The sequence below is a fragment of the Bufo bufo genome, chromosome 7 (genome assembly GCF_905171765.1).
Source record: "Bufo bufo chromosome 7, aBufBuf1.1, whole genome shotgun sequence".
In the NCBI taxonomy this organism is placed as follows: Eukaryota; Metazoa; Chordata; class Amphibia; order Anura; family Bufonidae; genus Bufo; species Bufo bufo.
Window position 1 is genome coordinate 126,390,414 of NC_053395.1, and position 72,089 is coordinate 126,462,502.

Below are 72,089 nucleotides of genomic sequence, written 5' to 3' on the forward strand. Positions count from 1 at the left end.
TCCTATTCCAGAATCCAACAATAAACTGAAAATTTTAGGTCAGTAATGTAATTCATATCTTCACCAGTTATTTTCAAGCATTGATCTGACATGAAATATTACAATGACATCAAGTAATAAAAGGTCAATTCTATTGTTTACATATCCAAAAAATGTAAAATATTGAATCCGATTAATCTCCATTTGTTATCCTGTCCAGTTGAACATGATGTTGTCAACTTACTATTTTTTAACATTGACAACAACACATGAATATGGCAAGCTTTTCCAAATGCCCATTACATTATTGTCAATAATTATTTGCGAGTATATTATATATATATATATATATATATATATATATATATATATACACTCACCTAAAGAATTATTAGGAACACCATACTAATACGGTGTTGGACCCCCTTTTGCCTTCAGAACTGCCTTAATTCTACGTGACATTGATTCAACAAGGTGCTGATAGCATTCTTTAGAAATGTTGGCCCATATTGATAGGATAGCATCTTGCAGTTGATGGAGATTTGAGGGATGCACCTAGTACAGTGAACTCATTGTCATGTTCAAGAAACCAATTTGAAATGATTCGAGCTTTGTGACATGGTGCATTATCCTGCTGGAAGTAGCCATCAGAGGATGGATACATGTTCTCATTCTGTTTACGCCAAATTCGGACTCTACTATTTGAATGTCTCAACAGAAATCGTCTTCAACAGTCATATTTTGGTGAGCTCGTGCAAATTGTAGCCTCTTTTTCCTATTTGTAGTGGAGCTGAGTGGTACCCGGTGGGGTCTTCTGCTGTTGTAGCCCATCCGCCTCAAGGATATGCGTGTTGTGGCTTCACAAATGCTTTGCTGCATACCTCGGTTGTAACGAGTGGTTATTTCAGTGAACGTTGCTCTTCTATCAGCTTGAATCAGTTGGCCCATTCTCCTCTGACCTCTAGCATCCACAAGGCATTTTTGCCCACAGGACTGCCGCATACTGGATGTTTTTCCCTTTTCACACCATTCTTTGTAAACCCTAGAAATGGTTGTGCGTGAAAATCCCAGTAACTGAGCAGATTGTGAAATACTCAGACCGGCCCGTCTGGCACCAACAACAATGCCATGCTCAAAATTGCTTAAATCACCTTTCTTTCCCATTCTGACATTCGGTTTGGAGTTCAGGAGATTGTCTTGACCAGGACCACACCCCTAAATGCATTGAAGCAACTGCCATGTGATTGGTTGACTAGATAATTGCATTAATGAGAAATAGAACAGGTGTTCCTAATAATTCTTTAGGTGAGTGTATATATATACAGTACAGACCAAAAGTTTGGACACACCTTCTCATTCAAAGAGTTTTCTTTATTTTCATGAATATGAAGGCATCAAAACTATGAATTAACACATGTGGAATTATATACATAACAAACAAGTGTGAAACAACTGAAAATATGTCATATTGTAGGTTCTTCAAAGTAGCCACCTTTAGCTTTGATTACTGCTTTGCACACTCTTGGCATTCTCATTGGGAAAAGATTAATCTTTTATTGGGCCAAGTGCTTAGAACACCAACAAAAAGAAAACATTCACGCTGCAGCAGGCGGATCAATTTCCATGTCAATAGGTCAAAATTCTAAACAAAAAGCACTAAACATTTAAATGTGCTAAGCCACTGTCACGAGGGTGTCAAGAGCCACGTGTGACTCCGTTATACCCGGGGTCAGGAAGTCGCAGCAGGTGGCTGCGCATTCGATGTACAAAGACAGTGCTGTTTCGTAATGGTAGCTTTCTAGGTTTGCCTTGCAATCCTTTTTGGCTCACTCAGGGATCCGTAGCTTCTCCTCCTCAGCTGTTTCTTGTCCAGCAATCCCAACCTCCTTATATTCCCATCTCCTACTTCTCTGGTTGCCAGATATAGAGCTTCCTGTCTGGACTTCTATACTGACCCACTGGAGCTGAGTAGCTGAGATCCCTGGTTGTTGTTCCAGAGTATTACCCTCCGGATCCCTGTTGGGCCTTGGTGGTCTGCTGTTGTCGCCCACCTGGGATTATATGTTTGTCTGTATTGTCTGTCCTCTCCTTGGTGTTTTCCTTTTAGTGTCAGTGGTGCGGACTAGTGATCCCACCGCCCTGTTCACTACACAGGGCTCATCTTAGGGAAAGCCAGGGTTTAGGCACGTGATCGGCGTACGGGTGAGGAACCCGTCTAGGGACGTCAGGGCAGTCAGGTGCCAGCCGCAAGGTGAGTCAGGGGTCACCACCTTTCCCTCTCCCTTGGACAGGGCCTTCCCATTTCCCTCCCTTTGCGTGACGCCGGTCATTACAGCCACATATGTATTTGTAAGAAGACCGCGTGTTCTTTTTGTTGAGTACAGATGCACCGGCAGGAGAGTGTTAAAGAATATTATGCATTGAAGTGAACATGATTCTAATCTGCCATGTCCAAAATTTTAATGTGGCATAGTCTTAGGACATTGTTTACATAGGCACAAATGAACCACTGCTCGGCTAACTGCCGCTCCAGCAAAAAAAAATCGTCTTGTGTTTTTTTTTTTTTTTGCAAATTGAACTCTACATGATCTTAGTCAATGTAATATTTTCATGTGATAAGAGTAGTAGGAAGAACTTGTGTACATAGCCCCACAATCCCCACAATTGCGTCACCTTTTTGAGCTGAAGTAGGCATCATTAGCTGCAGCATGGAAGAAAGGATTGTTAAGGTATATAGATTACAAATAAAAATTGTCTTGACTTTTTTCAGTAGTGTCCGGATGTTGTCATAATTATATTAGTTGGAACCCGTAGTGTACATAGACCCCAATCTGCAGAAACGCTGTTAGCGGCAACAGCAGCAGACGGAAGAACATTGTTCATGATGTCTATAGACTAAACATATCGCTCAACATGATAATACCCTGATTAGGATAAGGAACCCATGTACAAACAAAGAGCGGCAACGTTGGTATGTACACAAGCAGGAGGAATATCTTTGATAATGTCTATGGACCCAACACATAATTCAACAAGAAAAGACTCCCTTTTATTTTTATTTTTTTGGAGGAGTTGGAACAGGAACGCGTGTAGATTGCATCCATTCAGAAGCAACGTTATTAGCAGCAGTAGCGGCAGGAAGAGAGTTCAAAATGTCTACAGACCCAACTTTGAACTCCACATTGCAACACTCAGTAGTGCCCGGATTTTTATAGAGGAATAGTAAGAGTAACTCGTGTGGATAGCCCCCTTTCATCAGCAACGTTATTAGCAGCTGCAGCAGCAGCTTCAGCAGCATAAGGAGCAATAAATTACATAATGTCAACAGTCCCAACCTATAACTCAACATGTTCATACTCTGCAGTGTCACAAGGAGGAGGAAAAAAAGAATGAGGATCTCGTGTGGACAGCCCCCAATCATCATCAGCAGACACAGTGGTAGCAGCCTGAGTCAGCAGCAGCAGAAAGACCAGCATTGGTAATGTGGACAGAACCACAATATAACTCAACATGATTTAACTCGGTAGTGGCAGGATTTATAAAGAGGAGTAGTATGAGGAACTCTTGTGGACAGCCCCCAATCAGCAGCAGACATGGTGGTAGCAGCAGGAGTCAGCAGCAGCAGAAAGATCAGCATTGGTAATGTGGACAGAACCACAATATAACTCAACATGATCAAACTCGGTAGTGGCAGGATTTATAAAGAGGAGTAGTATGAGGAACTCTTGTGGACAGCCCCAATCAGCAGCAGACATGGTGGTAGCAGCAGAAGTCAGCAGCAGCAGAAAGACCAGCATTGGTAATGTAGACAGAACCACAATACAGGGAGTGCAGAATTATTAGGCAAATTAGTATTTTGACCACATCATCCTCTTTATGCATGTTGTCTTACTCCAAGCTGTATAGGCTCGAAAGCCTACTACCAATTAAGCATATTAGGTGATGTGCATCTCTGTAATGAGAAGGGGTGTGGTCTAATGACATCAACACCCTATATTAGGTGTGCATAATTATTAGGCAACTTCCTTTCCTTTGGCAAAATGGGTCAAAAGAAGGACTTGACAGGCTCAGAAAAGTCAAAAATAGTGAGATATCTTGCAGAGGGATGCATCACTCTTAAAATTGCAAAGCTTCTGAAGCGTGATCATCGAACAATCAAGCGTTTCATTCAAAATAGTCAACAGGGTCGCAAGAAGCGTGTGGAAAAACCAAGGCGCAAAATAACTGCCCATGAACTGAGAAAAGTCAAGCGTGCAGCTGCCAAGATGCCACTTGCCACCAGTTTGCCCATATTTCAGAGCTGCAACATCACTGGAGTGCCCAAAAGCACAAGGTGTGCAATACTCAGAGACATGGCCAAGGTAAGAAAGGCTGAAAGACGACCACCACTGAACAAGACACACAAGCTGAAACGTCAAGACTGGGCCAAGAAATATCTCAAGACTGATTTTTCTATGGTTTTATGGACTGATGAAATGAGAGTGAGTCTTGATGGGCCAGATGGATGGGCCCGTGGCTGGATTGGTAAAGTCTGCATCATTCAAGAAATATAACTCAACATGATCAATCTCTGTAGTGGAAGGATTTATAAAGAGGAGTAGTATGAGGAACTCTTGTGGACAGCCCCCAATCAGCAGCAAACATCGAATTGCGATTTCAAGTTAGAGCTGTGTTTCTAATGGGTCAGCTTGCTAGAATTAATGAAGTTAAAGAATATGGAATATAGCAGTGCTAAGTTGAAATCGCAATTCGATTAATATAACTTGAAGTAATCGCATTGCGATTTTAACTTAGACCTGGTTTGCTATGGTTGGCTTGGTAGAATTAGCAAAGATGACAAATATGACGAATGTATTCGTCATATTCCTCAAAACGAAGATAACTAAGTATTCTCCATCTTCGTTTTAGCTCCATATTCGTCAACTTCGCTAATTCTGGCAATCAAATAGGAAAGTTGACTAGAGACAGCTACATTTTTAATTCGCTATGCGATAATATTACTTTTCTTTTTTTAAAATAAATAAAATAATTATAATACTTGATAATTATTATCATTATTCTATTTATAACAAAAAAAGCAAAGTAATATAATCGCATTGCGAATTAAACACAGCTGTCTCTATAGTCAACTTTCCTATTTGATTGCTAGAATTAGCGAAGGTGACGAATATGGAGCTAAAACGAAGATGGAGAAAACTTCATTATCTTCGTTTTGAGGAATATGACGAATACATTCGTCATCTTCGCTAATTCTAGATATCAAACCAATAGGAAAGTTACCTTAAGTTAAAATCGCAATACGCAATTATTTAAATCGCATATTAATCGCGATAACTAGAATAATGACAAATATTCTATTTCGACGAATATGAGACGAATATTCAATCGAATATTCGCGAATTTCGTCGAAATCGAATATGGCACTTCCCGCTCATCACTAATGGCTATTGTAAAACATGTGCCAGAATAATCAGTCAGCTGTGAGACTTGACTACAGAGGATAATTTTTGTCACGCAGCCAAGGGCACACTTCTACATTTCCACAAAGGGATTGACACGCACAGTTGAGCCATTCAACTGTAATCCAGCATAGAAAATAGAACGGTTTGATAGTAAACCACCATCTGTGTTGTAGTTATTAAGATGAAGTGTGGTATATTTTTATATATCTCATTAGTGTATCCTTCTTTAATATTTATTTTGGGTGTTGCACTTTAAAAAATAAATAAAAATATTAAATAAAAATTTGATACAGTAATCCAGGGCTATTTAAAGCAGATGTACAAAGGTGGAGGAATATTGCAGTCCTTCACCAACACGATAATGTAGGTAGATATAATCAAGTATTCCACTCTGTCCAAAGATATCTACATACACCATAGTTCCAAATTTCAAAGTTTAATGAAACATTGAAACAAACAATAATGTCATATTAAAGATTTGGATTACTGTAAATTCATGATCTAACTTTTTTGAAATTTTAATGTCCAGTCAACACCAAAAATAAATTAAAAAGGAGAAAGGTTAGCGAGTGGAAACAGAAGTAATACATTACTGCGTCCCGCTTGGTGTTTTACAATCAAAGTGTAATTATTACAATACTGGATAAAACTACAATTGACGTGCAAAACTGTGCTAGTCTGCCCCTCCATAGTTTTGTAGAAGTCTGCCCCTGGCTGTCTGTCGAAATTTCCCCTTATGTTGTTAAGTACCGGTGCTGTCACGGCGGGCGTGCACTCAGTATGACAGATAACGAACCAACCAGGCTCTGGGCGAGAGACAGGGAAGGGTCACCTCCTAGCTAATCCCTGACCTCTTTCTCTGCACTGCTCAGCCCATCTACAGATCTTGAAGGTAGATCTGAGATGTCCCCGTGCCTGGGCTGACAAAACCCTGAATTCCCTGAGATGGTAAAGTGGGAAATAGGAGCAGCCTGCTCGCACAGAACCTGGATGGGAAAGATGACACAAAACAACCAACTAGAAACAACACTTATCTTCCTGAGCTGGAGCAGACAGCCAACCTTCCTTCCTAGCTTCCAAGATCACAATAATGAATATAATCCGCTCAGGGCACTGGGCAGAGGAGCTATTTAAACTAATGACTCCACCCAGTGCACCTGATGAGGGGCGGATCCAGCACGACTCCAAAACAAACACTAAACTCGTGCTGCAATCCTGGCCGACCTCCGCACATCGTCAGAGTGGGGAATGACAGGTGCGGAATGCTTATTTTGGCACATGAACGGCAGAAGCAGAACCATGCTGCGCACCTTAGCCAGCCGTTGAGGTCCACAACAGTAGACGAGGAACATGACAATGTCATGAGCCAGTTGGAGAGGAAATAACCACTGCAGCAGTACCGGGGACACTAACACACCCGGAACAGAGCTACCAACTTCTCTACTGCCTTCTGTCTTCAGACATCCATAAAAGGACGTGATTGTGCCTGTGTCTTCAGCCCTGAGAGTGTGCGTAGACGATCGTGTATGGGTGGTGCGAGCGGGGTTACACATGACTCCTCACAGATAAACGGAGGACAACAGAGCCTCAGCTAAACACTGCCAGTCCTTCTGCCGTCTGGCCTGGAGAAATCAACACACGCCGAGTTAGGCCTCTTTCACACTACCGTTTTTTTTTTCCGTTTTGCGGTCCGTTTTTTGCGGTCCGTATACGGTCCGTATACGGAACCATTCATTTCAATGGGTCCGCAAAAAAACGGAATGTGTTCCGTATGCATTCCGTTTCCGTATTTCCGTTTTTCCGTGCCGTGAAAAGATAGAACATGTCCTATGTTTGTCCGCAAATCACGGTCCGTGGCTCAATGCAAGTCAATGGGTCCGCAAAAAAAACTGAACACATACAGAAATGCATCCGTATGTCTTCCGTTTCCGTTCCGTTTTTTGCTGAACCATCTATTGAAAATGTTATGCCCCGCCCAATTTTCTCTATGTAATTACTGTATACTGTATATGGCATACGGAAAAACGGAACGGAAAAACGGAACAGAAACGGAAACACAACGGAACCCAAAAACGGGACAACGGATCCGTGAAAAACGGAACGCAAAACACTGAAATGGACATACTGTAGTGTGAAAGAGGCCTAATGCTGCGTTCACACTCAGATCTGCGTTACAGTTTTGTGTGAGTGAACTTTGTATTATTCAATATTTAAAAACTGTGAAATTAACCCGACAATATTTACCATGACATGAGGTTTTGAAATAAATTTTTCGAACTTAATGTTTATGTTCCAATGTTATGAAACAAATTTTGTTGATAACTTAAATTACATTTTTTGGACAATAAGGATGTAATGTGGTGTTTTTTAAAATGATTCACAATTAGTGAGAATAATACAGTTATTCATCAAATCATAATAATTAATTAAAACAGAAAAAGGGAAAACTAGGAATATTAAAAATGAATTTTTTTCACATAATTTATAAATTAATTTTTTAATGTATACACATACTTAAAAAAATATGTTTTAAAATCCATTTCATAAAGTTGATAAAAAAAAACGAATTCTTGAACAATAGCTTAATAAACAAACAAATAAATAAATACATACACTCACAAAAAAAATATTAAAAAAGTATTAAAAACACGAAAATCATGGTTAAAAAACAACGGTTTTTAGGAGGGAGAGCGAAGGAGAGGTATGGACAAGGGACCCTTCAGCGCCCTGAACCGACAGCGGGGGCCAGGAAGTCGCTGCTGATCCAGGACTCATTCATCTTGATGAATGTGAGTCTGTCCATGGAGTCAGTGGACAGATGGGTCCGCTTGTCCGTGACCACCCCACCTGCCGCGCTGAATGCCCGCTCAGACAGTACACTGGAAGGGGGGCAAGACAGTAGCTCCAGTGCATACTGACCGAGCTCGCCGCAGGTGTCCAGTCTGGCAACTCAGTACTCCATGGGGTCGTCGGTGCTCATGCTGTCGGAAGCACCGACCGACCATATGTAGTCATCCACCATGCGGGCCAGCCGCTGGTGGTGACTGATGCTGCTGCTGCTACTACTGCTGCTGCTGCTGCTGGTGGTACTGGGTCGCACAGACTGGTAGAAGAGCCTCATCTCACCCAAAAGATCGCTTGCTCGGCTGGTGCTGCTGCTGCCAGCCGCTTGGTGGGTGAGATGGGCGGCTGAAACTGGAGCTGGAGGCCGAGGGTTTGCCTTCTCTAGCCGGTGGATGAGACAGGCCCGCAATTTGGCAATATGGGCCGGCCTTCGGCTGGCTGAGATTAGCTGCTCCAGTTTCCCCTTACAACGCGGGTCTAAAAGGGTGGCCAACCAAAAGTCGTCCCTCTCCTTCATTTTCTTTATCCGGGGGTCCCTCCTGAGGCATCTCAGTATATGGGCAGCCATGGGGAAGAGCCAGTGGCGTAACTACCGGGGAAGCAGGGGAAGCGGCTGCTTCGGGGCCCGGGCTGACAAGGGGCCCGGCGCCTAGCAGCGTGTGCCTGTGACTGTGTCAGATGATTGTTTAATACAGCGGCGGCCCCCTTCACATACATCAGAGGCCGGGCCCCTTCACAATTCAGTGATTCACATACAGTGCGGGCCGGGCCGGCCCCCCCCCTGCCAGCATCTCGCAGGTCTAATTAGGCCCGCCTACTGACCTGACCTGAGGAGGGAGCGGCAGGCGGGAGAAATGAAACAAGCAAGAGGAGCTTCATGGCAGCAGCACAGCAGGCAGTGCACATCAGTCAATGGGAGTTTGGGGGAGATACCTGAAAACTTTTCAGGTATGTCCCCACGTAGTGTTGTGCCTCGGGGCTAAGTAGCAGGCAGCTTGTGACCTTGGTTGCTGAGCACTATCTGCAGCCGGCCAGTGCACAGCTTCCTGTGTGATCTGTCTGCAGTCAAAGAAGGATTAACCAGCTGATAGCCGGGGAATGGCAGAATCCCTGCACCCTTTTTCCCTCAGCTTCTGTCTCCTGCCGATCTCCTGCTTATTATGACCAAAAATTGTGAGTCTGTGCCCCCATTCCTGTACTGTGCCCCCATTCCTGTACTATGCCCCCCTGCCCTGTACTATGCCCCCCTGCCCTGTACTATGCCCCCCTGCCCTGTACTATGCCCCCCTGCCCTGTACTATGCCCCCCTGCCCTGTACTATGCCCCCCTGCCCTGTACTATGCCCCCCCTGCCCTGTACTATGCCCCCCTGCCCTGTACTATGCCCCCCTGCCCTGTACTATGCCCCCCTGCCCTGTACTGTGCCCCCCTGCCCTGTACTGTGCCCCCCTGCCCTGTACTGTGCCCCCCTGCCCTGTACTGTGCCCCCTGCCCTGTACTATGCCCCCCTGCCCTGTACTATGCCCCCCTGCCCTGTACTATGCCCCCCCTGCCCTGTACTATGCCCCCCTGCCCTGTACTATGCCCCCCTGCCCTGTACTATGCCCCCCTGCCCTGTACTGTGCCCCCCTGCCCTGTACTGTGCCCCCCTGCCCTGTACTATGCCCCCTGCCCCGTACTGTGCCCCCTTCTCTGTGCCACAAGCCCTGTGCCCCTGGCCCTGTACTGTGCCCCCTGCTCTGTGCCCCCAGCCCCGTACTGTGCCCCCATCCCTGTACTGTGCCTCCTTCTCTATACTGCGGCCCCTGCCCTGTACTGTGCACCCTATGCTGTACTGTGCCCCCTGCTCTGTGCCCCCAGCCCCGTGCCCCCAGCCCCGTACTGTGCCCCCATCCCTGTACTGTGCCTCCTTCTCTATACTGCGCCCCCTGCCCTGTACTGTGCACCCTATGCTGTATTGTGCCTCCTGCCCTGGGCCCACTACCGTGTATTTGTCCACCACCCTGTACTGTGCCCCCTGCTCTGTGCCACAAGCCCTGTGCCCCCAGCCCCGTACTGTGCCCCACATCCCTGTACTGTGCCCCCTTCTCTATACTGCGCCCCCTGCCCTGTACTGTGCACCCTATGCTGTATTGTGCCCCCTGCCCTGGGCCCACTACCGTGTATTTGTCCACCACCCTGTACTGTGCCCCCTGCCCTGTGTCCTATTCCCTGCACTATGTCCCATTATAATACTGTGTAGGAGGCATATTACAGGAGTATAAGGAGATACCCCTGTACTTTGCCCTCTTATACTCTACACTGTGCCCCTGGTCATATATTGTACTGTGCCCCCTTATACTCTGTTATCCAGTCACTGTATGGCAGTGTTATCCAGTCACTGTATGGCAGTGTTATCCAGTCACTGTATGGCAGTGTTATCCAGTCACTGTATGGCAGTGTTATCCAGTCACTGTAAGGCAGTGTTATCTAGTCACTGTATGGCAGTGTTATAACGTTGCAGTGTTTGTTATCCAGTCATGGTATGAGCTATTATCCAATAGGCTGTAAAACTAATGTATCTTCCCTGCCCATGTCTGCTGGTACAAGCATCCATCATGAGATGTACCCTGTCGCTGACAGCATGATCCAGCGACAGGCATGCATTCTGCACAAGGTGGTGGTGCAGGGCAGGGACGCCATTCCTGGCCAAGTAATGGCGGCTGGGGACACGCCATCTGGGTTGTGCCTGTTCCAACATCTACCTAAATGGATTGCTGTCCACCAGATTGTAAGGAAGCAGATGTTTGGCGATAACCCTTGCCAGGAGCCCATTGAGTGAACGCACGCGTCGATCGCCGTGGGCCATTTTGGTCTTCGTCGTTTTGTTGATGGAACGGGAAGCCCTGCAAATAATCACACAATGTTAAGAATTTAGACCAAAAACTCAAAATTCATAACAAAGTAATAGATCAAGAAATTCAGAGATATATTGATCTGGTTGGGATTATGATTATCCACATGGTGTATTTTCCTCAATTTGTGGTTTTATAATATGCCAAAACCAGTGTTATATATGGGTGTCACGGCTGTATGTGAGCAACAAGAGCATGCACAGAAAATAGAGCTACTGACCGGACCCAAACTAGGGAGGATAAAGGGTGACCCCTGTCAGACCCTCGAAAGCTCTCCCTATGCTGCTAAGCCCATGCCCGGATCCAAATGGTGGAAGGAGGCATGCCCGCGTACCTAAGACTGATGACCACTGTAACCCCTACAATAGTGGAAGGGGCACGGCCACCGGTGCCCTGCTCAGTATATGGAGGGAACCGTGGTCGCCTCGGATCCAGTCAGAAAACACACAGATACACAACAATGTCTGCACACTTAGCTGAAGGGGCTGCAGCCGCAGTGAAGACGGATCCAAAGACAGGCTGGCAATATCCGGAGTACTTGCTGCAGCAGAACACAGGTCCAGTGAAAGGATAGCATACAAGGGAAGATACTCAAGCAAGAGCTACAACCCAAATGAGAAATATAATCCACACCTACAATAGGAGGAGGGGAAATATAAAGGCAGGGAAATCAAACGCAGCTGGGAGGAAGGAAACAGAAAACTCCTCCCAGCTCTAGTAGTGACATCATCACAGGGGTGGAGAAACAGAGCTGTGAGAACGTCCCAAAGCTCTGGTAGTGACAGTACCCCCCCCCTCTACGGGTGGACTCCGGACACCCAGGACCCACCTTCTCAGGATGATCCCTATGAAATGCCCTGATGAGGCGAGTGGCTTTAATGTCCGACACCGGAACCCACATCCTCTCCTCAGAACCATAACCCTTCCAATGAACGAGGTACTGGAGAGAACTGCGGACAATGCGAGAGTCCACAATTCTGGAAACCTCAAACTCCAGATTGCCATCAACCAAAATCGGAGGAGGAGGCAAAGAGGAGGGTACCGTGGGCTGGACATATGGTTTTAAGAAAGATCTGTGAAATACATTATGTATCTTCCAAACCCGTGGAAGATCAAGACAGAAGGCAACAGGATTGATGACTGACAAGATTTTATAAGGCCCAATAAACTTGGGACCCAATTTCCAGGAGGGAACCTTCAGTTTAATATTTCTTGTAGACAACCACACCAGATGCCCCACACTCAGGCCCGGACCAGGCACACGTCTCTTATCAGCCACACGCTTATACTTCTCACTCATCTTTCTAAGATTACTCTGAATCTTTTGCCAAATGGTAGACAAAGACGAGGAAAATCTATCCTCCTCAGGTAAACCAGAAAGAGCCCCTCCCGAGAATGTCCCAAACTGCGGATGGAACCCATATGCACCAAAGAATGGCGACTTATCAGAAGATTCCTGACGACGGTTGTTCAGAGCAAACTCAGCAAGAGGGAGAAATGAACACCAATCCTCCTGGTTCTCTGCCACGAAACAGCGCAAATATGTCTCCAGATTCTGATTGAGGCGCTCAGTCTGACCATTCGACTGCGGGTGAAAAGCAGAAGAGAAGGACAGCCGAACCCCCAGGCGAGAACAGAAAGCCTTCCAGAACCTGGACACAAACTGCGTGCCTCTATCGGAAACAATATCAGAGGGAATGCCATGCAATTTAACAATATGGTCGACAAAAGCTTGCGCCAACGTTTTAGTATTGGGTAAACCAGGGAAAGGTACGAAATGAGCCATCTTGCTAAAACGGTCCACCACCACCAGGATCACCGACTTCCCTGAGGAACGAGGAAGATCCGTGATAAAGTCCATGGACAGGTGTGTCCAAGGACGGGAAGGTATGGGTAACGGGAGAAGGGAACCTGAAGGCCGTGAACGAGGGACCTTAGCGCGAGCGCACGTCTCACAAGCAGCCACAAAACCCTCCACCGACTTACGAAGAGCCGGCCACCAAAATCTCCGAGCAATGAGATCTACCGTGGCTCTACTCCCGGGGTGACCAGCAAGAACAGTATCATGATGCTCCTTGAAGAGTTTGTGACGTAGCTCAGGAGGCACAAACAACTTCCCAGAAGGACAACAGTCTGGGCAGCCTGGACCTCGGCCTCCAAATCCGAATATAGAGCAGAAACAACTACCCCCTCCGCCAAAATGGGACCCGGGTCCTCGGAGTTTCCTCCTCCCGGAAAACAGCGAGAGAGAGCATCAGCCTTCACATTTTTGATCCCAGGGCGGAATGTGACGACAAAATTGAATCTGGAGAAGAACAGAGACCATCTGGCCTGTCTCGGATTCATACGCCTGGCCGACTCCAAGTATGCCAGATTCTTATGGTCGGTAAAAACGGTGATAGGGTGCCTGGCCCCCTCCAACCAATGGCGCCATTCCTCGAAAGCCAACTTGATGGCCAACAACTCCCTATCTCCCACACCATAGTTTTTCTCTGCCGGGGAGAGTTTTTTAGAGAAAAAGGCACAGGGTCGCCATTTGGCAGGAGAAGAGCCCTGGGACAAAACCGCACCCACACCCACCTCGGAAGCATCCACCTCAACAATAAAAGGTAAGGAAACATCGGGATGCACCAAGACGGGAGCAGATGCAAAACTCTCTTTAATCTTAGAAAAAGCTGCAAGCGCCTCCTCCGACCAAGAGGAAAAATCCGCCCCCTTTTTTGTCATGTCAGTGAGGGGTTTGACAACAGAGGAATAATTCAAAATGAACTTTCTGTAATAGTTCGCAAAACCCAGAAAGCGCATCAATGCCTTCTGATTCTCAGGAAGCTCCCACTCAAGTACAGCACGGACCTTCTCCGGATCCATGCGAAAACCAGAAGCAGAGAGGAGAAAACCCAGAAATTGAATCTCCGATACCATAAAAAGACATTTCTCCAGCTTGGCGTACAATTTATTTTCCCGCAGAATCTGCAGAACCTGAAAAAGATGATCCTGATGGGTCTGAACATCAGGGGAAAAAATCAAAATATCATCAAGATACACCAATACAAATTTCCCCATTAAATGGTAGAAAATACTGTTAACAAAATGCTGAAAGACGGCCGGAGCATTCATCAGGCCGAAAGGCATAACGAGATTCTCGAAATGCCCGTTAGGGGTATTAAAGGCCGTTTTCCATTCATCCCCCTCTCTGGCCCTGACCAGGTTGTACGCGCCTCTCAAATCCAATTTGGAAAAAACCTTGGCCCCAACAATTTGGTTGAAGAGGTCCGGGATCAGAGGAAGGGGATAGGGATCGCGAATCGTGATACGGTTCAGCTCCCTAAAATCTAGGCAAGGTCTCAGAGAGCCATCTTTTTTTTAAAAAAAAAATAAACCAGCGGCAACAGGTGATTTTGAGGGACGAATATGCCCCTTATCGAGACTCTCGGAGATATAGGTTTGCATTGCGTTTTTTTCCGGTTGTGAGAGATTGTAGAGGCGAGCTTTTGGCAGCTTGGCGCCGGGAATGAGGTTAATGGGACAGTCAAACTCCCGGTGAGGAGGTAGCTCCTGAACACCGCTCTCGGAAAACACGTCCGAGAAATCAGAGAGAAATGATGGCACAGTTTTAGTAGACACCTCTGCAAAAGTCGCTGTAAGACAATTCTCTCTACAAAAGTCACTCCACTCATTTATTTGCCTTCCTTGCCAATCAATAGTGGGGTTATGTCTAGTGAGCCAGGGTAACCCTAAAACTAGAGGAGAAGGCAATCCGTTAAGGACAAAACAAGATATATCCTCCACATGAGTGTCACCTACAGCTAACCGTATATTGTGAACAATGCCCTTCAGAGATCTCTGTGAGAGTGGAGCAGAGTCAATAGCAAAAACAGGTAACATAGTAACATAGTACATAAGGCCGAAAAAAGACATTTGTCCATCCAGTTCGGCCTGTCATCCTACAAGTTGATCCAGAGGAAGGCAAAAAAAACCCTGTGAGGTAGAAGCCAATTTTCCTCACTTTAGGGGAATAAAAAATTCCTTCCCGACTCCAATCAGGCAATCAGAATAACTCCCTGGATCAACGACCCCTCTCTAGTAGCTATAGCCTGTAATATTATTACACTCCAGAAATACATCCAGGCCCCTCTTGAATTCCTTTATTGTACTCACCATCACCACCTCCTCAGGCAGAGAGTTCCATAGTCTCACTGCTCTTACCGTAAAGAACCCTTTTCTATGTTTGTGTACAAACCTTCTTTCCTCCAAACGCAGAGGATGTCCCCTCGTCACAGTCACAGTCCTGGGGATAAATAGATGATGGGATAGATCTCTGTACTGCCCCCTGATATATTTATACATAGTAATTAGATCTCCCCTCAGTCGTCTTTTTTCTAACGTGAATAACCCTAATTTTGATAATCTTTCAGGGTACTGTAGTTGCCCCATTCCAGTTATTACTTTAGTTGCCCTCCTCTGGACCCTCTCCAGCTCTGCTATGTCTGCCTTGTTTACAGGAGCCCAGAACTGTACACAGTACTCCATGTGTGGTCTGACCAGTGATTTGTAAAGTAGTAGGAATATGTTCTCATCACGGGCATCTATGCCCCTTTTGATGCAACCCATTATCTTATTGGCCTTGGCAGCCGCTGCCTGACACTGTTTTTTGCAGCTTAGTTTGCTGTTTATTAAAATTCCTAGATCCTTTTCCATGTCAGTGTTACCGAGTGTTTTACCATTTAGTATGTACGGGTGACTTGCATTATTCCTTCCCATGTGCATAACTTTACATTTCTCAGTGTTAAACCTCATCTGCCACTTATCTGCCCAAGCCTCCAATCTATCCAGATCCCTCTGTAGTAGTATACTGTCCTCTTCAGTGTTAATTACTTTACACAGTTTAGTGTCATCTGCGAAAATTGATATTTTACTATGCAAGCCTTCTACAAGATCATTAATAAATATATTGAAGAGAATAGGGCCCAATACTGACCCCTGAGGTACTCCACTAGTGACAGTGACCCAATCTGAGTATGTACCGTTAATAACCACCCTCTGCTTTCTATCATTGAGCCAGTTACTTACCCACTTACAGACGTTTTCTCCGAGTCCGAGCATTCTCATTTTATATACTAACCTTTTATGAGGTACAGTGTCAAATGCTTTGGAGAAGTCCAGATACACGACATCCATTGATTTGCCGCTGTCAAGTCTAGTACTTACCTCCTCATAGAAACTGATTAAATTAGTTTGACATGACCGATCCCTCACGAAGCCATGCTGATATGGCGTTATTTGCTTATTTCCCATAAGATGCTCTAACATAGCATCCTTTTCTAATGTGCAAACCTGAAAACCATGCATGGCTACAAATTGAGTGTCAATAAGATTGACGGCCGCTCCACTATCGACAAAAATCTCACAAGAAATGACTTTGCTCTCTAGCGCCACCCTGGCAGACAGGAGAAAACAGGAACTGCAGGTCAGAGGAAAAGCATCAATTCCTACATCAACTTTGCCCAAAGTAGCAGATGAAGCAGAGTTTGATGATTTACCTTTTGAGGTTTTTCTCTTATTATCGCTCTTAGTACAGTTCAAGAATCTCCTAGACGGACAAACATTTGCCAAATGACCTATGCCCCCACAACAAAAACACACCATACTCTGAGGACTAAATCCTCTTTTATCAGGGGAAAGTCGACCTAGCTGCATGGGCTCCTCCTCAGAGGGGAGCGAGACAGGATGAGGCCCCTGCACACTGAATGAGTCCGCACCACTGCCCCTAGACTGACAATGGCTGGACAGAGAGGTCTCGTTTCTTTCTCTTAGACGCCTGTCAAGGCGTACCGCCAATGACATGGCAGACTCTAAGGACGTTGGTCTCTCATGGAAAGCAAACGCATCTTTCAATCTCTCAGAGAGACCATGACAGAACTGACTCCGGAGTGCAGCATCATTCCAACCTGAATCAGCTGCCCATCTCCGAAATTCAGAACAATAAAGCTCCGCAGACAGTTTGCTCTGGCATAAAAAACGTAAGTTAGATTCGGCCAGAGCAACACGATCCGGGTCATCATATATCTGCCCCAGGGCCACAAAAAATCCTTCCACGGATCGAAGGGAGGGATCCCCTGATGGCAGCGAAAAAGCCCAAGTCTGAGCATTACCCCTGAGCAGGGAGATGACAATTCTCACCCTCTGCTCCTGATTACCAGAGGAATGTGGACACAAGCAAAAATGGAGTTTGCATGCCTCTCTGAAGTGAACAAAACTCTCACTGCCCCCGGAGAACGTTTCCGGAAGTGAGACCTTTGGCTCGCAACAGACTCCATGGGCCGGAGCAGAGCCCAATGCTTGAAGCTGAGTCATAGATTGACGGAGATCCGCTACCTCCAAAGAAAGACCCTGCATGCGGTCAACCAGGCCAGAAAGCGGATCCATGTCAAAAAAGACGGTTTTGGTGGATTATAATATCACGGCTGTATGTGAGCAACAAGAGCATGCACAGAAAATAGAGCTACTGACTGGACCCAAACTAGGGAGGATAAAGGGTGACCCCTGTCAGACCCTCGAAAGCTCTCCCTATGCTGCTAAACCCATGCCCGGATCCAAATGGTGGAAGGAGGCATGCCCGCGTACCTAAGACTGATGACCACTGTAACCCCTACAATAGTGGAAGGGGCACGGCCACCGGTGCCCTGCTCAGTATATGGAGGGAACCGTGGTCGCCTCGGATCCAGTCAGAAAACACACAGAAACACAACAATGTCTGCACACTTAGCTGAAGGGGCTGCAGCCGCAGTGAAGACGGATCCAAAGACAGGCTGGCAATATCCGGAGTACTTGCTGCAGCAGAACACAGGTCCAGTGAAAGGATAGCATACAAGGGAAGATACTCAAGCAAGAGCTACAACCCAAATGAGAAATATAATCCACACCTACAATAGGAGGAGGGGGAATATAAAGGCAGGGAAATCAAACGCAGCTGGGAGGAAGGAAACAGAAAACTCCTCCCAGCTCTAGTAGTGACATCATCACAGGGGTGGAGAAACAGAGCTGTGAGAACGTCCCAAAGCTCTGGTAGTGACAATGGGTAGAACTAGTCAAAGTTACAAGGTACGATGAGCTAACACAGGAATTTGTTAGGGAGATGTGCTATAGGGTATTGTGGCTGGGTTATTGACGGTTTGGGGAACTAAACAACAGTTCTGCAATTAGATATGGGGTTATTGTATGGTTTTATGTTGGGTAAGTTACTTTTGGTGGCTGCCAGCGTTATACTGTCTGTCAACAACAACTAAAGCCTAATTCGGCCAATGATAAAACTTAACTTTTAATAAAATGTTTAAGAAATACTTAAATAACTGTGAGCTAAAGAGGATTAAAACTATCTGATGCCTAGTCTGTAGTGAGCTTCATGTGCTATAGTTGCTATGACCAATGCACTCCCCAGGTCACACACTTGCTACCTATATAGCACTCAGCGCTTAAACGTCCTGTGTATGTTAGTATAATTCAGCCACTATTCACTTGTGGGACTGTACTGACGCTAGACTGCACTTTTCACTTGGAACAGACAGGTTTCAGAAGCTAAAAAACACTAAACTCTGTCCCCCAACATGTTTCGCCAGCTAATCTGGCTTCATCAGGGGTTCTGGACAGCATTGAATAGAGACGCTGCTGCTGGACTTTATAAAGGGTATCTCCACCGTAACCACCTGTTAGAGAGCCAATGGGTATGCAGGGCGGAACAGGGTGGTAACAACAATTATCAATCTTAAAATAACATAAAATACAGAAAAATTCAAAATAACAATCTGGATCTAGGAGTAGGAGGTTGAGGAGGCGGTGGATGGGTGGATGTGGCGGTGTAGGTTGACGTGGCGGTGTAGGTGGAAGCGGCGGTAAAGGAGGAATAGGTAGCCAACACTGATAAAACAAAGAATAAGTGCACTTGAGTACAAGAATGGATGGTTGAGGCTGGTATAAATGTCTATTCTGCACAAGGTACTGTGGGATCCATGCCTGGTTCATTTTAATAAACGCTTGTCCACATTGGCTGAGGCCTGTGATAATGCTCTCTGCCGTGCTAAACACACGTTCACACTATACACTGGCTGCAGGGTAGGTCAGCACCTCCAAGGCTGACAAAGCTTTTCCACATTTTGGCCATGCTAAACCTGCCTTCTCAGGTGCTGGCGGTGCCCCAGCTGCATTGGCGTCTTCTTCCTCCTCCTCTGCCTTCGCCTTGTGCTTCCACTGTGCCCCCCTGCTGTCAGTTGGGAATGCCATCAGCAGCGTGCGCTTGTAGTCGGGCATCTTCCGATCAGTAACAGATGTTTTCACTAAATTTAGTTCCCTGTCAGCAATGCAGAGCAGGGGTTCATTCACGGCAAAAGGGGGTTCATGTCACCCAGCAATAGAACAGAGGATTTTGAGAGAATGAGGCCCCTGTCACCCAGGCACAGCAGAGGTTCATTCACGGCAAAAGGGGGTTCATGTCACCCAGCAATAGAACAGAGGATTTTGAGAGATTTAGACCCCTGTCACCCAGGCACAGCAGGGGTTCATTCACGGCAAAAGGGGGTTCTTCTCACCCAGCAATAGAACAGAGGATTTTGAGAGAACGAGGCCCATGTCACCTAGGCACAGCAGGGGTTCATTCACGGCAAAAGGTGGTTCATGTCACCCAACAACAGAACAGAGGATTTTAAGAGATTTAGGTCCATGTCACCCAGGCACAGCAGGGGTTCATTCATGGCAAAAGGGGGTGCATGTCACCCAGCAATAGAACAGAGGATTTTGAGAGATTTAGGCTCCTGTCACCCAGGCACAACAGGGGTTCATTCACGGCAAAAGGGGGTTCATGTCACCCAGCAATAGAACAGAGGATTTTGAGAGGTTTAGGCCCCTGTCACCCAGGCACAGCAGGGGTTCATTCACGGCAAAAGGTGGTTCATGTCACCCAACAACAGAACAGAGGATTTTAAGAGATTTAGGTCCATGTCACCCAGGCACAGCAGGGGTTCATTCATGGCAAAAGGGGGTGCATGTCACCCAGCAATAGAACAGAGGATTTTGAGAGATTTAGGCTCCTGTCACCCAGGCACAACAGGGGTTCATTCACGGCAAAAGGGGGTTCATGTCACCCAGCAATAGAACAGAGGATTTTGAGAGGTTTAGGCCCCTGTCACCCAGGCACAGCAGGGGTTTGTATATGCCAAAAATGGTAAAATGTCACCCAACAATTGAAAATATGATTTTTTTCATTTTAGGGCACTAAAATTGGCACTTGTTTGCATTAAATGGCTCTAAAATAGTCCTTGAAAAGGCTAGAGGGATGTAAAAGGCAGTAAAATGTGCTTAAGAGCATGGCAACTGCTCTGCAAACAAATGTGGATAGGGAAATAACTTAAAATAAAATAAAATAACTAAAAATGACAAATTATTAACCTGCAACTCAGAGAAAGAGGTGGATATGGAGTCGGAGGTTGAGGAGGCGGTGAATGTGTTGTTGTAGGTGGAGGCAGCAATGAAGGAGGAGGAGGTAGCCAACAATGTTTTTTTTATTTTTATTGGGGTAGGTAGCCCCCAAAATATTGGGACAAATAAAAAACAAAAAAAACAAAGAATCATTGCACTTGACTTGAGTACAAAAATGTATGTTTGATGGTGGTATAAATGTCTATTCTGCACAAGGTACAGACAAGTCTTGTGGGATCCAAGCCTGGTTCATTTTAATGAACGTGAGCTTGTCCACGTTGGCTGTGGACAGGTGGCTGCGCTTGTCTGTGATGACGCCCCCTGCCGTGCTAAACACACGTTCAGATAATACACTGGCTGCAGGGTAGGCCAGCAACTCCAAGGCGTAAAGGGCGAGCTCAGGCCATGTGCCCAATTTGGAGACCCAGAAGTTGAAGGGGGAAGACCCGTCATTCAGTACGTGTATGCATGTGCACACATACTGCTCCACCATGTTGGTGAAATGCTGCCTCCTGCTAAGACGTTCCATATCAGCTGGTGGTGCTGGTTGTTGTGGCGTGCTGACAAATCTTTTCCACATTTCGGCCATTCTAACCATGCCTTCTGAGGTGCTGGCGGTGCCCCAGCTGCGTTGGCGACCTCTTCCTCGCCCTCTGCCTTCGCCTTGTGCTCCCACTGTGCCCCCGCTGTCAGGTGGGAATGCCACCAGCAGCGCGTCTACCAGCGTGCGCTTGTACTCGCGCATCTTACGATCACGCTCCAGTGACAGAATTAAGGATGGTACGTTGTCCTTGTATCAGGGATCCAGCACAGTGGCCACCCAGTAATCAGCACAAGTTAGAATGTGGGCAACTCGGCGGTCATTGCAGAGACACTACAGCATGTAATCGCTCATGTGTGACAGGCTGCCCAGAGGCAACAAAAAGCTGTCCTCTGTGGGAGGTGTATTGTCTGTGTCCTCTGTATCCCCCCATCCACGCACCAGTGATGGCCATGAGCTGGTCTGGGTGCCACCCTGCTGTGAACATGGTGCCTCCTCCTTCATCTCCTTCTCCTCATCCTCCACCTCCTCATCCTCTAGAACTGTGCCCTGGCTGGACAATTGTGTACCTTGGGTTTGTGGGTACAGGAACTCACCCTCGGAGCCACTTGGGAATGACTGGATGGAAACCCTCTTCCTCCTCCTCCTGTGCCACATCATCTTCCATCATCGCCATAAGCGTTTTTTCAAGGAGGCATAGAAGTGGGATAGTAACGCTGAGAATGGCGTTATCGGCATTGGCCATGTTGGTGGAGTACTCGAAACAGCGCAACAAGGAACACAGGTCTCGCATGGAGGCCCAGTCATTGGTGGTGAAGTGGTGCTGTTCCACCAATCGGCTCACCCATGCGTGCTGCAGCTGGCCAGCATGTGCAAGGTGGAGTTCCACCTTGTGGGCACGTCGCATATGAGGCGGTGAGCGGGAAGGCCGAAGTTACGCTGCAGCGCTGACAGGCGAGCAGCAGCAGGGTGAGAACGCCGAAAGCACGCACAGATGGCCCGCACTTTATGCAGCAGCTCTGACATGTCGGGGTAATTTTTAAGGAATCTCTGCACCACCGAATTCAGCACATGCGCCAGGCAAGGGATGTGCGTCAAACCGGCTAGTCCAAGAGCTGCTACGAGATTTCGCCCATTATCGCACACCAATAGGCCGGGCTTGAGGCTGACTGGCACAAACCACTCATCGGTCTGTTGTTCAAGGCTCGTCCACAGCTCCTGCGCGGTGTGGGGTTTGTCCCCCAAACAGATACGTTTTAAAACTGCCTGCTGTCGTTTATCCCTGGCTGTGCTGAAGTTGGTGGTGAAGGTGTTACGCTGACCGGATTAGGAGCTGGTAGAGGATGAGGAAGCAGAGAAGGAGGAGGAAGCAACAGGAGGCAAACTGAAGCGCCCTGCAATCCTCGGTGGTGGAAGGACATGCGCCAAACTGCTATCCGCCTCAGGCCCAGCCGCCACTGCATTTACCCAGTGTGTTGTTATGGAGATATAACGGCCCTGACCAAGCTTACTGGTCCACGTATCCGTAGTCAGGTGCACCTTGCCACAGATGGCGTTGCGCAGTGCACACCTGATTTTGTCCCCTACTTGGTTGTGAAGGGAAGGGATGGCTCGCCTTGAAAAGTAGAGCGGCTGGGCACGACGTACTGTGGGACAGCCACCACCATAAGGCCTTTAAAACTATCCGTCTCCACCAGACAGAATGACAGAATTTCAAAGGCAAGTCATTTAGAAATGCTGGCATTCAGGGCTAGGGATCGCGGGTAGGTAGGGGGGGTACTTCCTCTTCCTCTCCAGCGTTTGTGATATAGAGAGTGAACGCTTCCGTGGGACATTGTGGAGATGCTTGGTGACCCAGGTGTTGGTGTTGCTGGCAGATCTTCTGTTTGCGGGGTGCCAGGTGGTACTGTCACTCCAGAGGTGGATGAAGAGGCCGCGACTGCAGCAGAAGAGGAAGCAGGAGGAGCCAGAGACCATTCTTGGTTTTTGAGTTGTCTACTCCACTGCAGCTGGTGCTTTGCACTTAAATGCCTGGTCATGCAGGTTGTGCTCAGGTTGAGAACGTTTATGCCTCGCTTCAGGCTCCACTGTCCACTGTCAGCAACCCAATCTACTATCGCCTGTACTTGTTCAGGCCTCACCATTCGTAGAGCAGCATTAGGCCCGACCAAATACCGCTGCAGATTTTGTCGCCTACTCGAACCTGAGGAAGGGGTTTCACTTGTGCGTGTAGCTGGCACAGATCGACCACGTCCTCTCCCTGCAACAGGAGCTACACCAGCAGCACCACGACCTGGGCCACGTCCCTTATTTGACGCTCTCCTCACATTTTTTACATTTAGGATCTTGCCCTAAATGGGTGTTTAATTAATAGTAGAATAGAACGACAGTATGTAAAGGGTGTATATCAAACGGCCTGAACCAGACTAGGCCTCAATAAAAGATTTTTTTGCCCAAAATGGCTGTATTTCAAATGCCTAATTTAAACCCCTGTATGTAGAGGTAGTATCTCAGAGGGCCTGAACCTCTGTAGGCCTGCAGTCAGTGGCGTATCCAAGCTATGGCAGCCATGGCTAGTGCCATAGGCGCCAAGCGGGGGGGGGCGACAAAAAAAAAAATATCATGAAAAAAAAATTCCCACCCATTCTGCAGCCACCTCCTTTAGCCCCAGCGCTGGCGGCGGCACGCAAATTAACTTGGAAAGTACTTTTACCTTGGCTGGACAGTCTGGACTGAGGGCTGGCATGTAGGAGAAAGACAGGCGCCCCCATGATTTTCTATGAATGGGATCGCCCAGTCCGTCCGTGTATCTGCTAACTTGCAGAGGCTCCGCCTCCAGCTCCGCCTCAAGCTCCGCCTACCCTCCTCTGCGTATCGTAGCTTCATTTATCCAAGCGTGTCACTCGTGAGGTGACTCAGTCACCGTGACTGACTGCACTGAGGTGAAGTGAGGAGAAGAACTGTGAGAAGTTGGACGATTGGACCCCCAGCCAGGCAGCACTGCTAGTCTGCTACGGTACACACACACATCATGATCACACTGTATAATGATGTACTGACATTCTGCAATCTGCCAAGCACTGCAGGCAACCTAATAAATGTAACCTTGCTAAATACCTAATATAGTGCTGCTAAATATATGGAATAAATTAATTAGAATTATGCATAGATATCCTAAATAAAGTGATTTGTGCAAGTTGTACCTGCTGTTGCACAAATCACTTTATTTATATCTATGGCTATGCATAATTATAATTAATTTAATCCATATTGTGCAAGCACTATATTGGATGGGCTGCTTGCTTCTGTTTGAGACTGTCATGATGCCAGGCTTAGGCTATTGTCACACTGGGGCGTTGCGCTATTGGCGGTAAAGCGTCGCTATTTGAGCGGCGCTTTACTGTAGTTTTTGCGGCGCTATTCAGCCGCTAGCAGGGCGCCTCAAATATGCGGCTCGCAGGACTTTGAGCTTCCACTAGCTGCCCAAAAAGGGTTAAAACCGCCCGCAAAATGCAGCTTGCAGCGGTGCATTGCTGGCGGTTCGGCGGCGCTGCCCATTGATTTCAATGGGCAGTGGCGCTTTCGAATCATTGTGTACACTGTTCCTACCCCCTCCTGGGAACTACATCTGTGTGGCAGGACGCTCTCTACGTGTTAGAGACATCAAGGAGATGTGAATTACTATGCGTGCTGCAATGCATACTGGGAAATGTAGTTCTTACATGAACGAGCGCCGCAAGCCAGGAAGTGAATGAGAGAACAGAAACTAGAACGCCGGAGGTGATATAGATGAAGGAATTTAATAAGTATTTACTCGTTTTTTAACAGAATCATTACACTATTCTGTTTTTCTACCTTACAAACATTAATTTTAGGCAACAAAAACTTTAATTGGAAGATTAAAGAGTTTGACTTGAAGATTTGTCAGCTGTTTTTTTTTTTGTTAAGGTTATCTGAAAGATGGGTTTAAAATATTTTGACAGGGGCGCAGTTTCAGTGCTTGCCATAGGCGCCATTTTCACTAGATACGCCTCTGCCTGCAGTAAATATATCTTTGCACAAATTGGCTGTATTTCAAATGGCTGTATTTCAAATGGCTGTATTTCAAATGCCTAATTCAAACCCCTGTATGTAGAGGTAGTACCTCACAGGGCCTGAACCTCTGTAGGCCTGAAGTAAATATATCTTTGCACAAAAAGGCTGTATTTCAAAAGGCTAAATCAAACCCCTGTATGTATAGGGGGATCACACACGCCCTGAATCAGTGTAGGCCTGCAGTAAATATATCTTTGCACAAAATGGCTGTATTTCAAATGGCTGTATTTCAACTGCCTAATTCAAACCCTTGTATGTATAGGGGGGATCACACACGCCCTGAACCTGTGTAGGCCTGAAGTAAATATATCTTTGCACAAAAAGGCTGTATTTCAAACGGCTGTATTTCAAATGGCTAAATCAAACCCCTGTATGTATAGGGAGGATCACACACGCCCTGAATCAGTGTATGCCTGAAGTAAATATATCTTTGCACAAAATGGCTGTATTTCAAATGCCTAATTCAAACCCCTGTGTTTCGTCATCATCCGAGACGTGCTGCGATGGTGCTCCCATGTACTCATCTTGAAAAATAAGTGGTTGGGCATCGGTGCACTCAATCTCTTCCACTTCTGGGGCAGGGATAGGTGGATGGCCCTGGGAAACCCTGCTAACAGAGTCATCAAAAAGCAGAAGAGACTGCTGCATGACTTGGGGCTCAGACTGCTTGGCTGATTTGCAAGGGGGTGAGGTGAAAGACTGTATTTCAAATGGCTGAATCAAACCCCTGTATGTATAGGGGGGATCACACACGCCCTGAATCAGTGTAGGCCTGAAGTAAATATATCTTTGCACAAAAAGGCTGTTTTTCAAATGGCTGTATTTCAAATGCCTAATTCAAACCCCTGTATGTATAGGGGGGATCACACACGCTCTGAACCAGTGTAGGCCTGAAGTAAATATATCTTTGCACAAAATGGCTGTATTTCAAATGGCTGTATTTCAAATGCCTAATTCAAACCCCTGTATGTATAGGGGGGATCACACACGCCTGTAACCAGTGTAGACCTGCAGTAAATATATCTTTGCATAAAATGGCTGTATTTCAAATGCCTAATTCAAACCCCTGTATGTATAGGAAGGGTCACACTCGGTCTGAACCTGTGTAGGCCTGAAGTAAACATATCTTTGCACAAAAAGGCTGTATTTCAAATGGCTGTATTTCAAATGCCTAATTTAAACCCCTGTATGTATAGGGGGGATAACACACGCCCTGAATCAGTGTAGGACTGAAGTAAAGATTTATTTGCACAAAATGGCTGTATTTCAAACAGCTGTATTTTAAATGGCTGAATTAAACCCCTGTATGTATAGGGAGTATCACACACGCCCTGAATCAGTGTATGCCTGAAGTAAATATATCTTTGCACAAAATGGCTGTATTTCAAATGGCTGTATTTCAAATGCCTAATTCAAACCCCTGTATGTAGAGGGGGTATCTCACAGGGCCTGAACCAGTGTAGGCCTGAATTCAATATTGGTGCACCAAATGGCGGTATTTAAAATCTCTGAATGTAACCCAAATGTATTAAGGGTGTATCTCACAATGACATCTGCATCAAAGGCTGCCAACTGAATTTTTTGTGCCCAAATAAGTGTTTGTTTAAAAACTGAATTTGACAGCAGTATATAAGCCTGTAATTTCACGCGTGCTGATGCTGCAAGGCCTGAAAATAGTGTTTTTTGTCAAAAGAGTGTGTTTTTCAAACCCCAGAAAATGATGGGTGTATTTCTACCTTAAATTGCACACTGACTAATACAGATGTTGTAGTTTGCCCCCAAAAAATGGTGATTTGCAATGTCCCAAAAGCTCAGATGCAGTGCTGGTGCACTGAGCATGCATAAAATGGCCCCACCGCCGCCACCCACCTAACTAACAGAATTCTAAAAGTTTGCATTTTTTGGTCAATGAGCTCAGGGCAGGGTAAAACGATAGTGCCCTGCACCCACACAACTATTTGTCTGTAGATCGCTGAGTTAGATTCTCTCCTATGCTCTCCCTGAAATCACAAGTCCAGCAGCATCCTCTCCCTACACTTGTAACAGCAGATTGACGTGCAGCGCTACGTGACTCAAGCTTATATAGAGCCTGGGTCACATGCTGCTCTGGCCAATCACAGCCATGCCATTAGTAGGCATGGCTGTGATGGCCTCTTGGGGCAAGTAGTATGACGCTTGTTGATTGGCTGCTGTGCAGCCTTTCAAAAAGCGCCAAGAAAGCGGCGAACACCGAACCCAAACCCAAACTTTTACGGAAATGTTTGGGTTCGGGTCCGGGGTCCCAAAATCCTAAACTTTACAGTTCGGGTTCGCTCAACCCTAGTGGTGACTGGTGAGCGGACTTGATTGTTAAATTCTATTTATCCACAGTTTATCGCAGGTCTATTCAGCGGTTAATGTTAGTCTTCCATGTAAAATCAACAGTTTACATCACTAAGGTCTGATCTCCCATACCTTCCCTCTATTACAATCTTAACCTCTCATATTGCATTGAATTATTGGTTTATGAGGTGAATTTACTGGTGTGTGTACATATATATATATATATATATATATATATATATACAGTACAGACCAAAAGTTTGGACACACCTTCTCATTCAAAGAGTTTTCTTTATTTTCATGACTATGAAAATTGTAGATTCACACTAAAGGGATCAAAACTATGAATTAACACATGTGGAATTATATACATAGCAAACAAGTGTGAAACAACTGAAAATATGTAATATTCTAGGTTCTTCAAAGTAGCCACCTTTTGCTTTGATTACTGCTTTGCACACTCTTAGCATTCTATTGATGAGCTTCAAGAGGTAGTCCCCTGAAATGGTTTTCACTTCACAGGTGTGCCCTGTCAGGTTTAATAAGTGGGATTTCTTGCCTTATAAATGAGGTTGGGACCATCAGTTGCGTTAAGGAGAAGTCAGGTGGATACACAGCTGATAGTCCTACTGAATAGACTGTTAGAATTTGTATTATGGCAAGAAAAAATCAGCTAAGTAAAGAAAAACGAGTGGCCATCATTACTTTAAGAAGGTCAGTCAGTCAGCCGAAAAATTGGGAAAACTTTGAAAGTAAGGGCTATTTGACCATGAAGGAGAGTGATGGGGTGCTGCGCCAGATGACCTGGCCTCCACAGTCACTGGACCTGAACCCAATCGAGATGGTTTGGGGTGAGCTGGACCGCAGAGTGAAGGCAAAAGGGCCAACAAGTGCTAAGCATCTCTGGGAACTCCTTCATGACTGTTGGAAGACCATTTCAGGGGACTACCTCTTGAAGCTCATCAAGAGAATGCCAAGAGTGTGCAAAGCAGTAATCAAAGCAAAAGGTGGCTACTTTGAAGAACCTTGAATATGACATATTTTCAGTTGTTTCACACTTGTTTGTTATGTATATAATTCCACATGTGTTAAATTATAGTTTTGATGCCTTCATAGTCATGAAAATAAAGAACACTTATTTTTCATGAGAAGGTGTGTCCAAACTTTTGGTCTGTACTGTATATGTACTCTGTAATTTCATGAAAATTACAAGGGGGATGTATGTATTGGACGGGTCCTTTCACCGGAATACTAAAAGATGTTTGCTGTTAATGTATATATAAACAACGAGACGTACAGTACAGACCAAAAGTTTGGACACACCTTCTCATTCAAAGAGTTTTCTTTATTTTCATGACTATGAAGGCATCAAAACTATGAATTAACACATGTGGAATTATATACATAACAAACAAGTGTGAAACAACTGAAAATATGTCATATTCTAGGTTCTTCAAAGTAGCCACCTTTTGCTTTGATTACTGCTTTGCACACTCTTGGCATTCTTTTGATGAGCTTCAAGAGGTAGTCCCCTGAAATGGTTTTCACTTCATAGGTGTGCCCTGTCAGGTTTAATAAGTGGGATTTCTTGCCTTATAAATGGTGTTGGGACCATCAGTTGCGTTGAGGAGAAGTCAGATGGATACACAGCTGATAGTCCTACTGAATAGACTGTTAGAATTTGTATTATGGCAGGAAAAAAGCAGCTAAGTAAAGAAAAACGAGTGGCCATCATTACTTTAAGAAATGAAGGTCAGTCAGTCAGCCGAAAAATTTGGAAAATGTAGAAAGTAAGGGCTATTTGACCATGAAGGAGAGTGATGGGGTGCTGCGCCAGATGACCTGGCCTCCACAGTCACCGGACCTGAACCCAATCGAGATGGTTTGGGGTGAGCTGGACCGCAGAGTGAAGGCAAAAGGGCCAACAAGTGCTAAGCATCTCTGGGAACTCCTTCAAGACTGTTGGAAGACCATTTCAGGGGACTACCTCTTGAAGCTCATCAAGAGAATGCCAAGAGTGTGCAAAGCAGTAATCAAAGCAAAAGGTGGCTACTTTGAAGAACCTAGAATATGACATATTTTCAGTTGTTTCACACTTGTTTGTTATGTATATAATTCCACATGTGTTAATTCATAGTTTTGATGCCTTCATAGTCATGAAAAAAAAGAAAACTCTTTGAATGAGAAGGTGTGTCCAAACTTTTGGTCTGTACTGTATATATATTTATGTGTGTGTGTGAAACATATAAAATCATCTGGTGACATCATACATGGGTCCCGCGCTGTGTGTATAACTCTATATATGTATACAATCACAACGAGGGAGAGATGTATGACGTAACCGGATGATTTTGTACATGTCAAAACCGGTATTAAAAATTGTGACAAAACCCCTGTTTTATGAATGTCCAGACTCTTGTATTTCGTCTGCTGTTCATGTAGTTAACCCTATTTCGCCCTTTAAATGTACAAAAACCACCTTATCTGCCTGTGACACAGTTAGCGAACACAATGGATATTGCCCATGACACAATCAACAAACACAATGGATATTGCCTGTGATACATTTAGAAAACACAATGGTCTTAGTCATCGACCGCATGGAACTATGTCTGGCCCCTTTATTCAATTATCTCCAGGATAGAGAGGAGAGATTTTACTGTTCATGTGGGAGTGTGTTATATCTCACTGTATATTGATTGGTCACTGTATTTTGTGTACCTGTTCCCCACAAGGGCCCCGTGTGAGTAACCCTTGCCGAGAGACTTGATAAAAGGCTGAGCTGTGGCCATTAATAAAGTTGATTGTTTTTTCCCCATTCCGGAAGTCCTGGATCCTGTTTGTGGGGGATTGGGAGCTATATATTCACAACACCTTTGGATTTACTTGATTTTTGAGAGACACTGTACGGATTTACTCAGCTGGAGTGTAAGATATCTGTAACAAGAATAAAATACTGATGTGGTAAAGTTAACACACATGCTTTATGAGACATGTTATGTAAACTAAATGAAATGTTATGCGTCAATATATATATTTTTTAATGGATTTTGTTTCAAGAAAACGTGATGAGTTAATAAATTTGATTTAAGAGGTAGTGTGTTAACCCTACTACATCTGTACGGATTAGCAGCATTACTGTATATATACATTACAGAGTGTTGTAGAGAGAGGGACCAAATTCATAATCTTGAACTATACTCTACTTCTCGATCATAGTTTAGCCGCTTGATGTCACACCATTTTATTGGGATGGCTGGTATTTCATGCCACACTCCATATTTTGGATATAATTCAGATTGAAGAGACAGTACTATCTCCATTTTGTCCTTTCTTTTCGTGGTCCGGTCATATCACCGAAGAGGAAATTGCTGATGGATAAAGATGAAAGCATATATTCAAAACATTTTTAGTATACCACATATTAAACATTTATCCGGAAAAAAAAAGCATTTTGAAAGTTAAATTTTCATGTTACTGTTTAGAATCCTGATTCTATTGAGATTCTATGTGTGTGGGCTCTGACAAATAAGATATTGCCCAAGTAAGTTGAGATGTACCTGTCTTCTTAAGGCACGGTACCGTATGTGTTGTATAGCTGGTTCGCCTAGCCGGGGTGCACCCTGTGTAGCGCAAATTGAACCGGCAAAACCTTATATTCAGACTAAGAAAGCTCTTGGTCATAAAATAGAATCTCCATATATATTGTGTGTGTGTGTTATACTGTATAGTGTGTGGTATATATTTAGTGGCAGGAAAATTTATGTGCTATGTGCATGTGATAGAGTTTTTCCATGGACCATACATACATGCTACTAACATTGTGCGCCGATGAAACAAGAATGCTAATTTCACCACTTCGCAATATATACTGTAACCAGTTAAAATGTGTTGAATGGACTTTCAGACAAAAATAATTAAAAAATCGTATCAATATAGATAATATTCGCATCTACAAATATTTCACACTGGAAGGGTAGTTCACACTGGTCACAGTCACTGGGCGGTTTGAATACTGTAAATTATGTCAGACGCTTTTTAACTCCTGTTTACGTTACCCGCTTTATTCTAAGCCCGTCTACCCAAATTTTCGTTTATCAAACTATTAGAGATCGGCTGAATATTGCTATATTCTTTTCATTGGAATATCCACGAATATTAAAAAAAACTAATATGTAGCAATATAGCGAATATATTCTTTATTTAGAATATTTTTATTTATTTATTTTTTCAAAGTGTACTGTTAATCAACTTCGGCATACTCTTCCCCGACAAGCGTCCCCGTCACCATGGGAATGACTGTAGGTTAGAAAATACCATCGGATCTGAGTTTTCCCTAAGATCGTGAAAACTCAGATCATATGGTATATTCTAACCCACAGGCGTTCCCAAAGTGACGGGAACGCTTGTCTGGGGGGAGTATGCCAAAGTGGAATAACAGTAGAGATTGGAAAAAAAAGATGAATATTCTAAATAACGAATATATTCGCTATATTGCTTTATATTAGTTTCTTCGAATATTCTAAAAAACAAAGTTATAGCAATATAGCGAATATTCGTAAAATACACATATAGCCATTAGCCAACCAATAGGAAAGTTGCCTTATACAGTTAAAATCGCAATAAGCGAATAATTAAATCGCATATTAATCGCGCTAAATAGAATAATGATGAATATTCAATTTCAACTAATATAAGACGAATATTCAATTGAATATTTGCGAATTATCGCGAAATCGAATATGGCACCTCCCGCTCATCACTACAGTTGAGGAACCTGGGAGAGATATAACCCCCTTCAGGGACTTTCCCATGCATTTTACAGTTCACATTGCCACAATATGCACATGACAATTTTCTGTTTTCTATTTTTAAACAATAGTTTCATTTATATATTTTTCTCATTTCACTTCACCAACTTTGACTATTTTGTTCTGATCCATCACATAAAATTCTGATTAACAAAACATTGAACTTAAGGCTGTAATGTAACAAAATACGAAAAAATTCAAGGGGGGTGAATACTTTTGCAAGGCACTGAATGGTTCAATCTTCCTTTTCTTGTACTCCTCGTCCTATATCATATCAACAATCTTATTAGGCTGCCCTCGCTCCTAATGTTTTACAGGGTCAGCTCATCAGCAGGACCTCAACCATATTTTTTTTTGATGGTCAGCTCAGCAGCAGGCCCTCGCCCATAATTTTTTACATGATCAGATCAGCAGCAAGCACTCGACGCTAATGTTTTAGAGAGTCAGCTCAGCAGCAGACCCTCAATCATAATTTTTTCGATGGTCAGCTCAGCAGCAGGCACTCGCCCCTAATGTTTTAGAGAGTCAGCTCAGCAGCAGACCATTACCCCTAATGTTTTAGATGGTCAGCTCAGCAGTAGGCCCTCACCCATAATTTTTTCCTTAGTCAGATCAGCAGCAAGCACTCGCCCCTAATGTTTTAGAGAGTCAGCTTGGCAGCATACCCTCACCCCTAATGTTTTAGATGGTCAGCTCAGCAGCAGACCCTCACCCCTAATTTTTTAGATGGTCAGCTCAGCAGCAGACCCTCACCCCTAATGTTTTAGATGGTCAGAACAGCAGCAGGCCCTCGCCTCTAATGTTTTAGAGAGCCACCAGCAGGCCCTTGATAGTAATGTTTTTGAGGGTCACCAGCAGGCCATCAATCATAATTTTTCAAGGGTGTGTATGATGCCCTTCTTTATGTGTAAGGCTACTTTCACACTGGCGTTTTGGCTTTCCGTTTGTAAGATCCGTTCAGGGCTCTCATAAGCAGTCCAAAACAGATCAGTTTTGCCCTAATGCATTCTGAATGGAAAAGGATCTGCTCAGAATGCATCAGTTTGCCTCATTTTGCCTCCGTTCCGTCTCCATTGCGCTTTGGCGGCGTACACCAAAACGCTGCTTGCAGGCGTTTTGGTGTCCGTCTGACAAAACTGAGCCAAACGGATCCATTCTGACACACAATGTAAGTCAATGGGGACGGATCCGTTTTCTATGACACAATAGAAAACGGATTCATCCTCCATTGATTTTCAGTGGTGTTCAAGACGGATCCGTCTTGGCAATGTTAAAGATAATACAAACGGATCCATTCTGAACAAATGCAGACATTTGTATTATCTAAATGGATCTGTCTGTGCAGATCCATGACGGATCCGCACCAAACGCGAGTGTGAAAGTAGCCTAATTTTTTTTTTGGACGTTAAGCCACATTTAGCTCCCCAAAAAACAAGCTTAATGTCACTCATTTGCCTTGTGGGTAACCAAAATCTAAGAAACTTCCAGGATAGGGTTTGGAAGCTGAGATCTTAGATTGTGCAAAGTTTCAAGGCAATTGATTGAGGTTTAGGCACATTATGGTACATTAAGCTACAGTAAGCCATTTTTACATTAAATGTTTTAGGATGTCCCAGTAAACAGATCTGCCAGGATAATCTGATGTATTGCAGGGGGGAAGAAAAGCTCAGACATGAAAATCAGGTATTGGGGGCATAAGTATGGAAGGTGAGGGGTGTTAGGAGCACAGAAATAGAATTTAGATTTTCAGACCGGACAACCTCTTTATAGTTTTTCATTGTTATTACAATGGTAAGAGTTTTTAATAAGTGTATATATGTATATTTTTTAGTGTTACATAGTAAGCATACAATGGTTTTGCCTTGTGTAGTCACCTATTTATTAATACATTTTTGTATAAGCCAAAATACTGTATATTAATGCAGATATTGAACTCGTCTGAAAGAACCAATCCTAGGACTAAAAGCTCCCCAGTCGCTGTATCTCTTGTATTCTGCAGGTCTCAGGTAATACTGACGTCCCTTGTAGTTGGGCTCCTCATAGAACATCCAGTACCCATCAAGCACCTGGCAGGAGTAGATGTCATTGTAGTGGAATTGCTCATGGACATGAGGACAATCTTCAGTGAACTCCATCATCTGACCTTTGAAATCTTCTTTTTCATAGACTCTAAGCCTGAATGGTCCTCGATGCTGTGTTTTAGAAAAACATACAGTAAGTTTAAAATCAGTGACTCTCATGATGTAAAAAGGTGTGTTCCATAAAACAACACCTCTGTTTAATACATTTAGCTTGTTGACAAATTTCATTTATATAGTCTTTAAAAAAGTTTTTGCCGCTCCTCCATAAAAAAAAGGGGTTGTGCAAGAATAGAGGGGGGTCTGATTTTACATCTTCGCAGCCAATTGGCTGTGGCGGAGACTGGATTCCATTGTTTCATGTGACCTTTGGTCATGATATAGAAGGAGCAGATTTCTGCTGTTGCGACGTCAAACCAGATGTTTACAGCATGGGAACCCAGCTGAGCATCGCAGGCTTGGAGGAGAAAAAGTGAGGAGCCAGCACCAGTAAGCAGGTATGTAATCTTCCCTTTACCGGTCCAGCCAAGTTGGGGGTTGCCAAAACACACCTGTTCTTGCACAACCCCTTTAAAAACTTTGTGTTTTTTCAGGTCTATTTTTCACTAAATTTTGTATTAAGGTCTGAAAGTAAAAAGTATCACACATATTGAAATATAGAGGAAAGCATGAATAGCCAAAATAATGTTCACATCCCTGTGGGTCATACAATACAGATCCTATTATTGAAATGATAACTATATTTACCTGTGGAGTCAAACGGCAGGATCTGATGAAATCATTGTAACCCAGCCATTGGTGGAAATCGGGATATTCCCCTTTTCTAAGAAAATACTGATGTCCTCTGTAGTTGGGGTATTCATACAGGATCCAGTTTCCGTTTTCTACTCGGATAGAATTGCAATGGTTGAAATATGAAGACAGATCTGAGGACTCAGAGATGCACTCATAAGAGCGACCCTGAAAATTTTTGCCCTCGTAGAAGATAATCTGCAGAAATATTAATGAAAAAAACAACTTAAAAGTTCAGTGGATCTTAAATGTCACATACTAATTTTGGAACAATCTCAAATAATATAAATTGCACTGGTTTTTATATGCAGGCAGGGGCAGTGATATGTCATGCAGAGCTACTGCTTGTACCCACTCCACTGAACTAAATCCTGGCATAGCACATCCATGCAGGGTTTCCTGTACTGATGTGTTATGTAGAGCATTTAGCTAAGTGGACCATGCACAGGCAGTCGATCTGCCTAGCAGATCGCTGCTCCTGTCTGTCCCTGCTCCACCCAGCTAAATCCTGGTATAGCACACAGGTGAAATTCTATGCAGAGCATTTAGCTGAGCGGAGAGGGTACATCCACGAGCAGCAATGTGTTATTCATGAACTGCTGCATGTGCCCACTCTGCTCAACTAAATCCTGGTATAGCAGATCAGGGCTTTTAGCGATGTGCTAGGCAGTGCTCCTGCTTGTGCCTCTGCTCCTGCCTGTACTGAGCTTGCTGTAGCATCGATTCCTGTGGAATCTGTACACTGCATACCGTACATACAAAGCGCTATATGCACCATGAACTTTGGGTGCCTCTTTCTGCATCAAAACAATAAAATTGATAAATACATATTAAAAAATGAGTTATGGCATTTTGAAATAAATTTGTATAAAAGTTTGGATACTTCAGATACTCTTTTTTCATGCATTTTAAGAATAGATAAGTAAATAAAAAATTTCAACATGACAGAATACAGTGATATACATATGTCCACTGGCAGGATAACCCAAGCTTTGGTTCATATTAGAATATATAGAATAAGTGGCACACATTCACCATAGAGTAGCATGCTTTAAAATGTGGCCTGATTTAAATACCACTTACCTTAACCATCTTTGCTGTACCTGTGCTGTAGGGGCTATGCTCTGTGCAATGATAAGAGTGGAAGACCTTTTATACATGTGGTCCTGCTGATGTAGATGCATGCAGTGCAAATGACACTGACCTTTCTTTGTTTACTATGTAGCATGTATAGTTCTTTTTTTTTCTTTTGCTCAAGTGATCAATTCTATTCATTGCTTAAACCCTTCAATACAACTACAAGCATGTTTCTCCAGGTTTAAAATAGTGTAATGGTCTCTGGGTGTGTGAAAATGTACATCTTATGCACCAGTCTTATCCATATTCACTTTAGTTAAAGGCACCAAATGTATTAAAGGGCTTCTGTCACCCCATTAAACCGTTTTGGTTTTTTTTCTTTACTAATAATCCCTACACTGCGATCTCAGCATACAAAAGCTAATTAATGATTTTCGTTCAGTAGAATTTGCTAAAAAACGATTTTTATAATATGTAAATTACCTTGCTACCAGCAAGTAGGGCGGCTACTTGCTGGTAGCAGCCGCATCCTCCGATCGTAATGACGCCCCCTCCGCTTGTTGATTGACAGGGCCAAGGAACGGAATCGTTCTGTGCTGGCCCTGCCTGTTTTCATTCAATATCTGGCGCCTGCGCCGCGGCCGTACCTATCTTCAATCTGCGCAGGCGCACTGAGAGGCGGCCACTCACTCGGCCGCTCCATCCTCAATGCGCCTGCGCCGGGTGTAGATGTGACGTCATCGGCGCAGGCGCAGACAAACTGGGTGAGAGAAATATCTTGGCAAAAGACAACTTTTCCCATTTTTTTATACAAAGTTGGCATTTGACCGAGATATTTATCTCACCCAGCATGGGTATATGTAAAATGATACCCCAAAACACATTGCCCAACTTCTCCTGAGTACGGCAATACCAGATGTGTGACACTTTTTTGCAGACTAGGTGGGCAAAGGAGCCCACATTCCAAAGAGCACCTTTCGGATTTCACAGGGCATTTTTTACAGATTTTGATTTCAAACTACTTACCACACATTAGGGCCCCTAGAATGCCAGGGCAGTATAACTACCCCACAAGTGACCCCATTTTGGAAGGAAGACATCCCAAGGTATTTCGTGATGGGCATAATGAGTTCATGGAAGTTTTTATTTTTTGTCACAAGTTAGTGGAATATGAGATTTTGTAAGAAAAATTAAAATAAAATAAAAATCAGCATTTTCCGCTAACTTGTGACAAAAAATAAAAAATTCTAGGAACTCGCAAAAGACAACTTTTCCCATTTTTGTATACAAAGTTGGCATTTGACCAAGATATTTCTCTCACCCAGCATGGGTATATGTAAAATGACACCCCAAAACACATTCCCCAACTTCTCCTGAGTACGGCGATACCACATGTGTGACACTTTGTTGCAGCCTAGATGCGCAAAGGTGCCCAAATTCCTTTTAGGAGGGCATTTTATCACGGTCGGCGTGACTATCACATACGTGACACAGAGGAGGGAACAAGGAAGGCCCTGCCCAAGTGAGAGGGAAGGTGGTGACCCCTGACTCACCTAGCGGCTGGCACCTGGCTGCCCTGACGTCCCTAGACGGGTTCCTCACCCGTACGCCGATCACGTGCCTAAAGCCCTGGCTTTTCCTAAGCTGAGCCCTAGATAGTGAACAGGGCGGTGGGAACACTAGTCCGCACCACTAGCTCTAAAGGAAAACACCAAGGGAAGGACAGACAATACAAACTCAACATATAATCCCAGGTGGGCGACAACAGGAGACAACAAGAAGCCCAACAGGGATCCAGAGGGTAGCACTCTTGAACGACAACCAGGATTCACAACTCCAGTGGGTCAGTATAGATGTCCAGGCAGGAAGCTCTATAACTGGCAACTAGAGAAGTGTGAGGGGAGAATATAAGGAGGTTGGGAGTGGCAGACAAGAAACAGCTGAGGAGGAGAAGCTACGGATCCCTGATTGAGACAAAAAGGATAGCAAGGCAAACACAGAAAACAATCACTAAGAAACAACGTGATCTTTAGATATAGAGCGCGCAGCCACCCGCTGCGACCTCCTGACCCCGGGTATAACTGAGTCAGAGGTGGCTCTTGATACCCTCGTGACAGTACCCCCCCATTCACGAGGGGCCTCCGGACACTCAGGACCAGGTCTCTCAGGATGAGAGGCATGGAAAGTCTGAATTAACCTGTTGGCGTTTACCTCTGACGCTGGAACCCACATTCTTTCCTCGGGACCGTAACCCCTCCAATGCACCAGATACTGAAGAGAGCGGCGGACCCGACGAGAATCAACAATTCTGGCTATTTGAAACTCCAGATTACCATCCACAATAACAGGAGGAGGTGGCAGCGGTGATGGTTCTAGAGGTGGAACATACTTCTTGAGTAACGATTTATGGAAGACGTTATGGATCTTAAAAGTCTGAGGTAGCTCCAGGCGAAAAGCCACAGGGTTAATGACGGCTACTATTTTATAAGGACCAATGAACCTAGGGCCCAGTTTCCAAGAGGGAACCTTCAACTTAATATTTCTAGTAGACAACCACACATAGTCATTCACCCCTAGGTCCGGACCTGGCGACCGTTTCTTATCGGCCATGCATTTATATTTACCACTCATCTTTTTCAAGTTAACTTGCACCTTCTGCCATACCGATGAAAGAGATGAGGAAAACCTTTCCTCTTCGGGAACCCCAGAAGACCCCCCCTCTTTGAAAGTACAAAATTGGGGATGAAAACCGTATGCACCAAGGAATGGTGACTTGCCAGTGGACTCCTGATAATGATTATTTATGGCAAACTCAGCTAACGGTAAATATGATGACCACAACTCTTGGTTTTCAGACACAAAACACCTTAAATATGTTTCTAGGTTTTGGTTGGTACGCTCAGTCTGTCCATTCGACTGAGGATGGAAAGCTGAGGAAAAGGACAAGTGTACCCCCAAACGGGAACAAAAAGCTTTCCAAAACTTAGAAATAAACTGGGTTCCCCGATCCGAAACCACATCGGAAGGGACCCTGTGAAGCTTCACGATTTCACTGATAAACACCTGAGCAAGAGTTTTAGCATTAGGAAGTGCGGGTAGCGCAATAAAGTGTACCATTTTGCTAAACCTGTCTACTACTACCAAAATAACTGTTTTACCCGCAGACAACGGTAAGTCAGTGATGAAATCCATTGACAGATGTGTCCATGGCCTATTGGGGATAAAAAGTGGCAATAAAGACCCTGCTGGACGTGTATGAGAGACTTTCGCGCGTGCACAAGTAGAGCAAGTAGACACGAAATCCATTACATCCTGACGCAACCTTGGCCACCAAAAACGACGAGATAATAGCTCCAAGGTTGCTTTACTACCCGGGTGCCCAGCAAGTGCCGAATTATGATGTTCTTTTAATAATTCAAGACGCAGGTTTAACGGTACAAACAATTTCTCTGAGGGGCAAGAGGCCGGGGCGTCCCCCTGGGCCTCTAACACCTTTCCCTCTAGAACAGAGTGTACAGCAGAGACAACCACTCCTCTTTGTAAAATAGGTACCGGATCACTAACATCACCCCCTCCAGGGAAACTACGAGATAACGCGTCTGCCTTGGTATTTTTTGCCCCAGGACGATAGGTGATTACAAAGTTAAATCTGGTAAAGAATAGCGACCACCTAGCTTGTCTAGGGGTGAGACGCTTAGCCGATTCTAGGTACAGAAGGTTTTTGTGATCCGTAATCACCGTGACGGGGTGGATTGCTCCCTCTAAGAAGTGACGCCACTCTTCAAGCGCCAGTTTAATCGCCAACAGTTCCCTATTTCCAACATCATAGTTCTTCTCTGCAGAAGATAATTTTTTGGAAAAGAAAGCGCAAGGGCGCCATTTGCCAGGAGACGGACCCTGAGACAATACAGCCCCCACTCCCACCTCTGACACATCTACCTCAACAATAAAAGGCTGGGAGACATCAGGTTGAATTAGAACAGGTGCCGAGGTAAACCTCTCTTTTAGAGAGGAAAATGCATTTTTAGTGGCGTCAGACCATTTGGAAAAATCAGTCCCCTTTCTAGTCATGTCGGTAAGGGGTTTAACGATCACTGAATAATTTTTAATGAACTTTCTATAGAAATTTGAGAAACCCAAAAACCGTTGTAGGGCTTTAAGGTTCTCAGGAAGATCCCAATCTAAAATTGCCTGGACCTTCCCAGGATCCATACAGAAACCTGAAGCAGATAATAGATATCCCAGGAACTGTATTTCCTGAACGGCGAAGACACATTTTTCAATTTTCGCATATAATTTATTCGTCCATAGGACCTGCAGTACTTGCCTGACATGCACCTCATGTGTTTTCAGATCAGCCGAATAAATTAAGATATCATCTAGGTATATGACTACAAACCTGCCGATGAGATGACTAAAAATATCATTAACGAAATGTTGGAAGACAGCGGGGGCATTGGTCAGACCGAAAGGCATAACTAGATTTTCATAATGCCCCTCAGGGGTGTTAAAAGCTGTCTTCCACTCATCCCCTTCCCTGATACGAATCAGATTGTAGGCCCCCCTAAGATCAAGTTTGGAGAACCACCTAGCACCCGCAATCTGATTAAAAAGGTCAGGAATGAGAGGAAGAGGGTATGGGTCTCGGATGGTTATCTGGTTTAGCTCACGGAAATCTAGGCAAGGACGCAGGCCCCATCTTTCTTTTTAACAAAGAAAAACCCTGCAGCCACGGGTGAAGAAGAGGGTCTGATGTGTCCCTTAGCCAGACTCTCGGAGATATAATCTTTCATGGCTTGTCTCTCGGGACCCGAAAGATTATACAACCTGGACTTGGGTAATTTTGCACCGGGAATCAGGTTAACCGGGCAATCATAAGGACGATGAGGTGGTAGCTTCTGACAACCCTTTTCAGAAAAAACGTCCTCAAAGTCCGAAATAAATGTAGGTAGGGAAGCTATGGAGGCGATTAAGCAATTGTTATTTAAGCAATTCTCTCTGCAATGCTCACTCCACTCCAATATCTCCCTGGCCTGCCAATCCACCACTGGATTGTGCGCTACCAACCAGGGAAGACCCAATATCACAGGAGAGGGAAGGCCCTCCAGAACGTAACAAGAAAGACACTCATTATGGTGGTCCCCTACCCGAAGGTGTAAATTATGAACAATGTGGGTGAGGTTTCTCTGAGACAGAGGAGCCGAATCTATAGTGAATACGGGAATAGGTCTCTGCAGCGTACAGAGAGACAAACCCATAGTGCGGGCAAAATGGGCATCTATTAAATTTACCCCTGCTCCACTGTCTAGAAAAAAAGAAATAGACTCCGTCTTAACACCAAAAACAATAACCGCTGGTAACACAAATTGAGATGTTCGTATGGAGGAAACGTATACCCCCCGGCTGATATCCTCCGCACAGCCTGGGGTTAGTAGTTTTCCGACGGTCTTTTGTTTTTGAGAAAGGAGGGACAGACATTAATGAAATGACCCTTTCCCCCACAGAAAAAACAAGCCCCCCCCCTACGGCGAACCTCAGGAGGACGGACCTGACGAGAAGTTCCGCCTAGCTGCATAGGCTCATCTAAGTCAGTACAGACTAATTGTTGCTTTGGAGAGGGAACCAATTGCTCAGGAATTTTCGATCTCTCCCTAAGACGCCTATCTATTCTGATAGAGAGGGACATAACAGCATTAAGGGAAAGGGGGGTCTCATACAGCGCCAGTGCATCCTTAACCCTTTCAGATAACCCAGAGCAGAACTGACTCCTGAGAGCCGGGTCGTTCCACTGAGTATCCGTAGCCCACCTACGGAACTCTGAGCAATATTCCTCTGCTGACCGATCTCCCTGTAGGAGTCTCCGTAACTTCGACTCAGCCAGGGCGACTCGGTCAGGGTCATCATATATGAGACCCAAAGCCCCAAAAAATCCCTCCACTGACCGGAGAGCCTGGGAACCAGGGGGTAACGAGAACGCCCAGGATTGCGGATCCCCCTGAAGCAGGGAAATGACAATCCCTACCCGCTGTTCTTCATTACCTGAGGAGTAAGGGCGCAACTTAAAGTATAATTTGCAGGCCTCACGGAACGTCGTAAATTTGTCCCTTCCCCCAGAAAATCTGTCAGGAAGAACAACCTTGGGTTCTGTAACAACCTGGTTACCCATAGCAACCGCTGGGGGTGCGGTCTGCTGCATTTGCTGCTGTTGTTGGAGGACAGACGACCTCAATCCTGCCACCTCCAAAGACAGGCCTTGAAGCTGTTTTGCCAAGGCAGCAATAGGATCCATATAGGATTCTAAGTAGAGAACAAAAAACAACAAAAGATTTTTTTTTATTTTTTCTTTATTTTTTCTCAAAAAGTAAAGGCCAGTTATAATATCACGGTCGGCGTGACTATCACATACGTGACACAGAGGAGGGAACAAGGAAGGCCCTGCCCAAGTGAGAGGGAAGGTGGTGACCTCTGACTCACCTAGCGGCTGGCACCTGGCTGCCCTGACGTCCCTAGACGGGTTCCTCACCCGTACGCCGATCACGTGCCTAAAGCCCTGGCTTTCCCTAAGCTGAGCCCTAGATAGTGAACAGGGCGGTGGGAACACTAGTTCGCACCACTAGCTCTAAAGGAAAACACCAAGGGAAGGACAGACAATACAAACTCAACATATAATCCCAGGTGGGCGACAACAGGAGACAACAAGAAGCCCAACAGGGATCCGGAGGGTAGCACTCTGGAACGACAACCAGGATTCACAACTCCAGTGGGTCAGTATAGATGTCCAGGCAGGAAGCTCTATAACTGGCAACTAGAGAAGTGTGAGGGGAGAATATAAGGAGGTTGGGAGTGGCAGACAAGAAACAGCTGAGGAGGAGAAGCTACGGAACCCTGATTGAGACAAAAAGGATAGCAAGGCAAACACAGAAAACAATCACTAGGAAACAACGTGATCTTTAGATATAGAGCGAGCAGCCACCCGCTGCGACCTCCTGACCCCGGGTATAACGGAGTCAGACGTGGCTCTTGATACCCTCGTGACACATTTTTAGACATTTCGATCCCAGACTTCTTCTCACGCTTTAGGGCCCCTAAAAAGCCAGGGTAGTATAAATACCCCACATGTGACCCAATTTTGGAAAGAAGACACCCCAAGGTATTCAATGAGGGGCATGCGGAGTTCATAGAAAAAAAAAAAATGTTGGCACAAGTTAGCGGAAATTTATTTTTTTTGTTTTTTTCTCACAAAGTCTCCCTTTCCGCTAACTTGAGACATAAATTTCAATCTTTCATGGACTCAATATGCCCCTCAGCGAATACCTTGGGGTGTCTTCTTTCCAAAATGGTGTTATTTGTGGGGTGTTTGTACTGCCCTGGCATTTGAGGGTCTCCACAATCATTACATGTATGGCCAGCATTAGGAGTTTCTGCTATTCTCCTTATATTGAGCATACGGGTAATGAGATTTTTTTTTTCCGTTCAGCCTCTGGGCTGAAAGAAAAAATGAACGGCACAGATTTCTTCATTCGCATTGAACAATGTGGAGGAAAAAATCTCTGCCAAAAATAAAAAAGGAGGGGAAAGGCGTCTGCCAGGACATAGGAGCTCCGCCCAACATCCATACCCACTTAGCCCGTATGCCCTGGCAAACCAGATTTCTCCATTTACATCAATCGATGTGGATGAATAAATCATTGCCGGGATTTTTATTTTTTTTATATATATACAAAGTGTTTGCCAAAGCATGTGAACACCGCCGCCTCCTCAGCTCATATGCCTCGGCAAACATATCTTTTACTGCAGAGGAGAAATCTCGTCTTGCAGCGCCGCATACACCGACTTGTGTGTAATCTGACAGCAGCGCGATGCTTCTGTCAAAATGCACATCAGTGCTGCAGCTAGTCGATCGGTTGGTCCACCTGGAAGGTAAAAAAAAAAAAAGGCCGCAACGCAATACATTTTATTAACTTTATAATAACTTTTGGACAGAACATATAAACTTTATTTAACTTTTTGAACTGAAAGTTAACTTTTTTGCTTACTAGTGTTTTTTTTTTTTTTTGTTTTTTTACCTTTTATAGGACAAACCTCTCCTTCCCCATGGGACAATGTGCAATGTGCAAATCGCCCAAAGATGTGGCGAAGTACATTATGCACTTTATCCCAGGTGAAAGGAGAGGTTTGCAGCAGCTGTGAGTGAAAGGGCCCTAATAGCCCTGTGTACCTGTCCTGTGAGATGCAATCCCTATGCTAAGTGTACCTGTGTGTGGTACTTCCGGAAACACTCTCCAAAGCATAGGGCAGGGTGGTCAGGGCAGTCAGGACAGAAATAGCCGGTGTCACGCCTTATTCCACTCCTGCTACAGACACGACATCTTTTTCGGGGTGACGGTTGGGTTGAGGTACCGGCAACGACACTGGGGAAATGTCGCTCGTGTAGACGGCTAACTACACTGGTGGATGGGGCCACAGAACCTCCTGGATACAGGAGGTTCTCGATCATCTCTTCCTGAAATTTGAGGAAGTATCGTGTTCTCCCAACCTTACTGTAAAGAACAAAACTATGCAGCCAATTGAATTAAATATACAGACACCTTCTTATACCAGCGTCTGGTGCGTCGGGAAACTAAATACAGAGACAACATCTGGTCATTGAAGTCCACCCCTCCCATGAGCAAATTATAGTCATGGACACAGAGGGGCTTTTCAATGACACTGGTTGCTCGCTCAATTTGTATTGTCGTGTCTGCGTGAATGGAGGAGAGCATGTAAACGTCACGCTTGTCTCTCCATTTCACCGCGAGCAGTTCTTCGTTACACAAGGCAGCCCTCTCCCCCCTTGCAAGACGGGTGGTACCGAGCCGTTGGGGGAAGCCCGCACGACTAGTTCGCGCTGTGCCACAGCAGCCAATCTGTTCTAGGAACAAATGCCTGAAGAGGGCCACACTTGTGTAGAAATTGTCCACATAAAGATGGTACCCCTTGCCAAATAAGGGTGACACCAAGTCCCAGACTGTCTTCCCACTGCTCCCCAGGTAGTTAGGGCAACCGACCGGCTCCAGGGTCTGATCTTTTCCCTCATAGATCCGAAATTTGTGGGTATAGCCTGTGGCTCTTTCACAGAGCTTATACAATTTGACCCCATACCGGGGGCGCTTGCTTGGGATGTATTGTTTGAAGCCAAGGCGCCCGGTAAAATGTATTAGGGACTCTACGCAGATGTTTTGCTCAGGGGTATACAAATCTGCAAATTTCTGGTTGAAGTGGTCTATCAGGGGCCGAATTTTGTGGAGCCGGTCAAAAGCTGGGTGGCCTCTGGGATGGGAGGTGGTGTTGTCGCTAAAGTGCAGGAAACGCAGGATGGCCTCAAATCCTGCCCTGGACATAGCAGCAGAGAACATGGGCATGTGATGAATCGGGTTCGTGGACCAATATGACCGCAATTCATGCTTTTTGGTTAGACCCATGTTGAGGAGAAGGCCCAGAAAAATTTTTAATTCGGAAACTTGGACTGGTTTCCACCGGAAAGGCTGGACATGACATAAAAGCTTCCCGGGTTGGCGGATATAAATTGAGTGGCATACCGATTTGTTTCTGCCACGACTAAGTCCAAGAGCTCCGCAGTCAAGAACAGCTCAAAAAATCCCAGGGCCGAACCAATCTGAGCTGTCTCAACCCGAACTCCAGACTGGGCGGTGAAAGGGGGAACTCATGGTGCGGCTGAAGTTGGGGACTACCAATCAGGATTTGCCAGCACCTCAGGGACTCTAGGGGGTCTACGGGCCTGTCTGTGCGGTGGCTGCGACAGGGTAACTATTGCACGTGCCACCGTACCAGCTTCAACTGCCCTTCTGGTGCTCGCCACTTCACCATGTTGTACGGCAGTATTGGTACTAGGTCCAGGGAGGGCTGCGCTGCTGATGTATGCCTCACCACGTGATCCGACAGCACCAGCCCCACTCTGCTGCTCTTGAAGCGGATCCTGCGCAACCTGTGGTCTAGCGACACGGGGCCGGGTACGCCTGGTGCTATCAGGGACCTCAACCTCCTCATCCGAACTTTGGGTCAGATTGCCACTGCTTTCTACAGGTTCACATTCTGACCCGCTAGATTCATCAGATGAGGGTTCCCATTCCTCATCCGACTGGATCAGAAGCCTATAGGCCTCTTCAGAAGAATACCCCCTGTTTGACATTTGGACTACTAATTTTAGGGGTATTCCCTGAGACTACCCAAGAAAAAAAGCAAGCCTGTCTTACAAATGGGAGGCTAGCGAAGTACCGGGGGCCGCTGCGATTGATAAAAAATATCAAAACTGATTTTTTTTTTATCGCCTCAGCGCTTGGAAAGTGATTGTGCAGTGATCAAAAATAAATAAATTTTTTGTCACTGCGGCGGGGCGGGCGTGGGTGAACGCACGTGTAAACGACCGATCAGGCCTGATCGGGCAAACACTGCGTTTTGGGTGGAGGGCGAACTAAGGTGACACTAATACTATTATAGATCTGACTGTGATCAGTTTTGATCACTTACAGATACTATAAAAGTACAAATGCTGATTAGCGATACGCTAATCAGCGAATAAGTGACTGCGGTGCGGTGGGCTGGGCGCTAACTGACGCTAAACTACCTAACCAAGGGACCTAAACTATCCTAAAACCTAACAGTCAATACTAGTGAAAAAAAAAGTGACAGTTTACACTGATCACTTTTTTCCTTTCACTAGGTGATTGACAGGGGCGATCAAGGGGTGATCAAGGGGTTAATTGGGGTGATGTGGGGTGATCTGGGGCTAAGTGTAGTGTTGGTGGGTACTCACAGTGATGTCTGCTCCTCTGCTGGAACCAACCGACGAAAAGGACCAGCAGAGGAGCAGGGAAGCTATTTAACACATCATATTTACAAATATAATGTGTTAACTGGCTTCTGATTCGATTTTTTAAAAATCATCAGCTTGCCAGCCACGATCATTGGCTGGCAAGCTGATGACGTGACCCCCCTCTAACTTTTGCCGGCCCGGCATTGCGGGCCGGCTAAGCACGTCATCTCGCGTCTCGCGAGATGGCGCATATATGCGTGACTGTGCCTGCAGCTGCCGCCTCCGGAACGCGATCCTGCGTTAGGCGGTCCAGAGGCGGTTAAAGAGGACCTTTCACCATAATAAAACATCTAAACTAACTATACAGACGCGTAGAGCGGCACCCAGGGATCTCCCTGCACTCACTGTTATCCCCGGGCGCCGCTCCAGTTCTCCGGTTATAGCCTCCGGTATCTTCATAGTTAGGCTCCACCCAGGGGAACCTGCCGGCGTCTCATTCTTCCATGCTGTAGCGCTGGCCAATCGCAGGGCTCAGCTCATAGCCTGAGAGAAAAAAAAACCTCTCAGGCTATGAGCTGAGCGCTGCGATTGGCCAGCGCTACAGCATAGGAGAAAGAGACTGCGTCAGGTTCCCCTGGGTGGAGCCTAACTATGAAGATACCGGAGGCTATAACCGGAGAACGGAGCGGCGCCCGGGGATAACAGTAAGTGCAGGGAGATCCCTGGGCGCCGCTGTACACATCTGTATAGATAGTTTAGAGGTTTTATTATGGTGAAAGGTCCTCTTTAATTACCAGTGTCCATTCACAATCATTTTATTGTTCCTTTGCTCTTAGGGCCTCATTTTCAAAGGGCTTCAAAAGCCAAGCTTTAGCTCAAAAAAATGTGTGCTATTAACATAGATATCGTACAGTAGTTCTTAGTTTCTGTCTATATTTTTTATGAAAGTAGAGAGAATTTGAAACCGTTTTCATAGTTTGAGCAATGAAATGGGCATGCATATAAACCTAAAATTAGAAATCTGTCATAAGGGTTAAAGGGAACCTGTCACCAGTTTTATGGTGTCCTAACTAAGGGCAATATAAATAAGTGACTGATTCTCTTAGCAAAATGCTGGGTCACTTTCTTTAATTGACCCAGTCAATCTGCCAACATCTTGTATTGAAAAGCTCCAGCTCATAATGATGAGTCCTGAATATTCATGAGCTCCTGACTCTCCCCGCCCACCTGCTGCTGATTGACAGTTATTTTCCATATGAATCAGCAGCAGGTGGGCAGGGGAGTAACTATAGCTGTTAATTAAATAAACGCTGGACTCAATGATGTCACACTGGACTCCAATTAACTCATTAGCATACGGCATGTGGCAAGTTTGTATATATATTATGAAGTAACCATCTGTCAAACCAGTAAGTCAATACATCTAAAGTACTTTTTAGTAGTTAATGATTGTATATAATTAGTTAGATAATAATCATATATCCACATGACAGGTTCCCTTTAAGTTCAGCTTATGAGGTCATTGTATAGCGGTCAATAATAAAAACTCTTTTCTGTGTTAACAAAGAAACGTAAAGTTTTTTGTTCTGTTCTGCTCTTGTGACAAATTTCAACTTAGTGAAAGCTTTCTGCACACTGATAAAGAGTGACTTTTTTCCAGGTTTTTCTTCTGTGTATTCTAAAACATGCTCATGCTCATGTGCCTAATAGCCTATTGTGATGTAATGATATTGACAGATATTTAGAACATCAAGTCAATGATGCTGTGGCTCTTGTGGCTTAGTTTATATCATGCTTTAATTAGAATTTATGATTTTGTTATGTGCTTCAGAATTACATAGAACAGTCAGAGGAATAGGATAATAAACATATCACATTTAAACTATTCGTTTATTACAATATTACTGCTAAAAGGCCTAAGCAGTGAGTACCCACATTACCATCACCAAATGCAGAAGAAAATCATGTCTTTAAAGACTATGTCCAAATACAAGAGCTTAAACTTTATCAGCTGTGATCATTGTGAGGGAGACAAAAGGCAGCAGTAGGTGCTATAGCAGATACATATTGAAAAATATCAATGGTGTATCTACTCTCAAGTATTCTATACTTGTATTTTGACATTAGTCTTAATCTAGCTCATTAGTTAAAAAATGTTGGTAAACATAAAATACAAAGGCAAAGCCTAATATATTTAGGGTTTATTTAAGGAGAACCTTGCAAAATTTCAGCCGTCAGATGAACCCAAACCTTTTCAGGTTTGTTTCGGACCATTTTACTGCACATGTCAGTGGGAAAAAGCAATAGAGAGTAAGAATAAGGATGCTTACATGACCCTGAAAGGAAGTGGGGGGGAGGGGGCTTGCTCTAATTGGCTCTTGAGCCGACAGACATCCTGGATAAGCAAATTAGTGCTGCTGCAGCAACCAGGGAGGTGTCCCAAAGGAACAACCAGAATTTTATTCTGTGCTGGGCTGTGAACGAGGGTGGTTGGGTGTAGCAATGTCTGCCAGAAAATCGATCGTAGAGAGTCGGGGACAGTCTGAAATCAATAAACCTTGCATTCTACTGCCAGTGAAGGAAAAGGCTAGCATTACAAAAAAGTAGAATTGGGTGTGTAGAATAGGGACAGGCCGGGAAAGCTGTCATCCAGGGAGTGTGAAATGAGGAGCTGATGCTGGCTGTGTCTGCTAGCACGATTGCAGCTGCTACAAACCTCATAGCAGCTCATGTCTTTATTTTTTCCAATTTTTACAGAAATACATTTTTGGAGGGGGGTGGATTAAACACAAAACTGTAAAACATGTGTTTTACCATAGATTTAGCATTTAACCGCCTCCGGACCGCCTAACGCAGGATCGCAGAGTCACGCATATATGCGTCATCTCGCGAGACGCGAGATTTCCTGTGAACGCGCGCACACAGGCGCGCGCATTCACAGGATCGGAAGGTAAGCGAGTGGATCTCCAGCCTGCCAGCGCCGATTATTCGCTGGCAGGCTCGAGATGCGATTTTTTTAACCCCTGACAGGTATATTAGACGCTGTTTTGCTAACAGCGTCTAATATACCTGCTACCTGATTCTCTGGTGGTCTCTTTTGCTTGGATCGACCACCAGAGGACACAGGCAGCTCAGTAATAGGTAGCACCAAACACCACTACACTACACCCCCCCCTGACACTTATTAACCCCTTATTAACCCCTGATCACCCCTGATCACCCCATATAGACTTCCTGATCACCCCCCTGTCATTGCTCACCCCCTTGTAAGGCTCCATTCAGACGTCTGTATGTTTTTTACGGATCCACGGATACATGGATCGGATCCGCAAAACACATATGGACGTCTGAATGGAGCCTTACAGGGGGGTGATCAATGACAGGGGGGTGATCATCCATTATAGACTCCCTGATCACCCCCCTGTCATTGATCACCCCCCTGTAAGGCTCCATTCAGACGTCCGTATGTGTTTTGCGGATCCGATCCATGTATCCGTGGATCCGTAAAAAACATACGGACAACCAATAGGAAAGTTGCCTTATACAGTTAAAATCGCAATACGCGAATAATTAAATCGCATATTAATCACGCTAAATAGAATAATGACGAATACTCAATTTCAACGAATATAAGACGAATATTCAATCGAATATTCGTGAATTATCGCGAAATCGAATATGGCACCTCCCGCTCATCACTACAGTTGAGGAACCTGGGAGAGATATAACCCCCTTCAGGGACTTTCCCATGCATTTTACAGTTCACATTGCCACAATATGCACATGACAATTTACTGTTTTCTACTTTAGTTTCATTTATATATTTTTCTCATTTCACTTCACCAACTTTGACTATTTTGTTCTGATCCATCACATAAAATTCAGATTAACAAAACATTGAACTTAAGACTGTAATGTAACAAAATACGAAAAAATTCAAGGGGGGTGAATACTTTTGCAAGGCACTGTATGGTTCAATCTTCCTTTTCTTGTACTCCTCGTCCTCTATCATATCAACAATCTTATTAGGCTCCTAATATTTTAGAGGGTCAGCTCATCAGCAGGCCCTCAACCATATTTTTTTTTTTTCGATGGTCAGCTCAGCAGCAGGCCCTCACCCATAATTTTTTCCATGGTCAGATCAGCAGCAGGCATTCGCCGCTAATGTTTTAGAGAGTCAGCTCAGCAGTAGGGATGAGCGAACCCGAACTGTATAGTTCGGGTTCGTACCGAATTTTGGGGTGTCCGTGACACGGACCCGAACCCGAACATTTTCGTAAAAGTCCGGGTTCGGGTTCGGTGCTTTCTTGGCGCTTTTTGAAAGGCTGCAAAGCAGCCAATCAACAAGCGTCATACTATTTGCCCCAAGAGGCCATCACATTGGCATGGCTGTGATTGGCCAGTGCAGCATGTGACCCAGCCTCTATTTAAGCTGGAGTCCTGTAGCGCCGCATGTCACTCTTTTCTGATCAGTGTAGGGAGAGGATGCAGCTGCTGCTGTTAGGGCGAGATTAGGCAGGGATTTATTTACTGAAGTGATCGATATACAGCTGTGTATCATACAACCTCTGCTATTTAATTGCTCACTGTTTTAAGGCTGCCCAGAGCGTTTTTCAGTCACTTTTTTCTGGGGTGATCGGCGGCCATTTTGTGTCTTGTGGTGCGCCAGCACAACCTGCCACCAAGTCCATTTTTAACCATCAATAGTGTGTTGTTTTTTTTTGCTATATCCTACATCAGGGGCTTGGCTGTGCTTGCTATTTTATTGAGGGGTAAAATACAATTGCCAAAATAGCAGTACCCTAAATCTGGTGTTTCAGCTGTGGCTAGCCAATTGTAATACTGTCTGCTGTCTGCCAAAGCACAGTTTTTGTTCTGGGTTGAAATACAATTCCCAACTTAGTAATTCCCTAAATTTGTGGTTTCTGCTCTATCAGGCCAAGGTTAAATCTATCCATAAAAGGGTATATTAGATTGAAGGTGTGGATAGGGTCATCCTCAATAACTTCAGACGCTACCGTGCATTTCCAAGTCTAATTCTGTCCATAAAAGGGATACCTGTCATCCAGCGCCTAAATACTAGGCCTACAACTTATATTCAGCTAAATCTGTTGTTACTGCTGTGGTTGGTCAATCTATTTAGTGTCTGCCAAAGCACAGTTTTTGTTCTGGGTTGAAATACAATTCCCAACTTAGTAATTCCCTAAATTTGTGGATTCTGCTCTATCAGGCCAAGGTTAAATCTATCCATAAAAGGGTATATTAGATTGAAGGTGCGGATAGGGTCATCCTCAATAACTTCACACGCTACCGTGCATTTCCAAGTCTAATTCTGTCCGTAAAAGGGATACCTGTCATCCAGCGCCTAAATATTAGGCCTACAATTTATATTCAGCTAAATCTGTCGTTACTGCTGTGCCTGTATTAGTGTAATACGGTACCTAAATAGATAGCCAGATAGTGTTAGGTGCCTGTAAAAAAAGGCCTGAATTTGAATTCAATACATTGGGCCAAATATTTTTTTCTTATTGTGGTGAACGGTAACAATGAGGAAAACATCTAGTAAGGGACGCGGACGCGAACATGGTCGTGGTGGTGTTAGTGGACACTCTGGTGCATGGAGAGGACGTGGCCATTCTGCCACAGCCACACGTCCTAGTGAACCAACTACCTCAGGTCCCAGTAGCCGCCAGAATTTACAGCGATATTTGGTGGGGCCCAATGCCGTTCTAAGGATGGTAAGGCCTGAGCAGGTAAAGGCATTAGTCAATTGGGTGGCCGACAGTGGATCCAGCAAGTTCACATTATCTCCCACCCAGTCTTCTGCAGAAAGAGCACAGATGGCGCATGAAAACCAAGCCCATCAGTCTGCCATATCACCCCCATGCATATCAGGGAAACTGTCTGAGCCTCAAGTTATGCAGCAGTCTCTTATGCTGTTTGAAGACTCTGCTGGCAGGGTTTCCCAAGGGCATCCACCTAGCCCTTCCCCAGGGGTGGAAGAGATAGAATGCACTAACGCACAACCACTTATGTTTCCTAATGATGAGGACATGGGAATACCACCTCAGCACGTCTCTGATGATGACGAAACACAGGTGCCAACTGCTGCGTCTTTCTGCAGTGTGCCAACTGAACAGGAGGTCAGGGAGGAAGACTGGGTGGAAGACGATGCAGGGGACGATAAAGTCCTAGACCCCACATGGAATAAAGGTCGTGCCACTGACTTTCAGAATTCAGAGGAAGAGGCAGTGGTGAGACCGAGCCAACAGCGTAGCAAAAGAGGGAGCAGTGGGCAAAAGCAGAACACCCACCGCCAAGAGAGTCCGTCTGCTACTAGCCACCGCCATCTGGGACCGAGCACCCCAAAGGCAGCTTCAAGGAGTTCCCTGGCGTGGCAGTTCTTCAAACAATATGCTGACGACAAGACCCGAGTGTTTTGCACGCTGTGCCATCAGAGCCTGAAGCGAGGCATTAACGTTCTGAACCTTAGCACAACCTGCAGGACCAGGCACCTGCATGCAAAGCATGAACTGCAGTGGAGTAAACAACTTAAAAACAAGGAACTCACTCAGGCTCCCCCTGCTACCTCTTCTGCTGCTGCCGCCTCGGCCTCTTCCTCCGCCTCTGGAGGAACGTTGGCACCTGCTGCCCAGCAAATAGAGGATGTACCACCAACACCTCCACCTCCGTCACCAAGCATCTCAACCATGTCACACAGCAGCGTTCAGCTCTCCATCTCACAAACATTTGAGAGAAAGCATAAATTCCCATCTAGCCACCCTCGATCCCTGGCCCTGAATGGCAGCATTTCTAAACTACTGGCCTATGAAATGCTGTCATTCAGGCTGGTGGACACAGACAGCTTCAAACAGCTCATGTCGCTTGCTGTCCCACAGTATGTTGTTCCCAGCCGCCACTACTTCTCCAAGAGAGCCGTGCCTTCCCTGCACAACCAAGTATCCGATAAAATCAAGTGTGCACTGCGCAACGCCATCTGTGGCAAGGTCCACCTAACCACAGATACGTGGACCAGTAAGCACGGCCAGGGACGCTATATCTCCCTAACTGCACACTGGGTAAATGTAGTGGCGGCTGGGCCCCAGGCGAAGAGCTGTTTGGCGCACGTCCTTCCGCCGCCAAGGATCGCAGGGCAACATTCTTTGCCTCCTGTTGCCTCCTCCTCCTACTCGGCTTCCTCCTCCTCTTCTTCCACCTGCTCATCCAGTCAGCCACACACCTTCACCACAAACTTCAGCACAGCCCGGGGTAAACGTCAGCAGGCCATTCTGAAACTCATATGTTTGGGGGACAGGCCCCACACCGCACAGGAGTTGTGGCGGGGTATAGAACAACAGACCGACGAGTGTTTGCTGCCGGTGAGCCTCAAGCCTGGCCTGGTGGTGTGCGATAATGGGCGAAATCTTGTTGCAGCTCTGGGACTAGCCGGTTTGACGCACATCCCTTGCCTGGCGCATGTGCTGAATTTGGTGGTGCAGAAGTTCATTCACAACTACCCCGACATGTCAGAGCTGCTGCATAAAGTGCGGGCCGTCTGTTCGCGCTTCCGGCGTTCACATCCTGCCGCTGCTCGCCTGTCTGCGCTACAGCGTAACTTCGGCCTTCCCGCTCACCACCTCATATGCGACGTGCCCACCAAGTGGAACTCCACCTTGCACATGCTGGACACACTGTGCAAGCAGCAGCAGGCCATAGTGGAGTTTCAGCTGCAGCACGCACGGGTCAGTCGCACTGCGGAACAGCACCACTTCACCACCAATGACTAAGCCTCCATGCGAGACCTGTGTGCCCTGTTGCGCTGTTTCGAGTACTCCACCAACATGGCCAGTGGCGATGACGCCGTTATCAGCGTTACAATACCACTTCTATGTCTCCTTGAGAAAACACTTAGGGCGATGATGGAAGAGGAGGTGGCCCAGGAGGAAGAGGAAGAGGGGTCATTTTTAGCACTTTCAGGCCAGTCTCTTAGAAGTGAATCAGAGGGAGGTTTTTTGCAACAGCAGAGGCCAGGTACAAATGTGGCCAGACAGGGCCCACTACTGGAGGACGAGGAGGACGAGGATGAGGAGGATGAGGATGAAGCATGTTCACAGCGGGGTGGCACCCAACGCAGCTCGGGCCCATCACTGATGCGTGACTGGGGGGAAATGCAGGAGGATGACGATACGCCTCACACAGAGGACAGCTTGTCCTTACCTCTGGGCAGCCTGGCACACATGAGCGACTACATGCTGCAGTGCCTGCGCAATGACAGCAGAGTTGCCCACATTTTAACGTGTGCGGACTACTGGGTTGCCACCCTGCTGGATCCCCGGTAGAAAGACAATGTGCCCACCTTACTTCCTGCACTGGAGCGTGATAGGAAGATGCGCGAGTACAAGCGCACGTTGGTAGACGCGCTACTGAGAGCATTCCCAAATGTCACAGGGGAACAAGTGGAAGCCCAAGTCGAAGGCAGAGGAGGAGCAAGAGGTCGCCAACGCAGCTGTGTCACGGCCAGCTCCTCTGAGGGCAGGGTTAGCATGGCAGAGATGTGGAAAAGTTTTGTCTCCACACCACAGCTAACTGCACCACCACCTGATACGGAACGTGTTAGCAGGAGGCAACATTTCACTAACTGTCACGGGGTTCCGAAGGTGTACTCGGTCCCCCATTGCCCGCAGAACTGTTTCTTAGCTTTTGGAATGAGGTTCTGTGTTTGACCTCATTCCCAGGGCAGCTTTACTAGCTGGGTGGCTCCCTGCTCCTAGTCTGCCTTGAGCGCCGAGCTGATCACTCGTTGCTCGACTGGTTGGTCTGTCGGTCATGTGACGCTGGCCACATCACATGACCCTCACTCCCCACTATAAATACAGGCAGCCTGCTGGCTACAGGTTGCCTGTTAATTTCTAGGTTCCTGGCTATTTGTTGGACTACTGAATATTTACCTGATCCTGTTCCCTGACGATCCTCTGCCTGCTCCTCCTGTACTGCGCATACATCCTGGAATTGTGACCTCGGCTCCCACCTGACTACTCTCTTAGGACTCCTCTTGTACTTCTCTACTCTCCTGGTATTTGACCCCGGCTTCTCCTGACCATTCTTTGCTTTATCCGTTGTACTGCGTAGCTCTCTTGGTTCTGACCCGGTCCGTTCATGTTCCGTATTTTGTCTTGTCTGTCTTCCCTGCACATATCCTAAGTTAGGGACTGCCGTCCAGTTGTCCCCTGTCATCAGGACTCGTGAGGCAAGTAGGCAGGGCCAGGGGTGAGGGTGGAGCGCAGTGGTCACTACCCTTCCCCCTGTGTGTGTGTGGACGTGACCGTTACAGATTAACAGGCCCAATAACCACTGTATCATGAATCCTCTTACTACCCTGACTGACCATGTCTCTAACTTGACACAGAGGGTGCAGGAGCTAGGAGAGAAACTCCGTTCTTGTGAGTTAGGGCAAGGTTCTTCCACTCCTCTGTCCTCCAGTCCATATTTTGAACCCCAGATCAAGCTCCCAGAACCCTTTTCTGGAGACCGGAAGAGGTTTCTCTCCTTTAAGGAGAATTGCAAACTCTACTTCCGTTTGCGCCCCGTGTCCTCCGGTCCCGAGAGCCAACGCGTGGGGATTATCATTTCTCTAGTACAGGGTGATCCCCAGGACTGGGCATCTTCGTTACCTCCTGGGGCCAGTTGTCTAACTTCTGTGGAGGTTTTTTTTCAGGCCCTGGGTACCCTCTATGACGAACCAGACAGGGCCCTGGTAGCCGAGACAGCTCTTAGGGCACTGGTTCAGGGCCATCTCCCTGCGGAGGAGTATTGCACCCAATTCAGACGGTGGTGTGTCCCCTCAGGATGGAATGAACCAGCCCTGAAGAGTCAGTTTAGGTCTGGTCTATCTGATAATTTAAAAGATCTATTGGTCAATTACCAAATTCCTGAGACCTTAGAGGAGATGATGACCCTAGTTGTCCGACTTGACAGACGAGTTAGAGAGAGACGACAAGAACGACAGTTCTGTTCTCAGATGGTGGTCCAGCCAGAGGCCTTTTCCAGGGACAACACTGAGGTCTCCACCGAGGAACCCATGCAGGTTGGCATGACCCGGGGTAATCTTCGTCGCAGACGCGGAGAGTGCTTCTACTGTGGAGATTCGGGCCATTGGATCAACAAGTGTCCTAAGAGGGATCTCTCTGACAAGTCTTCTAAGGCAAGACAACCTAAAGTCCAGGTACACCCTGATTTTTCTAAAGGAAAGCTTTTGGTACCCATAACAATTTCTCTGGGGGTTAATAAGTGGCCGGGTAAGGCCTTTATTGACTCCGGTTCAGCGGTCAGCTCTCCTGGTGTGTGTTGTCTTGTCCTGCTCTGCTCCTGGTTTGTACTCTTTCTCCCATGCTGCTGACCCATGGGATCCGTGTCTGTCTGTCTGTGCTCTGTGGGTTTCCCTACTTGTTCATTAACGTCATCTGTCTGTTATCTGTTCTGCCTGTTATGTTTTAGTTACTTTGTGTTTATTCTAAAGTCTGTGTTCAGCAAGCCTTTGTAGCAGAGTTGCATGACAAGGCCATGCAGTTTACTACTGGTGGAGCAAGTCCTTCTCTGCTCATTGCCACTCCTGCTCCCTTGCGTGAACTCCTGCTCATATTGTTTGTTCCCGTACAATTTCGTCTCCAGCTGTTGGGTGAGTGTCACGATTCTGCCTTTTGTGGACATCCGGGTATTGAGGGCACTAAGGATCTGGTTTCTAGATCTTATTGGTGGCCCACTCTGACCAGGGATGTCAAGTCCTACGTGTCAGCCTGTGAGGTTTGTGCCAGGTCTAAGACACCTAGGACTCGCCCTGCTGGTAACCTACGACCCCTACCCATTCCCAGTAGACCCTGGTCCCATATCTCGATGGACTTTATAACTGACCTACCGCTGGCGGAGGGTAAGACTGTGGTTTGGGTAGTGGTCGATAGGTTTAGCAAGATGGTTCATTTCATTCCCCTGTCTAAACTTCCGAATGCTAAGACCCTGGCGTCTATTTTTGTGAGAGAGATTGTTAGTTTACATGGCATCCCGGAAAATATTGTTTCGGACAGGGGTGTGCAGTTTGTGTCCAAATTCTGGAGGGCCTTCTGTCAAAGATGTAAAATTTCGTTGTCTTTTTCTTCCGCCTACCATCCTGAGAGTAATGGGCAGACTGAACGCCTTAATCAGTCTGTGGAACAATTCCTGAGGTTGTATGTTGCTGATGACCAGCAATTATGGGTCAAATTCCTTCCGTTGGCTGAATTTGCTCTGAATAACCGTGTCAATTCTTCTGCTGGGGTCTCCCCTTTCTTTTGTAACCATGGTTTTCATCCCCGTTTTGATTCTGGGTCGTCCGTCTCCTCCTCTAACCCTGAAGCTGATAAACTCTCCTCCGAACTGTGCACAGTTTGGGCCCGGGTTCAATCGAACCTAGAAAAGGCTCAAAGTTCTCAAAAACTCAAGGCCGATAGGAGACGTTCAAGGGGGGTGAACTTTCAGGTTGGGGATAAAGTATGGTTGTCCTCCAAGAATCTATCTCTCAAGGTAGCTTCTAGAAAATTTGCTCCTCGTTTTATTGGTCCATATAAGATCACAGAGGTGATTAACCCGGTATCATTTAGGTTGGAGCTGCCCGAGTCATTCCACATTCATACTGTGTTCCATAAGTCTCTACTTAAAAAATATTTTGAACCGGTAGTACCATCGAAAGCCTCGCCTCCGCCGGTTCTTGTTAATGATGCTGTCGAGTATGTCGTGTCTAAAATAGTGGATGTCAGGAAGGTGCGTACCTCCTTGCAGTATCTGATTCACTGGAAGGGGTATGGACCTGAAGAGAGATCTTGGGTACCTGCCAGGGAGGTTCATGCTCCTAGACTGGTTCGTAAATTTCATTTAGAACACCCTGAAAAGCCATCGCCTGAAGTCTTGGGTCCGGTGGCCCCTCGTAAAAGGGGGGGTACTGTCACGGGGTTCCGAAGGTGCACTCGGTCCCCCATTGCCCGCAGAACTGTTGCTTAGCTTTTGGAATGAGGTTCTGTGTTTGACCTCATTCCCAGGGCGGCTTTACTAGCTGGGTGGCTCCCTGCTCCTAGTCTGCCTTGAGCGCCGAGCTGATCACTCGGTGCTCGACTGGTTGGTCTGTCCGTCATGTGACGCTGGCCACGTCACATGACCCTCACTCCCCACTATAAATACAGGCAGCCTGCTGGCTACAGGTTGCCTGTTAATTTCTAGGTTCCTGGCTATTTGTTGGACTACTGAATATTTACCTGATCCTGTTCCCTGACGATCCTCTGCCTGCTCCTCCTGTACTGCACATACATCCTGGTATTGTGACCTCGGCTCCCACCTGACTACTCTCTTAGGACTCCTCTTGTACTTCGCTACTCTCCTGGTATTTGACCCCGGCTTCTCCTGACCATTCTTTGCTTTATCTGTTGTACTGCGTAGCTCTCTTGGTTCTGACCCGGTCCGTTCATGTTCCGTATTTTGTCTTGTCTGTCTTCCCTTCACAAATCCTAAGTTAGGGACTGCCGTCCAGTTGTCCCCTGTCATCAGGACTCGTGAGGCAAGTAGGCAGGGCCAGGGGTGAGGGTGGAGCGCAGTGGTCACTACCCTTCCCCCTGTGTGTGTGTGGACGTGACCGTTACACTAACATGGTGGAACAGTACGTGTGCACACCCCTCCACGTACTGACTGATGGTTCGGCCCCATTCAACTTCTGGGTCTCCAAATTGTCCACGTGGCCAGAGCTAGCCTTTTATGTTTTGGAGGTGCTGGCCTGCCCGGCGGCCAGCGTTTTGTCTGAACGTGTATTCAGCACGGCAGGGGGCGTCATTACAGACAAACGCAGCCGCATGTCTACAGCCAATGTGGACAAGCTGACGTTCATAAAAATGAACCAAGCATGGATTCCACAGGACCTGTCCATCCCTTGTGCAGATTAGACATTTATAACTACCTCCCCTTAACCATATATTATTGTACTCCAGGGCACTTCCTCATTCAATCCTTTTTTTATTTTCATTTTACCATTATATTGCGGGGCAACCCAAAGTTGAATGAACCTCTCCTCTGTCTGGGTGCCGGGGCCTAAAAATATCTGACAGTGGCCTGTTCCAGTGTTGGGTGACATGAAGCCTGATTCTCTGCTATGACATGAAGCCTGATTCTCTGCTATGGGACCTCTCTCCTCTGTCTGGGTGCCGGGGCCTAAATATCTGACAATGGCCTGTTCCAGTGTTGGGTGACGTGAAGCCTGATTCTCTGCTATGACATGAAGCCTGATTCTCTGCTATGACTTGAAGCCTGATTCTCTGCTATGACATGAAGCCTGATTCTCTGCTATGGGACCTCTCTCCTCTGTCTGGGTGCCGGGGCCTAAAAATATCTGACAGTGGCCTGTTCCACTGTTGGGTGACATGAAGCATGATTCTCTGCTATGACATGAAGCCTGAATTTCTGCTATGGGACCTCTCTCCTCTGTCTGGGTGCCGGGGCCTAAACATCTGACAATGGACTGTTCCAGTTTTGGCTGACGTGAAGCCTGATCCTCTGCTATGACATGAAGCCTGATTCTCTGCTGACATGAAGCCTGAATCTCTGCTATGGGACTTCTCTCCTCTGTCTGGGTGCCGGGGCCTAAATATGTGACAATGGACTGTTCCAGTTTTGGCTGACGTGAAGCCTGATTCTCTGCTATGAAATGTAGCCTGATTCTCTGCTGACATGAAGCCTGAATCTTTGCTATGGGACCTCTCTCCTCTGTCTGGGTGCCGGGGCCTAAATATCTGACAATGGACTGTTCCAGTTTTGGGTGACATGAAGCCTGATTCTCTGCTATGACATGAAGCCTTATTCTCTGCTATGTTACCTCTCTCCAATTGATATTGGTTCATTTTTATTTATTTTATTTTTATTTTAATTCATTTCCCTATCCACATTTGTTTGCAGGGGATTTAGCTACATTTTTCTGCCTTTTGCAGCCCTCTAGCCCTTTCCTGGGCTGTTTTACAGCCTTTTTAGTTCCAAAAAGTTCGGGTCCCCATTGACTTCAATGGGGTTCGGGTTCGGGACGAAGTTCGGGTCGGGTTCGGATCCCGAACCCGAACATATCCGGGAAGTTCTGCCGAACTTCTCGAACCCGAACATCCAGGTGTTCGCTCAACTCTTCTCAGCAGCAGACCCTCAATCATAATTTTTTAGATGGTCAGCTCAGCAGCAGGCCCTCACCCATAATTTTTTCTATGGTCAGATCAGCAGCAGGCACTCGCCGCTAATGTTTTAGAGAGTCAGATCAGCAGCAGGCCCTCGCCCCTAATTTTTTCGATGGTCAGCTCAGCAGCAGGCACTCGCCCCTAATGTTTTAGAGAGTCAGCTCAGCAGCAGACCATTACCCCTAATGTTTTAGATGGTCAGCTCAGCAGCAGGCCCTCATCCATAATTTTTTCCTTGGTCAGATTAGCAGCAGGCACTCGCCCCTAATGTTTTAGAGAGTCAGCTTGGCAATATACCCTCACCCCTAATGTTTTAGATGGTCAGCTCAGCAGCAGACCCTCATCCCTAATATTTTAGATGGTCAGATTAGCAGCAGGCCCTCGCCTCTAATGTTTTAGAGGGTCACCAGCAGGCCATCAATCATAATTTTTCAAGGGTGTGTATGATGCCCTTCTTTATGTGTAAGGCTACTTTCACACTGGCGTTTTGGCTTTCCGTTTGTGAGATCCGTTCAGGGCTCTCATAAGCAGTCCAAAACAGATCAGTTTTGCCCTAATGCATTCTGAATGGAAAAGGATCCGCTCAGAATGCATCAGTTTGCCTCATTTTGCCTCCGTTCCATCTCCATTGCGCTTTAGAGGAGTACACCAAAATGCTGCTTGCAGCGTTTTGGTGTCCGTCTGACAAAACTGAGCCAAACGGATCCATTCTGACACACAATGTAAGTCAATGGGGACGGATCTGTTTTCTATGAAACAATAGAAAACTGATTCATCCTCCATTGATTTTCAGTGGTGTTCAAGACGGATCCGTCTTGGCAATGTTAAAGATAATACAAACGGATCCATTCTGAACAAATGCAGACATTTGTATTATCTAAATGGATCTGTCTGTGCAGATCCATGACGGATCCGCACCAAATGTGAGTGTGAAAGTAGCCTATTTTTTTTTTTGTACGTTAAGCCACATTAAGCTCCCCAAAAAACAAGCTTAATGTCACTCATTTGCCTTGTGGGTAACCAAAATCTAAGAAACTTCCAGGATAGAGTTTGGAAGCTGAGATCTTAGATTGTGCAAAGTTTCAAGGCAATTGATTGAGGTTTAGGCACATTATGGTACATTAAGCTACAGTAAGCCATTTTTACATTAAATGTTTTAGGATGTCCCAGTAAACAGATCTGCCAGGATAATCTGATGTATTGCAGGGGGGAAGAAAAGCTCAGACATGAAAATCAGGTATTGGGGGCATAAGTATGGAAGGTGAGGGGTGTTAGGAGCACAGAAATAGAATTTTGATTTTCGGACCAGCCAACCTCTTTTTATTGTTTTTCATTGTTATTACAATGGTAAGGGTTTTTAATAAGTGTATATATGTATATCTTTTAGTGTTACATAGTAAGCATACAATGGTTTTGCCTTGTGTAGTCATCTATTTATTAATACATTTTTTTATAAGCCAAAATACTGTATATTAATGCAGATATTGAACTCGTCTGAAAGAACCAATCCTAGGACTAAAAGCTCCCCAGTCGCTGTATCTCTTGTATTCTGCAGGTCTCAGGTAATACTGACGTCCCTTGTAGTTGGGCTCCTCATAGAACATCCAGTAGCCATCATGTACCTGGCAGGAGTAGATGTCATTGTAGTGGAATTGCTCATGGACATGAGGACAATCTTCAGTGAACTCCATCATCTGACCTTTGAAATCTTCTTTTTCATAGACTCTAAGCCTGAATGGTCCTCGATGCTGTGTTTTAGAAAAACATACAGTAAGTTTAAAATCAGTGACTCTCATGATGTAAAAAGTTGTGTTCCATAAAACAACACCTCTGTTTAATACATTTAGCTTGTTAACAAATTTAATTTATATAGTCTTTAAAAAAGTTTTTGCCGCTCCTCCATTAAAAAAAGGGGTTGTGCAAGAATAGAGGGGGGTCTGATTTTACATCTTCGCAGCCAATCATTGGCTGTGGCGGAGACTGGATTCCATTGTTTCATGTGACCATTGGTCATGACATAGAAGGAGCCGATTTCCGCTGTTGCGACGTCAAACCAGATGATTACAGCATGGGAACCCAGCTGAGCATCGCAGGCTTGGAGGAGAAAAAGTGAGGAGCCAGCACCAGTAAGCAGGTATGTAATCTTCCCTTTACCGGTCCAGCCAAGTTGGGGGTTGCCAAAACACACCTGTTCTTGCACAACCCCTTTAAAAACTTTGTGTTTTTTCAGGTCTATTTTTCACTAAATTTTGTAGTAAGGTCTGAAAGTAAAAAGTATCACACATATTGAAATATAGAAGAAAGCATGAATAGTCCGAAATAATGTTCACATCCCTGTGGGTCATACAATACAGATCCTATTATTGAAATGATAACTATATTTACCTGTGGAGTCAAACGGCAGGATCTGATGGAATCATTGTAACCCAGCCATTGGTGGAAATCGGGATATTCCCCTTTTCTAAGAAAATACTGATGTCCTCTGTAGTTGGGGTATTCATACAGGATCCAGTTTCCGTTTTCTACTCGGATAGAATTGCAATGGTTGAAATATGAAGACAGATCTGAGGACTCAGAGATGCACTCATAAGAGCGACCCTGAAAATTTTTGCCCTCGTAGAAGATAATCTGCAGAAATATTAATGAAAAAAACAACTTAAAAGTTCAGTGGATCTTAAATGTCACATACTAATTTTGGAACAATCTCAAATAATATAAATTGCACTGGTTTTTATATGCAGGCAGGGGCAGTGATATGTCATGCAGAGCTACTGCTTGTACCCACTCCACTGAACTAAATCCTGGCATAGCACATCCATGCAGGGTTTCCTGTACTGATGTGTTATGTAGAGCATTTAGCTAAGTGGACCATGCACAGGCAGTCGATCTGCCTAGCAGATCGCTGCTCCTGTCTGTCCCTGCTCCACCCAGCTAAATCCTGGTATAGCACACAGGTGAAATTCTATGCAGAGCATTTAGCTGAGCGGAGAGGGTACATCCACGAGCAGCAATGTGTTATTCATGAACTGCTGCATGTGCCCACTCTGCTCAACTAAATCCTGGTATAGCAGATCAGGGCTTTTAGCGATGTGCTAGGCAGTGCTCCTGCTTGTGCCTCTGCTCCTGCCTGTACTGAGCTTGCTGTAGCATCGATTCCTGTGGAATCTGTACACTGCATACCGTACATACAAAGCGCTATATGCACCATGAACTTTGGGTGCCTCTTTCTGCATCAAAACAATAAAATTGATAAATACATATTAAAAAATGAGTTATGGCATTTTGAAATAAATTTGTATAAAAGTTTGGATACTTCAGATACTCTTTTTTCATGCATTTTAAGAATAGATAAGTAAATAAAAAATTTCAACATGACAGAATACAGTGATATACATATGTCCACTGGCAGGATAACCCAAGCTTTGGTTCATATTAGAATATATAGAATAAGTGGCACACATTCACCATAGAGTAGCATGCTTTAAAATATGGCATGATTTAAATTGCACTTACCTTAACCATCTTTGCTGTACCTGTGCTGTAGGGGCTATGCTCTGTGCAATGATAAGAGTGGAAGACCTTTTATACATGTGGTCCTGCTGATGTAGATGCATGCAGTGCAAATGACACTGACCTTTCTTTGTTTACTATGTAACATGTTTAGTTCTTTTTTCTTCTTTTGCTCAAGTGATCAATTCTATTCATTGCTTAAACCCTTCAATACAACTACAAGCATCTTTCTCCCGGTTTAAAATAGTGTAATGGTCTCTGGGTGTGTGAAAATGTACATCTAAAAAATAAAATATACTGGGGAAGATTTTTAATACTGGCATTTTATGCACCAGTCTTATCCATATTCACTTTAATTAAAGGCACCAAATGTATTAAAGGGATTGTCCGGCCATATCTATTAATGACCTATCCTCGTGATAGGTCATCAGTATCTAATCAGTAGTGTTGAGCGCGAATATTCGAATCGCGAATATCGCTACTTTTAGAATTCGGGAATATTTAGAATATAGTGCTATATACTCGTATTCGTGAATAGTGCTGATCGCGAATATTCTAATCGCAAATTTATTATGAATATTGGCACTTAGCAACATCCCTAGCAACCAATAGGAAAGTTGCCTACCCCTTAGTGTTTATCGCGAATATTCTAATCGCTAATTTTTATCGTGAATCTATTACATTGCCGATTTTTCGCAATCAAGTAAATAATGACTGGAGATCTCGAATTCTCAAATTTGTGCAGGGGTGTGGAATTCCTATCGCCCGACGCCCGGGACATGCAGTTCCGGGCGCCGGGCAAGTAGTTTGAACAGTTGTTTAGCCCTGTGCGGGCAAGTAGCAGGGACATGTCGGTTGGGCAGTAATAGGAGCGGTCATATGCTAGCCGCGAGCTGACCACTCCTACATCTATGTCAGCCTGCCCCTGCATCGTGCATATGAGTACCGTACATACAGGGGCGGACTGACTGGTCGGGCACTTCGGACATGGTCCGAGGGCCCGGCCGGGATGGGGGCCCGCCCCAGAATAACATAACATTGGGCCCCGCTCACTGTAATAGTAATATTCCGATGTGAACAACTTGAAATCCCCTGCGATCCTCTCCCTCTCTGTACTCACAACCTCAGCAGCAGGCAGTGTAATAGGAGCCGACAGTGGAAGCTAGCCCCGCCCCTCCCCGCCCCTCCCCGCCCTCCAACCAATCAGAGGCAACCAGCAGTCCAGCACTGACTCACAGCACAGGGGGAGTCGCAGGGACTCAGAGAATCGTCTGAGTTTTTTTAGTTAAAAGAATCGAATGAGTCAGAGACTGTGTCACCGAGTCCCTGCCAGACTTCCTGCTCTGCGGCTCCCTGTCTCCTGACAAGTCCGTCCGGGGGGTTGGTATAATATTCCATGTAGCAGAGCTGTGTGTGTACAGTGTGCTTGCAGCAATGTAGCAGAGCTGTGTGTGTACAGGGTGCTTGCAGCAATGTAGCGGAGCTGTGTGTGTACAGGGTGCTTGCAGCAATGTAGCAGAGCTGTGTGTGTACAGGGTGCTTGCAGCAATGTAGCAGAGCTGTGTGTGTACAGGGTGCTTGCAGCAATGTAGCAGAGCAAGAAGCCTGGCAGGGACTCGGTGACAGGATTATTTTAACTCAAAGAATCAAATGAGTCTCTGACTCATTTGATTCTTTTAACTAATAAACTCTTAGACCATTATCTAAATCCCTGCAATAACTATACAGTGTAATTACGTCAGTCTGCTCCACTGCAGCATAGCTGTGTTTGCCAGGAGCGAGTCCCTCCAGACCTTCGGTTCACTTGAGAGCCGACTCAGCAAGTGAACCGAAGATTCGATGAGCTGAGCATGCGCATTGATCTTCAGTTCACTTGCTTCTGCTGGCTCAGGAAGTGAACCGAAGATCCGATTCATGAAAAAGATCCGAACTTCCCATCTCTAAAACTCAGTAGCAGGCCGGGCGGCAGCGCAACTCACTGACGTCACGCGCCTGCTCCGCCTGCTTTATTCATAAAGTGGGAGGAGCAGGCGCGTGACGTCAGTGAGTTGTCTCCCTGTGGCCCCCATACAGTATAACGTCTCCCTCTTGCCCCCATACAGTATAACGTCACCTTGGGGCTGCCCTAGTGCCCCATACAGTATAACATCACCAAGCGGCTGCCCCCGCACAGTATAACGTCACCCTGTGGCCCCTGCCCTCATACAGTATAACGTCTCCCTGTGGCCCCCACCCCCATACAGTATAACATCTCCCTGTGGCCCCCGCCCCCACATAGCATAACGTCTCCTTGTGGCCCCCGCCCCATACAGCATGACATCTCCTTGTGGCCCTGCCCCATACAGCATAACTTCTCCTTGTGGCCCCCGCCCCATACAGCATAATGTCTCCTTGTGGCCCCCGCCCCATACAGCATAACATCGCCTTGTGGCCCCTGCCCCCATACAGTATAACGTTAGTATAAGTTCAGGACAAGTAGATGGTCATGAGGGACAAGTAGATTGAGCCCCCACTTTAGTCCTTCGACAAGTAGTTTTTTTTTTTATTTCCACACCCCTGTTGTGAATTTATGGCGAATATTCAGTAAAAAATTTGCAAAACATTGCGAATTCGAATATTGCCTATGCTGTTCATCACTACTAATCAGCAGAGTCCGCCACCTGGCACCGCCACCGATCAGCTGCTTGAAGAGGAGACAGCGCTTCTCTTTATCAGGCCTCACGCACACGGCCGTTGTGCGGTCGTTCCATGCATTGGGGACCACAATTTGCGGTCCCCAATGCACGGGCAACATCTGTGCGGCGGCCTGAATGGATCATGACCCATTAAACTTGAATGGGTCCCTGATGTGTCCGCACCGTAAAAAAATAAAACACGTCCTATTTTTTTGCGATGCAGAGGCATGGACAGAAACACCATGGAAGCATTCAAGTGAATGGGTCCGCATCCGTGATGGGGGGTGCACATGGCGGATGCCCGTGCATTGTGAACCTGCTGAATGCGGGCCGCAATACAGCCACGGCCGGGCAATGGCCATGTGCATGAGGCCTTATACTGCACTTAGTCTCGGAAGTGCAGTGTAATCCAAGTACTCACTCAATTCAAGTGAAGGGAGCAAGTACTTGGAATTATACTATGCCACTATGCTCAACATGAGATGACGCATAGTGTAAAGATGAGAGCACCACTTCTCCTTGTCAAGCAGCTGATCGCAGGAGTGTCGGGTGTCAGACCCCTGCCGAACAGATATTGATGAGCTATCCTGAGGATAGGTCATCAATATATATGGCTGAACAATCCCTTTAAGAGGTGCATCCCTCTTAACATGTTTGTTGCATCTTTAGCTGGTCTTATGCATGAAATTGAAATCTATGCTATGAACAGGGGTAGATTTGTTGTATAAGTTGCATCAATTCCTATCTTAAAGGGGTTATCCAGGATATTTTAACTGATAACCTATCTTCTAGGTAGGTCATCAGTATCTGATTAGTGGGGGTTACAAGTGATCAGCTGTTAGAGAAGGCCCCATCACTCGCAGTAGTGCTGCAGCCTTCTCTTAGCTCCCTAAGTACAGCACCGTACATTGTATAGTGCAGAGTAACTTGCTATATTAAGCATCTGCAGATCCTGCTGATAAGTAAGGGAAAACGGGCCAAAGACACCCTCATCATCACACCACCACTAGGCCAGTATCATCTAAGTGCTGAATCACCACCAACCAACCTGCCTCAATATCCTTGCTGGTGCCAGAAGAGAATTGCATTAAAGTCTGCTGCCACTGTTTGCATTTTCAAGTTCCACCTTGCACATAGTAAAAGGACTTTGTTACGTTCAATTCTGGCCTCATTCTTCAGTGCTACAACTTTCACTTCAACAGTCCCCAGGGAGCACGAACTGAGGTAGGACACAGTGACTCAATCACACTACTCCAGGGCCACTACCACTCCTATTCTCCACACTGGCTCCCACAGGGGTTTGCTGCACGTTTCACTCACAGTTAACCCTGCTCACTTTTTTTTTAAACTATTTTTGAAAATTGGCTGGAGAAAAGTAAAGTCGATAATTATTGGGCAAATTTTCTGGAAATTCTTCAAATAAAAGTATTTTTTCACAGAGAGAACAAAGTTTTAGCAGAGCTTACTAAGTATACAAGAATTACATATCTAGGAAAGATACGTAATCATTTAGTCCTAATAATGATCATGTCTAAGATAAAATTAAGAAGTTTTCAGAGAAGGTAAATTACTGAACTTAATTACCAGTGTCCATTCACAATCATTTTATTGTTCCTTTGCTCTTAGGGCCTCATTTTCAAAGGGCTTCAAAATCCAAGCTTTAGCTCAAAAAAATGTGTGCTATTAACATAGATATCGTACAGTAGTTCTTAGTTTCTGTCTATATTTTTTATGAAAGTAGAGAGAATTTGAAATCGTTTTCATAGTTTGAGCAATGAAATGGGCATGCATATAAACCTAAAATTAGAAATCTGTCATAAGGGTTAAAGGGAACCTGTCACCAGTTTTATGGTGTCCTAACTAAGGGCAATATAAATAAGTGACTGATTATCTTAGCAAAATGCTGGGTCACTTTCTTTAATTGACTCAGTCAATCTGCCAACATCTTGTATTGAGAAGCTCCAGCTCATAATGATGAGTCCTGAATATTCATGAGCTCCTGACTCTCCCCGCCCACCTGCTGCTGATTGACAGTTATTTTCCATATGAATCAGCAGCAGGTGGGCAGGGGAGTAACTATAGCTGTTAATTAAATAAACGCTGGACTCAATGACGTCACACTGGACTCCAATTAACTCATTAGCATACGGCATGTGGCAAGTTTGTATATATATTATGAAGTAACCATCTGTCAAACCAGTAAGTCAATACATCTAAAGTACTTTTTAGTAGTTAATGATTGTATATAATTAGTTAGATAATAATCATATATCCACATGACAGGTTCCCTTTAAGTTCAGCTTATGAGGTCATTGTATAGCGGTCAATAATAAAAACTCTTTTCTGTGTTAACAAAGAAACGTAAAGTTTTTTGTTCTGTTCTGCTCTTGTGACAAATTTCAACTGAGTGAAAGCTTTCTGCACACTGATAAAGAGTGACATCTTTTTTGCAGGTTTTTCTTCTGTGTATTCTAAAACATGCTCATGTGCTTAATAGCCTATTGTGATGTAATGATATTGACAGATATTTAGAACATCAAGTCAATGATGCTGTGGCTCTTGTGGCTTAGTTTATATCATGCTTTAATTAAAATTTATGATTTTGTTATGTGCTTCAGAATTACATAGAACAGTCAGAGGAATAGGATAATAAACATATCACATTTAAACTATTCGTTTATTACAATATTACTGCTAAAAGGCCTAAGCAGTGAGTACCCACATTACCATCACCAAATGCAGAAGAAAATCATGTCTTTAAAGACTATGTCCAAATACAAGAGCTTAAACTTTATCAGCTGTGATCATTGTGAGGGAGACAAAAGGCAGCAGTAGGTGCTATAGCAGATACATATTGAAAAATATCAATGGTGTATCTACTCTCAAGTATTCTATACTTGTATTTTGACATTAGTCTTAATCTAGCTCATTAGTTAAAAATTTTTGGTAAACATAAAATACAAAGGCAAAGCCTAATATATTTAGGGTTTATTTAAGGAGAACCTTGCAAAATTTCAGCCGTCAGATGAACCCAAACCTTTTCAGGTTTGTTTCGGACCATTTTACTGCACATGTCAGTGGGAAAAAGCAATAGAGAGTAAGAATAAGGATGCTTACATGACCCTGAAAGGAAGTGGGGGGGAGGGGGCTTGCTCTTATTGGCTCTTGAGCCGACAGACATCCTGGATAAGCAAATTAGTGCTGCTGCAGCAGCCAGGGAGGTGTCCCAAAGGAACAACCAGAATTTTATTCTGTGCTGGGCTGTGAATGAGGGTGGTTGGGTGTAGCAATGTCTGCCAGAAAATCGATCGTAGAGAGTCGGGGACAGTCTGAAATCAATAAACCTTGCATTCTACTGCCAGTGAAGGAAAAGGCTAGCATTACAAAAAAGTAGAATTAGGTGTGTAGAATAGGGACAGGCCGGGAAAGCTGTCATCCAGGGAGTGTGAAATGAGGAGCTGATGCTGGCTGTGTCTGCTAGCACGATTGCAGCTGCTACAAACACATACGGACATCTGAATGGAGCCTTTCAGGGGGGTGATCAATGACAGGGGAGTGATCACCCCATATAGACTCCCTGATCACCCCCTGTCATTGATCACCCCCCTGTCATTGATCACCCCCCTGTAAGGCTCCATTAAGACGTCCGTATGTTTTTTACAGATCCACGGATACATGGATTGGGTCCGCAAAACACATACGGACATCTGAATGGAGCCTTACAGGGGGGTGATCTATGACAGGGGGGTGATCACCCCATATAGACTCCCTGATCACCCCCCTGTCATTGATCACCCCTGTCATTGATCACCCCCCTGTAAGGCTCCATTCAGACATTTCTTTGGCCCAAGTTAGCGGAAATTGTTTTTTTTTTTCTTACAAAGTCTCATATTCCACTAACTTGTGTCAAAAAATAAAATCTTACATGAACTCACCATACCCCTCACGGAATCCAAATGCGTAAAAATTTTTAGACATTTATATTCCAGACTTCCCATTTCAGAAAGAAGACACCCCAAGGTATTCCGTGAGGGGCATATTGAGTCCATGAAAGATTGAAATTTTTGTCCCAAGTTAGCGGAAAGGGAGACTTTGTGAGAAAAAACAAAAAAAAAATCAATTTCCGCGAACTTGTGCCAAAAAAAAAAAAAATTCTATGAACTCGCCATGCCCCTCATTGAATACTTTGGGGTGTCTTATTTCCAAAATGGGGTCACATGTGGGGTATTTATACTGCCCTGGCATTTTAGGGGCCCTAAAGCATGAGAAGAAGTCTGGGATCCAAATGTCTAAAAATGCCCTCATAAAAGGAATTTGGGCCCCATTGCGCATCTAGGCTGCAAAAAAGTGTCACACATCTGGTATCGCTGTACTCAGGAGAAGTTGGGCAATGTGTTTTGGGGTGTCATTTTACATATACCCATGCTGGGTGAGAGAAATATCTTGGTCAAATGCCAACTTTGTATAAAAAAATGGGAAAAGTTGTCTATTGCCGAGATATTTC

The 72,089-nt window shown here is 45.4% G+C and overlaps 2 protein-coding genes across 3 annotated transcripts; both read right to left on the bottom strand.

Annotated features, from left to right (window-relative positions):
- Window positions 1-34,331: 34,331 nt before the first annotated feature.
- On the bottom strand, window positions 34,332-37,164 carry LOC121007665 (gamma-crystallin 1-like). Of its 2 annotated transcripts, none has more exons than XM_040439764.1 (3): window positions 37,156-37,164; window positions 35,241-35,483; window positions 34,332-34,607 (listed from the first exon to the last, which is right to left on the bottom strand). In XM_040439764.1, exons 1-3 carry the CDS (start codon window positions 37,162-37,164, stop codon window positions 34,332-34,334), a joined length of 528 nt encoding a protein of 175 aa, XP_040295698.1. The 2 variants fall into 2 exon arrangements, with proteins under 2 accessions (XP_040295698.1, XP_040295697.1); XM_040439763.1 differs by having other exon boundaries at window positions 35,232-35,483.
- A 25,708-nt stretch (window positions 37,165-62,872) lies between these two features.
- Window positions 62,873-64,922, bottom strand: LOC121008789 (gamma-crystallin 1-like). Its single transcript, XM_040441483.1, has 3 exons — window positions 64,914-64,922; window positions 63,786-64,028; window positions 62,873-63,148 (listed from the first exon to the last, which is right to left on the bottom strand). Exons 1-3 carry the CDS (start codon window positions 64,920-64,922, stop codon window positions 62,873-62,875), a joined length of 528 nt encoding a protein of 175 aa, XP_040297417.1.
- Window positions 64,923-72,089: the final 7,167 nt, after the last annotated feature.

Excerpts from the sequence above, each read along its gene's own strand:
- LOC121007665 (XM_040439763.1), bottom strand. Across the intron at positions 34,608-35,231 it reads TGACTCCACAGGTAAATATA|CATCGAGGACCATTCAGGCT; the intron begins GTTATCATTTCA and ends TCTAAAACACAG.
- LOC121008789 (XM_040441483.1), bottom strand. Across the intron at positions 63,149-63,785 it reads CCTGCCGTTTGACTCCACAG|CATCGAGGACCATTCAGGCT; the intron begins GTAAATATAGTT and ends TCTAAAACACAG.